The sequence below is a fragment of the Peromyscus californicus genome, unplaced genomic scaffold, assembly GCF_007827085.1.
Source record: "Peromyscus californicus insignis strain IS unplaced genomic scaffold, ASM782708v3 Scaffold_4__1_contigs__length_199733344, whole genome shotgun sequence".
Classification (NCBI taxonomy): Eukaryota; Metazoa; Chordata; class Mammalia; order Rodentia; family Cricetidae; genus Peromyscus; species Peromyscus californicus.
The window spans coordinates 186,094,026-186,166,114 of NW_026294562.1; the positions used below are offsets into that span (position 1 = coordinate 186,094,026).

The 72,089-nt window shown below is 42.5% G+C and overlaps 1 protein-coding gene and 2 pseudogenes across 1 annotated transcript; 2 read left to right on the forward strand and 1 right to left on the reverse strand.

Annotated features, from left to right (window-relative positions):
- Positions 1-1,096: 1,096 nt before the first annotated feature.
- On the forward strand, positions 1,097-9,387 carry LOC128124202 (leukocyte immunoglobulin-like receptor subfamily B member 3; annotated as a pseudogene).
- Positions 9,388-21,543: 12,156 nt separating this feature from the next.
- On the forward strand, positions 21,544-45,765 carry LOC128124203 (leukocyte immunoglobulin-like receptor subfamily B member 3; annotated as a pseudogene).
- A 2,690-nt stretch (positions 45,766-48,455) lies between these two features.
- LOC128124204 (leukocyte immunoglobulin-like receptor subfamily B member 3) lies at positions 48,456-55,060 on the reverse strand. Its single transcript, XM_052760392.1, has 14 exons — positions 55,030-55,060; positions 54,371-54,655; positions 53,928-54,233; positions 53,337-53,621; positions 52,917-53,222; positions 52,394-52,690; positions 51,923-52,151; positions 51,849-51,874; positions 51,508-51,558; positions 50,500-50,613; positions 50,157-50,185; positions 49,859-49,936; positions 48,670-48,825; positions 48,456-48,596 (listed from the first exon to the last, which is right to left on the reverse strand). Exons 1-14 carry the CDS (start codon positions 55,058-55,060, stop codon positions 48,456-48,458), a joined length of 2,334 nt encoding a protein of 777 aa, XP_052616352.1.
- Between the last annotated feature and the right edge of the window lie 17,029 nt (positions 55,061-72,089).

Sequence of the window (72,089 nt, forward strand, 5' to 3'; positions counted from 1 at the left end):
AATAATCAGAAACAACACCTGACCCCACTATTAGTAATCCTACAGGAATCCCAAGCTACACAAACATAATATGTATGCAGAGTACATAGGTCAGATCAATACAAATTCCCTGATAGTTTGTTCAGTCTCTGTGATCCCCTAAGGGCCCTGCTTAGTTGATTCTGTGAGCCATTTTCTTGTGGGGTCATAACCATTCTGGCTCATACACTCCTTCCTTGGACTCATCTGCTGGTTCCTCAGAACTCCACCTATGATTTGTTGTGGGATTCTGTTTCTGCTCATATCAATTGATGGTTGAAACCTCTCTGATGATGATTGTGTTAGACACCAGTCTGCTAACAGAAGATGTCTGGTTTAGGTTCAGTACACTCCATTACAAGGAGAGTTTGTGGGGGTCATCCTCATGGATTCCTGGGAGTTTCTATGGCACTGGGTTTCTACCTCATCCCTCAAATATCCCAAATTCCAGTCACCTCTTCTAGTACTGTCTCCATCCATTCCCCACGTAATTCCTCTTGATCCCATCCCCACTTGTCCCTAGTACATCTGTGAAATCTATTCTACTTCCCCTTCTCAGGGAAATTTATGTGTCACCCATGGTCCCTCCTTGTTACATAGAATCCCTGGGTCTGTGGATTGTGGCATGGATATCGTTTAGTTTACAGGAATAATCACTTACAAGTGAGTCTATATTGTGTTTGTCTTTCTGTACCTAGGTTACCTCACTCAGGATGAATTTTTTTTAGTTCTATCCACTTGCCTGGAAATTTCATGGTGCCATCCCTTTTAACAACTGAGTAATAATTCATTGTGTAAATGTACGACATTTCCTTTATCCAGTAACTGATGGAAGCAGATGCAGAGATCCATAGCCAAGCAAAAGGCTGAGCTCCAGGAGTCCAGTCAAAGAGAGGGAAGAGGGGTACTATGAGCAAGGGGCATCAAGATCATGATAGGGAAACCTACAGAGATAACTGAACCAAGCTAATAGTAACTCATGAACTTTAGATCAACAGCTATGGAGCCTCCTCTGGACTGGACTAGGCCCTCTGCATAAGTGAGACAGTTGTGTAGCTTGATATACTTAAGGGGCGCCATGACAGTAGGATCAGCATCCATTCCTGGTGCCCGCACTGCCTTTTTGGAGCTAATTACCTATGGTGGGACACCTTACACAGCCTTGATTCTGGAGGAGGGGATTTTACCTGCCTCAACTGAATGTACCAGGCTCTGCTGACTCCCCAAGGCCTTACCATTTTGGAGGAGGGAATGGGGCATGAGCTGGGAGAGTGAACCTGAGGGAGAGATGAGAGGAGAGAAGAGAAAGGAATCTGTAATTTGCATGGAAAAATGTATAAAAATTTCTTAATAAAAATTTTTTAAAAATCATTACCTTTGAGGTTGAACTCAGTAGTACACTGAGAATCTCAAGGCTGAGATTTAGGACCAAGAAAGCATCTCCCTTGACCAGAAGCTGCAGATATTGCCAGCAGCGGATAGAGAGTGGCCTCACCTCGCATACTACAACTTACAGGAGTCTACCATGCACCTGGTGCTGTGGCTGTGTGGTGGCATCTGATAGCCATCCCTTCACCAGCCTAACCAAGAATAAAACTGAGACAAGAAGATGAAGTGCTACTCACAAGTACTGCCAACTCCTGCACCAATGTATGGCTAACAATGAAAAGAAAGTGTCCACACCAACACCCTGCGCCCTAAGAGAGTCAAATAATATACATCCCTGTTTGGTCCAAGATCCCAGTCACCATACAAACTTTCTGACCAAAGGAAAAGGACAAAGAAAGTGGATAGGTAAGTGTTGGGCCTGTTGGATGGCTCAGTGTATAGATGCCTGCGGACAACATTAAGGTCTGACTCCTATTCACAGGATCCATATTATACAAGGAGAAAACTGACCACTGAATTTTTTCTCTGAACTTTTTGCCTGATCTGTGGCATATACACATGAGCGCACACAAACACACACACACACACACACACACACACACACACACACACACACACACTCACGAACACCACTTAAAAAAGGAGTAACTAGAAAAATTAACAAATGCAATTTAAAAGTTGTACTGGCAAGTACCATCCGAAAAAAGAGCTAACAACAAGAAAGAGAGGTGCACATTTGTGACCCAGCCCTTGAGACCAGGAGGAAGAAGATTGTGCATTCCATTCCATGCAAGTATACACATTGAGACCCTTCTAAGAGACTTTAAAAAATGTTGAAAAGGAGGAAGTATTTCAAATAAAAATGTGAGAAGCAACAAGGCAAAACCACATTTAAATTTGTAAGTATTATTTGAAATATTCACACCTTATGGCTACAGTATGGACCTGAGGGTGATGAGGAAGATGCAGCCAACATTGACAGGGTTGTAGGAATGTTCTCTATGTAAGAGCTGATTGCAGAGGGTCTAGCTCCTGGCCTAGACACAGCACTGCGGAAGTAAAAACTTTGTGTGTGAGGAGTAAGGCTCCCTTATTGCCGGACCAATGAAGTACAACTATGTCATCAGGAGTGCCTGCCTCCAGAAGCCACACTAGTTTCCTGTCCCCCTAGGCAGACTCTGTAGCTCTGCCCATGAGCACAGTTGCAGCCTCCAGGAGCAGATGTAATGATGTTCACCTTCAGAGCTCTGCTGTGCCTGGGTGAGCTGTGAAGATGGGGAGGTGATACAGTGACCTAGGAATGAACCTGTCCCACAGCCTAGCACGGGCCCATCAGGAAAACCCAGGGTCTCAGGAGGTTCTGTGGAGGGGAGGACCTGCTCCATGTTCAGGGCCAAAATTCTCACCGGGATCTCTCTTTCAGGACTGACTCTGTGCCCTGGGACCACAACGCTGACTGGTGAGTATGCAGCTGTCCTGATATGTTATACCTCTATTACCCAGGAGACATGCCTGGGCAATGAGGATAAAACAGGACCTTTGTGCTGATCCTGGGTTTGGATGAACTATGATGTGCTTGATACTTTCAATCTGAGAAAGGATATCTTGGGTCCTAGCTTCTCTTTTCCTTGCAGGGACCCTCCCTAAGCCTGTACTCAGAGCACAGCCAGACCTCGTGGTCTCCAAACAGACTAATGTGACCTTCTTGTGTGAGGGTACAACAGGAGCCAAAGAGTACTCTATCTACAAAGACGGAAGTCAATATACACGGTTCACACAGAAATTCTCCTAAAGTCTGGGAACAAGGCTGAATTCTCCATCACAAAAACTGAGCAGCACCACGCAGGGAGATATCAATGTCGCTATCGGACCCATGATGGATGGTCTGAGTACAGTGAGTCCTTGGAGCTTGTGGTGACAGGTGAGAGGAAAAAACTTTTGTCATCTTTGGGCTTCACTCTCCAGAAGTGAGTCTGCTCTCAGGGATGCCCTCACTCCTCACAGTCCTGTAGGATAATGAGGCCTGATACATTAATCTGATTCTAGCATCTCTCTTAGGAGCACACAGTAAACCCAACCTGTCAGCCCAGCCCAGCCCTGTGGTGACTGAAGGAGGGAAGGTCACCCTCCAATGTGACTCATGGGAGGAATATGACAGGTTCATTCTGACTAAGGAAGGACCACAGAAGCTCTCCTGGATGCTGGGCTCACAGTATAATTCCTCAACTGGACAATTCCAGGCTCTATTCTCTGTGGGCCCTGTGATCTCCAGTCAAAGATGGATATTCCAATGCTACAGCAATGACCTGAACAGACCACAGGTGTGGTCAGAACCTAGTGATCCCCTGGAGCTCCTGCTCTCAGGTAAGGAATCCAAACCTTTCCACAGAGTGATGTTGAAATAATGGAAGTGTGGAGGGAGGCCTTGGTGTGTGGTGTATGTGAGGAGACAGGGCTCTTCAGTCCATTGATGCAGATCAGGGGAGACAGAAGGACCAGAGATACAGATTCCAAGCAGAAAGTGATAGAAAAACCCAGGAGGTCCAGGAGAGAGTTTAATATTCATGGAGCTTTCTGATTCTTTGTATCAACTTAATTGCCATCTACACGTGGGACCTTCTCTGTGCCACTTTCAACCAGAACCACCTCCTTCTCTCCTACTTCCTTACAGGTAACCTCCACAAACCCACCATCAAGGCTGAGCCAGGCTCTGTGATTGCCTCCAGGAGTGCCGTGACCATCTGGTGTCAGGGGAGCCTAGATGCAGAAATATATGTTCTGCATAAAGAGGGAAGCCCAGAATCCTGGGGCACACAGACCCCAGAGAAGCCTGAGAACAAGGCCAAGTTCTCCATCCCTTCTGTGACACAGCAACATGGGGGACAATATCGCTGTTACTGTTACAGCTCAGCTGGCTGGTCAGAGCGCAGTGACCCCCTGGAACTTGTGGTGACAGGTGAGGGTCTCGGGACCAGGCTCTGCTTTCAGAAGTATTCCCTTCCAAAGCCTAGCCCTGGAGGACATTTTGGTTGAGTGAGCCCACGTAAAAGGCTATCCCCTTCTCTCCCAGGAATCTACAGACAATAAACCGATCCTGTCAGCCCTGCCTGGCAATGTGGTGACCACAGGAGGAAACATGACTCTCCAGTGTGTTTCATTGAGGCATATGACAAGTTCATTCTCTCCAAGGAAGATGAGAAGTTCTCCAGCTCCCTGGACTCACAGTATATACGCCATAATGGGTACTACCAAGCCATGTTCTCTATGGGTCCTGTGACCCCAGTACACAGAGGAACATTCAGATGTTATGGCTACTACAAGGATACCCCACAGTTCTGGTCAGTACCCAGTGACCCTCTGGAAATACACTTCTCAGGTGAGCCATCCCCATCCTTGACCAGTCTTGTTGAGAGCCTAAGTCTTTGGCAGGACACTGTCCCCCTGGAAAGTTGCTGTTGGAGAGGGACTAAAGGAAGATTCTGTTTTCTAAGCCAGAGCCCCATAGCTGGAGAGAAGCATTGGCTTGTGCAGAGCAGGAAGATAGCTGATAGGAGTTTGGTAAAAAGTTGCTCCTCAGTCCTTTGCCTGTCACCTTTCCTCTAGGGCTGTCCAAGAAACCCTCCCTTTTAAGTCACCAAGGCCATATCCTGGACCCTGGAAAGAGTCTCACATTGCAGTGTTGCTCAGACATCAACTATGATAGATTTCTTCTGTACAAGGTGGGCACAACTAACTTCACCCAGCATCATCACAAATGGACCGAGGCTGGTCTCTCCTTGGCCAACTTCACACTGGGCTCTGTGAACAGCTCTACTGGAGGCCAATACAGATGCTATGGTGCACACAACCTCTCCTCTGAGTGGTCAGCCTCCAGTGACACCTTGGACATTCTGATCTCAGGTGAGCAACCAAGGAGATTTGATCAGGTAACATCCTCTGCATAGAATTTCATGGGACTCCTAAGAGGCGATGGCTGAGACAAGGGACAAAGAAATGATGCAGGAACTGATGAAGAGACAGGACAGTAGGAGAGGAGCTCAGTCAGAGAAAAGAGAGAGAATCCCTGGTACTTAGGGGATACCCATGTATGGTTTCAGCTCAGAACAATGAAGACAGCCTCTCATCATTCCTCTTCTCTTTAGGACAGCTTTTCTTCCCTGCTTTCCTCTCAGTGAAGCCTAACTCAACAGTACATCCAGGAGACAACGTGACCCTTCTGTGTTGGTCAAGAGAAAGAGTGAACACTTTCATTCTGTACAAGGAGGAGGCAGTCCATCAAACCCAGCGACTAAAATCAAAGTATCCAAGATCAGCACTTCCAGGCAGAATTCTCCATGAGTGCTGTGACCTCTGCCCTTTCAGGAAGCTACAGGTGCTATGGTTCTCAAAAATCATCACCATACCTGTTGTCATATGCCAGTGCCCCCGTGGAGCTCATTGTCTCAGGTGAGGTGGCCCTGAGCTGTCAGGCTGACTCACAATTCAAACCTTAAGCGAGCTCTTGACTTGGCAGACAGTAGGAAGGGTTAGTCAGAAGGCAATTTCCCTGGTAGAAAAGTGGATGCCAGTGATGGCCTATCAAGTAATGTCCACTCCATCCTCTATTGCAATCTAGGTTAGGGATAGACAGCATGAGAATCATGGGGAGGTTCCAAGACAGATGTGCGACAAGGAGAGAAGAGTTAGGACTCCTGGGTTAGCATCTAACCATCATCTATTTGTTGTTCTGTTTCCTAGGACCCATTGGAGTCTCCAGCCCACCACCCTCAAGGCCCATGACAACAGCTGGTAAGTATCAGGGACCTCAGTGCAGGGAGTATGCTCCATCCCCAGGCTGCCTCACCCCAATGAAGTCTTCATTCTCTCTCATTTCAACTTTTGAGTTTGGGAGTCAAGCAGAAATCCCAACTGAAACTCCAGAAAAACAAGATTAAGTTTAGGCTACAAAAGGTGGCACCCAGAGAGAAAAGATTAGTCTCAGACTAGAGATTGAGGGGAGAGGATGAGGTGGAGAGCAGGGAACCCATACATTCACCTCCCCATCCGTCATAAAGACTCTGAGAATAAACCACTCACCTGCATGGAGTCATGTTCCAGAAAACTAAATATTCTATTGGAATGTGGGATCCAGATTGGGAATAGCTGGTTATAGGCTTGAAACAGCTGTTTCTTGAGATGCTGACTTGGCCAAGCCCTTCCTTTCTGGGATGGCTGCTGTTTCTTTGATTATAAAGGTGAGAATCCTGGCCCATATGTCTAAGTTTCTGTCTGCTTTGGTCTGTCTTCCTGTACTGATGTCTTTCCTGATAGAGGAGGACTCCAGAACCTGATTCTGCATTGGGGCTGTCCCACAGTGGTGGTGACATGTGCAAGTGTGGGGCACAAGGTCATGGTAGGGCATTCCAGCTCCTCCTTCCCAGCTTGTGATCCTCAGCTCTGGTGTGTTGAACATGGCTGGACATCAGAGTCCCTGTGTTCAACTCCCAGCTCTTCCTCTTCCAGTCAGGTGATCTCAGGCAGGTGAACGGGCTGGACAGGAAAACAGACAATTCCTGTGGCACGATTGTGAGGAGGGGAGATGGTGTTTGCAAAGGTACAGCATGGGCCTGGCACACTGTGGGTGCTCAGATAAGCAGCAAGCATCCGCTCTTATGATGTCTCCTATGCCTCAGGTTTGGAAAAATACCTCCAGGCTCTGATTGGAGCATCTGTGGCCTTCCTCCTGTTGCTCTTCATCCTCATCTTCCTCCTCAGGCAAAGGAAACAGGGCAAATGCAGGAAGGAAGGTGAGTAGGGTGTGGGTTTCTGGGGTCTCAGATGGTGGTAGGCTCCCCTGTGGGCCATCTAAGAAGGGAATCAGAACACTAGCACTAGGGACACCTCTAATAGGGGAACAGTAGCTTAGAAACACAGATCTCAGATAACAAAACACGGGCTCTCAGAACCTGTGAGATTTGGGTGTTCTGTGAGCATTACCATGTCCTGGGACATTTGCTAACTCATGCCTGTGTTATGAAGCTCTTTTCCTTCTTTACATGGAAATATGCATGGGAGTGTAGCTTACTACCCTCCTAGATCAGACCCTTCTTTCTCTTTCAGCCCAGAAAGAGACAGAATTGCAACTTCCTGCAGGAGCTGCAGAGCCAGTAAACAGGAACAGAGGTCCCCAGAATAGGTAACTCATGGCACGAGACATCGTCCCCTACCTTCCTGACACACCTCACTGCCAACTGACATCTTCTTGTCTTTCCAGATCCAACTCAGCTGCTGACACCCAGGAAGAAAACCTTTGTGAGATAAAGAGGGTCCTGAGGAGGGAGATGTCTGAGGACTCAGCGTTTCAGGGGTGGTGGAGAGGCTCTGGGGTCTTTGCTAATTGGGCTTGAACTTCACACTATGAACTAAGGGATATCATAACATGCCCTGTTCCCTGGTCCCACCTGGGGCATGCAGGAAACCAGGGGTCTGAGATAGCCCTAGACTCTTCTCTGAAGACATTCTTTTGTTCTTCTATGACAGATGCTTCAGTGGAGAAAATGCAGCCTGAGCATGGTGTGGAGCTGGACAGTTGGGTGAGGTCCCTGTCTCTATTGGCAGTGCTAAGGACTTAGGTCCCAGATTAGTCCAGGAGTCCTTATTTGTTCTTCCTCTCTGAGCCCTCAGCAACACCCAGAGGTGACCACTCCCTTCTGCAAGCAACATCTGCCTCCTGTGTGCTCTGGCCTCACTCACCCTTGGTTTCCTGGGACCATCTGCTTCCTCCCTCATGTCACCTCTTTGGCTTCTCAGCATCAGTCTGGTTGTTAATATGCACCTAAGAAATCAGAGGTTACAGGACTAAGTAATCCAGATCCTCCCAATACCCCTATTCACTGACACAGCTTCACAAGAAAGCCCCTCCTTATCAGCTCACTACATGGATATGAGTTAGAGAACAGAGCACACTCCCTCATCACCATGAATCAACATGGTAATAAATGCAGAGTGTGTGCAGTGCCAAGTGTTTGGGAAAACCAAGCAGAAGAAGTGGGTGGAGTATGTGGGAACAGAGGTCCAGTGTGAAGTACAAGGGAGGACTCTGAAAAGTGTCATCTGAGGAGGAAACCCACATGGACAAGTCCACAGAGACAGTTAAGGGGCCAGCAACTGTAGGCAGGGGACTCGGCAGGACAAAGGAAATTGGGGAGAATCACTTCATTTTATAGTTCATTTCGTGTGTATGGGTGTTTGGCGTTCATGCATTTCTGTATATCACCTGTCTCCCTGGTGCTGCAGAGGTCAGAAAAGCATGTCACATTCCTAGAACTGGAATCACAAATGATTGCAGAGTACCATGTGGGTTGTGGGAACCTGGGTGCTCTGCAAGTGCAGCCAGTGATGGTAACAACTGAGCTAGCCATCTTCCCCACCCCCAGAAACATTAGTTTTTAGAAGTTGGATTGTGTGGCTGGAGGCAAGACAGCAAGGGTTAGAGTGTCAGGATTAGAGGCCGGAGCTGTAGGAAGGAAGCCTAAACAGCTCAGTCTGGCCATGCTGTGAAGACCTGACCAGAGGAGATCCCAAGGGGAACAGGGATACACTATCTGTACCTCACTACTTCTGTTCTACAGAGACCAACTGAGGCAGGCCCCTTGGGTGATATACATGCCAAGGTGAAACCCTCCAGGCTCAGGAGGGCAGGAGCTGTCCTACCTTCTGTCATGTTAGGAGAAGTCCTGGACACAAAAGATGGACAAGCAGAAAAGGACAGAGTGATGGACACTCAGGCGGGTCCTGTTCCTCCCTAGTCCTCCTTGTTCCCCCAAGACATGTATTTCCTCTCACTCTCTCCCACTGCAGGCTGCACAATCTGAAGAGCCCCAGGAAGTGACCAATGCCCAGCTGTGCAACATGAAGCTCAGACAGGAGACAGCTGCACCCCCTCCCTCGCAGGCAGGGAATGTCCCAGAGGAGCCAGTCTATATACTGGTTTTGCAGTAACTAACCCAGAGACCATTCGAAAGAACAGAAAGTAATGACCCTCTGCCTGCAAGGATGCTTAACGGAGACCTCTAAGGGATTCTTGGAATTTTTGGGAAAACATCTGCATTTTGACTAACGTTTCATATTTTGGAAATAAAGCAGGAGATTTCTCAATTATTAATTGAAATCAAATTAAATAGGAGGGGAGCTCTTATATTAACTACTAATTTTAATGACATTACTCGTCAATGCAATGAAACAGGAAATCTTACCCACACAGTTGCAGAGACCTGTAATCCAAACCCAAGGGAGGCTGAAGCAGGAGAATTACCTTTGTTTAGTGGCCATCTTGTGATAACTAGTGAATTTCATGTTAGCCTAGAGTCCAGACTGGGACATGCTTCAAACATTAGCCTCCAAAGGCCGAGTGTGGTGGTATACACCCCAAATCTTAGCACTATGGAGGTGTTGACAGGAGGACCATCAGGTCAATATAATTAATCTTCAGCTACATACCATAGGACTAAGAGGCCAGGTGGGAACACACTAACCCTTGTGTTAAAGTAAATAAACAGGGATGGCTTGGTGGCCAATGCCTTTCATCTAAGCACTTAGAAGGTAGAGACTGCATAATTTTAATGTCTGAGGCCAACCTGGACTACAAAGTAAGCTCCACAAAAGCCAGGACGAGATACAGAAACCCTGTCTCAAAAAATAAATAAACAAGGGTCAATAAGATATCTCAGTAGGTAAAGCCACTTGCTACCAAGGCTGATTTCTTATGTTTAATCAGCAGGAAACACATAGTGGAAAGAAAAACACTGACTCTCATGAGTGATTCTGGATCTCCACATAACTTCTGGTATGCTACCCACATCCAGTAAATAAATAAAGTAATAAAAACCTAAGAAATAACTATGAATAAAATCTGTATATGTTGGTACAAACTCTCAACAATTCTGATCACAAAATAGAAAATACAGTATATACATTGGTTCCAGAATAATAGGTTGAGAGGCAATAGCTTTTCCTGTAGTAGTAAGATGATGACTAGCTTGTCCAATGGCATTGCATTCATCTGAAAAATTCCAGAGGGACATTCTTCGAGAAACTAATTCTCCTTCTTCTAGTGGTCATTAGTTGACAGTAGTTCCCTGTCTAAGCATGGGACACCATGAAAAGTTTCCTCTTCCATATTAATATGTTCTTTGATACTGCATTGTTCTGATCTTGTTCATTTCTAGAAAAACAATCAAGCCCTTTCTGGGAGAAATTATTTCACTGGTGATATCCTGATGTTTTGGCTCTTACATTCTTTCTGTCCCCTCTTTTGTGATGTCCCTTGTGTCATAGAATCAGGAGCTGTGATGTAGCTGTACCTGATGGGGCTGGAATCCCCATAATCTGTTGATCTCTGAATTGTGTCCCAGTGAGGATTTTTGTGATAATCTCCAGTTGCTGTAAAGATAGACTTTCTAGATGTGGTATTGATACTCTGAAATGATATAGACATAAACAACAAAAGAGAACTGATTCATCAGGTTGTACTAGTGTATATGAACACACACAGGCACGAATATATAGTAATAATAACAAAGAAAAAAGGTTATCACCTTGAGCGAGGGGGCATGGATAAGCTTCGAGGGATGGCATGGGGGTGGTGGGGATGAAGAGCAGAAAGGGAGAATGAAAGTGATGCAATTCTTTCCATTAAAAACGTACTTTAGAAAGATAGGAAGTAAACCCTCACCAAGAGGGGACATTTCTTCTCTCTGTGGACCCAATGGTAAATTCAATAGAATTTGATGAAGTCTATGAATTGATAGAAATTTTTGAATATGCTTTTTATTGGGAGTAATCATATGAAGATATGAAGGAGCAAATGACAGAAGCTGTTGATAGGACAGCTGACCTGATGAATGATGATATGGATATGTATCATTTGGATACAGGCATGGAAAAAAATTCATGGTCGACATTGCTACATATGTACATCATGAAAGAAGAAGCAGAAAGAATGTAAGAGCCAGAATATTGGGCAGGCCAGCAAATGTTATCTTCTGTGTCTAACCCTGACATTGCAAATGTGAATGTTGCAGCCTCCACTGGGTATGTAAAATACTTGGCCTGTCAGCAGTTAATTATGGGTCAGGAAAGGACTCAAGGGACTCCACCATGAGCTACTGACTTGTGATAAAGTCTGGATGAAGGAGACTTATTGTCTTCAGTTGTTCAATTCCAGTGATCCAGCATGGTCCTCTAGCTCCAAACACATGATCTTTGGCCTCCTTAGGGTTTTTGTGGCTGTAAGGGACACCATGACCATGGAAATATTATAAAGGGAAGCATTTAAGTAGAAATGGTTGACAGTTCAGGGGACTAGTGCACTATGAGCATGGGGAGAAACATGGTGGCATGCAGATAGACACACTGCTAGAGAAGGGGCCAAGAGTTATACATGTGGATCTGAAGAGAGCAGTAGGCCACTGGTCCTGGCTTGAGCTTCTGAAACCATAGCTTCACATGGCACTGGGATAAGAAAACTGGTTTTGGCCACTAGAGGCCTTGTTAATATCCATGGCCTGGATGCTGCCCAGGCTCATAATGGAATCTGTTGTCTGTGCTGTGGCTGGAGGCTGCCTGGATGCTCATGATCTCGCTTCCTATTAGAGGCCATGTTGAAATCAGTGGTCATTGTTACTACTGAATTCCATGTAGATGTTCATGGTTTCTGCTATCACCTAAAGTCCTGGTCGTGTCTGTTGCACATGTTGCCATTGGAAGCTATGTGGATATCTCTGACCCATGGTGCTGCTGAGGGCTATGTTGATGTCCATTGTCTGTACTATCACCAGAAATCATGTGGAAGCCCATGATCCATCATGTCAATGACTGTAAAAGGCAGGGAAGCTTGCTTGGTGGTGGTATTGATAACTGCAGATTCACAGTTAAGAATCAGAGACAGAAGTCTTCTGTGATAAACTCTCTCTCCTATCCCTCCAAACAACTCCCCATCCTCATACCTCAACCACTCCAAAGAGAAACAGACTAGTAGCTACTGAAGAGAACTCTTAAAAGTTGTGATAGGGATCCTGAAGTGTATATCTTCACAACTGATGGCTTTTGGCAGTAGTAGGGATCAGGAGGGACTCAGTTTTCTTTGAGGGGCTGGCCACTGGAATTTGGCCAGGCTCCAGTGTGTACATAGGCAATACAAGTTGGGCTTTTTTTATTTTCTTATTTATTTTGTGAGAGGACACAAGAGAGGCGTTGGGCCTGGGAAAACAGGAAAGTGAGTGTGATCAGGGTCTATTATGTAAAACACCCAAAATACCAATAAAATATTATGTTGACAAAAACACACATAATTGTGGAGGTTCACAGAGGATTTCTAGTAAGATCTGAGCTTGCTAAACCTAGCAGGACTGAATTAAGAGATGACTTGACCACATGCGAAGATTGGAAGGTTTCCCGAACTAGGGGGAGGCTTTCTACCCCATCCCTTGGCATTCCTATGAAAAGCTCCTTTGAAGAGACAGAAGGGGCCTGTGGATGTTGATCTAGACCCTCCTCAGACTATCCTGTGTTTCTTTCTGTCTTCTTTTCCCTCTATCTTTCTATCTAAATTTTCCTCATGCCTGGGGAAAAAGTGGGAGTGGGCCTCCCACAGACAGCACCTGAACAGGGACAGGGACTTGGTGAAAGGAGAGTTTGGGCACACCGTGAGAAGCAGTTTGGGCATGTCTGGGGTTGTAGTATAAATTAATGCATGGGTATTCTATTTTCAGGAGTAAAAGTTATGTGGCTCATAGAAATGTCAAAATTCAAAGTGAGGCTGCTTTGAATATTCTCTCTCTCTCTGTTTAGGTTTCTTTCTCAATTTCTATCTATAAATTTAAGTAAAAATATCAGATTACATGTAGGAATATTGTGTAAGTAGAAATTTAGAATAAGAGTAGAATTAGGAATATTGGCTAAGAAGAAATTTAGGGTAAGGTAGAATATAGGAACAGAGTGTAGAAACAACTTAGGGTAAGACAGAAAAGCAACAAGACAGAGGAGCTTCGTTCTTGGGACGCTGAACACAGACTCCTGGGGAAGAATCAGCATCATGAAAAAAACACTATGAGGAAAACAGGCAGAAAAAGATTCCTGTGGACAGCTTAGATTTAAGCCCTGAGTGGCAGGGAAGAATTTTCCCTGAGGTGATGTAGATGAAACAAAAATCTCTGCTCTACTGACATTGTCACTGTATGAAAACCTTGTACCATCAGAATTAGTTTCCTCTTGACCATGAAGCCAAGAACATGGAACAGAAGTTTTGGGAAAAACTTAGTAATCTCTCTAAAAAACTGGAATCTTTCCAGGTGATTCCTTCTCAGATCTCTTGTCTTTCAGCAAGGGCAAACTTAAACTCACCTGGAAGGAACATCTATCAGATTGGGAAAGTCATAGAGAAAAACGAGATATGTAGGAACTTGGAGGAGATGGAGAGGAGGACATCATAATTAGAATATACTGTATAAGAAAAAAATCTATTTTCAATTTAAAACAAAGAGTAAAGGAATATATACAAGTTTCCATAAATTATTATCCGTACAATCAAAACAAAATCCAAAAGCCTCAGCTTTTGATGTAATTTTCCACAGCAGAACACAACATACACAGGTTTTTTAACAAGCTCTGCTTTTTAGCAGGGAATTCAAAGGGAATCAAGGATTCTGCCTATGATTCCCATGAATCTATCCACAACAGAGGACTTTGGTGACATCCCCTGTCCACTCATTGAAACCACATTCCTTGGAAGCATCCAGGGTTTTAGGCAGTCATAGTTGAGGCATGTTGCCAGGGTAACCAGGTCCTTATCTGGCTATAGCAAGAACAGCTCAGGCTTCGTGGATAATGAAGAAGAACTGTTCTGGGAAAAAATAGGAGAAAATGCTGATCCAAACAAATGCTGGGTTTGAGGCCAGTTCATGAAAGAGTTCTTGTTCAGAAATGGAAATCAAGTCCAACAGAGAGCACCGTTGCCTTGTGGTCAGAATATTATTATTAAAGTAAAAATCCATCTATTTAAGTAATGTCTTGGAGTTGGAAGTCTTATGTAGCTTAGCATTAATTTATTAGGTCCAATTGATTCACTCAGTAAAATTATTCTTTCAAAACTGTGTGAAAGAAAACTGGAGTTTATAAAATGAGATAAAGTTAGTTTCCTCATAGAAAAAATAAAATCCCCATTTTCATTGCTCAGCTGGCAATCTCCAAGATTAATACTCTTGACACCTTACTCCAGTGGAATGTATTTCTTGGCCTTGTGGTTTCACAAAGGGAATGGCCAATTCCATTCCTACATGGAACTCCAGGCCTGCAACTCAGCTGCTGTAGTGGCTGGACTGTGGCCCTTGAAATACCTGTATCATAATGAATTAGTTTATAACTCAAGGGCCTTACACAATTGTGTGGAAAAGCATGGTATGCTTGCTAAATTCACATCATTATCATAATATGTTAAGGGAATATCACATCTTCTGGGTTCTTGAGTGCCTAGAGAAGCTATTGGTCTTGGTTTTCAAATGGAACTCAGAACCCACTTTTGGGAGGTGGCATGCTCTGTGACAGACAGTCGGAACTTAGGACAACCAGTTCTGTTGGTATGACTTGGAACCTGCTCAGTGTGTCATGCTGCTGTGATATCTTCCTTAAATTATTTTTATGTTGCCTAATAAAATAGTGAAGTTAGTGCCAGAAATATTTGTTATTTCACTCTCTCCTGTTAAACAAGAGATGTTCAGAGAGAGCTTGCAATGAGGCAACAATATTCCAAATTCAAAATCAGAAAATTGTCAGGAGAATACAAAAGCCAGCTGTGATGGCTCATCTTGGCTAATAATTTGACTGGGTCTGAAATCAACTAAGGGAAAAGCAGTTGGGAACACCTAAGAAAGATATTTTTATCATATTTTTAAAGATTAATTTCTTTTATATTATATATTGTGGTGTTTTAGCTCAATGTATGTATAATCTGGTGTCTGTGAAGATTAGACATGGGCATCAGATCCACTGGAATTGTTTTCATTCATGGTTTAATATATATCAAGTGCATGCTGGAAACAGTAACATCATCCTCAGGCTGAGCAGCTAATCCTTTCGACCACTGAAGCAACTCTCTGTCCCTTGATCTGCTTTGTGAACTGTGAGGATATACTATAAGTATCAGTAAAAAACTTCACATGACAGCCAGGTAAAAGGGTGGTTACGAAGAAAATTTGGAAACTGAATATAGTTTGAGAATGCAGTAGGACCCAGTCTCTGATTTCCTGACAGGCAAGCACTCAAACCAACCATTTAGCCTGAGACACACACTGATACTCTGTGTAGAATCTATGACCCCCTGGTGTCTGGGGACTCTGGAGACACAGTCATTCACTCCTTACAGGAGTAAATTCAAAGTTTTGGGCAGGACAAAAAGAAAACCATCTTAGGACCAAGACTAACTTTATGATCCTTTTCATGTAAGATAATTACACTGGTCTGTTTCATTGTTTCCATAATAGAGGTACTGTCTCATCAGAGAGCAGTGACACTTGTCCATCACTATAACAGAGGAAAGGTATTCGATGGTCCTGACAATAACCCTGTCCTCAAGAGAGAAAGGAACCAGTTCCAGGAGTCCCCATCACAGTCCAGCCCTGGCAGATGCTGTCTCCTTCCAGAACTCTACAGTACTCTGTAACTGTCAGTCTTTTCCAGCCACTTGGTGACCTGAGGAAGAACCATGACCCTCCTGTGTTGGTCACAGTACAGTTTTAGAAGCTTCACTCTTTCCAAGGGAGAGCAGATCATGAGTGTTCTTGCAGCTTAGGCTCACACCATGTCAACAGACACTTATCATATTCATCCTAGGTACCAAATGTTGACCCACATGGGCACAGGCACATGCTCTACCTACTGCAATAAAAAATATACAAGTCTAGTCTTAGCCCAGTAACACTGTATAGCTCCTAGTCACATGTGAGAAAGTCCAAAACCTGAACTAATTATGTCAAGACATGAAGATGAGAGTCACAGATGAAATGTTATTGAATGGAGCTGAATTATCCTTTATCAGTATATGAGAGGGAGGGATCTTTGTATCAGAAGGTGAAAGTGGTCAGGTATAGTGAAAGATTCAACCCACTGCCCATGGCTAATCATCCCAACAGTGTTATCCAGGAATTCACTGCTAGAGATCCAGACTGAACCTGCCCTGGGTTCTTGAGAGACAGGTAGGTGTTCAAATGTCTTTCTGATGTCAGCTATAAAAGGTACTATGTCCAAAGATGAAGAAACATATTTCCTCACATTCGCTAGCCAAATTCTCTAGACTAGAATCCCTCAGGATGACTTCCTGTTGACATCAGTGAGCAGTTCAGGGGGAGAATGAAAAATCTGTGGTACACACAGTGCCCTTCATGAAAGAGCTGCTGAACAATCTGTCACAGGCAAGGAGTCCATCCAGTCTAGTCAGAGGCTGAGAGATGACACTGGTGCCACTGGCAGATCCAGGATGTGATGACATTAGAAAGTATTGGAGTCCCGGATGGAGAGAGGTTATATAGCAGTGTGATGGGAGTGGGTAATTGAGAGGAAACACAGAAGTACAAGTTCTCAGATTCAGGCCATGCTGAGATTTCAGCTGATAACAAAGTAGGAAGTTCATTTCCCACCCTTCTCTCTTAAACAGCTCTCAATAAAGCCTTCTCTGTCAATGCAGCCAGTTCCCATGGTGTTCTTAGGAGAGAACAGGAATTGTTTCATCAGTTACGGAGCTGAATGGACATTTTCTACCTTTCCCAGGATAAACACAATACCCTGATCTGAATATTATCAGGTAATTCACCCTGGAATGGAAGAGGAATGATATACATGATCAACAATGATTTACACCATAAATCAAGGCTGTTTTAAGAATGGAACACACTGAGGCTGAAGGCATGGCTGAGGTGGTAAGAACACTTGCTGCTCTTCCAGAGGTCCTGATTTCAGGCTCACAGCCATCTATAATAGGATTCGATGCCCTCTTTTAACATGCAGATTCACATGCAGAGCAAACATACAATAACTATAAATAAACAATTTCAAAAATGAATGGAAAACATTAAACTCTCCTCTCTCATATGTGTTTTTGTTCTGTGTTTCATTCAGAGAATCAAATGGAAATATGTCCCCTCAAAGAGATAAAGAAACAAAATTTGATCAAACAATTGTAGTGAACATTTGAACCTAGTTGGAGAAAAACAGAATCCAATCACTGACCAAACCAATGAAAACCTGAGTACAGTGTGGATGCCAAGGAAGTCACACACAAAAATCCCATTCAAGACACTGCCATATATATCCTGTCCAAGCTGAGGTTGATTTGGACAGAAACTCCCCCTACATTCCACAAGAATACTGTTCCTGAGAAGAAACATGAGCTGTACTCAGTTTGGAAAACTCTGATGGACACATGGGATTGCAGGAATATCCCAGCAGAATCCATCTCACTATGTGTTCTGTGACTTTGGTGTGTGGGTTTCAATTGATTTTCATCCATGGGTTCAGATTGGAGAACAAGAATGGCCTAATGTACAGAGGAGTTCATATCCACCACAAATATTATGCCTCTACCATGTCTCTACATCTAACCAATCTGCTTCAGACATTACTAATAAATACCAACTGTACCTGTGATTCATCTGAGGCAAAGAGAGCACAGCACCTTTTCCTGCTGAGACTCATGCCTCTGGGGAGGAGGATGTGACTCAACTCACAGCACTGAATGTCCTGCCTGTTCACATTTCCAGACCTATAACCTATTATCATGTCAGGAAAAATAGCTATCCATGAAATTAATAGGAAAGAGACACCATAGCCATGTAGCACACTGGGCATGACTAATCACAGAGGTACATAAAATGCAGCAGTTAGGTTAGAATTGGCCCCTTAGAAGTTAATATAATTAACTGCCTGGGATATATTCCCAGTATGGAAGCTATATGGTAAATATATTGTTCATTTGTTCTCTGAAGATAAATACATGCATAAAATGTACTTAATCATGTTTACCACATACTCTAGGAAACCTGTCCTTTGTTTTGTGAGAAATGACCCAATGTAGCCTGGGATAATATCAAAGTCACTGCATAATGGCCTTAAACTCTTAATCTTCCTACATCCACCTAGTGAGTGCTGAAATCAGATAAATGAGCCACCATATCAGGTTTAAACAGAGCTGGGGATCAAAACCAGGTGTGTGAGGATTCAAGAGATTACTCTACAAACTTATCATTTTTCTGATTTAATAAATTACACATATGGAGAGACATGCAAGAAGCAATCATGGATTTTTGTTTGTTTTTGGTCTCAGGAACAAAGTGGGAAATACTTACTTACATCTATCTCATTCTCAGAATATGTGTGTGCCCAGGCCCATCATTTAACATACTGCTGAGTTAGAGAATTTTCCTCATGTGGCACATTCCTAGTGTCGGATTAGTACAAAAGAGAAGGTTGAAAGACTGTAAGGCCTGAAGGTTTTGGATGACTACAGGAACACCACCTAAAAGTTGCACTTCTGAGCTCACAGTGTTGTGATAGTATCTACAATCCCCATATAAAATCACTACAGACCAAATCCAGCATCAGATGAGAGATGGGCAAGATATCCCACCCATAGTGGAATAACTATTGGCATCTGATAGCTCCTTCGTGTGGGAGAAATGTTTTTTTTAGGGTTGTGACCCCTGGGGAGTCCAAACATACAAGGAAAGCACAAGTTGTACTGAATGGAGGGAGGGAGAATAGGAAGTTAGGTGTGTTTGGGAAGTGCAATGGATTGGGGAAGAGATTGGGAGCCTTAAATCAAAAGACATTGTGATGTCTTCATGGGGGGGAGGGGTGGCATTCCGGCATCAGATAGAAATCTGATGCAAGGTAAACTCACACAAATCTACAAGGGTGACCCCAGCTAAGACTCTTAGCAATATTGGATGGGTGATATATACAGTTATATAAAGAAATAGACCGTTTTAAAAACTAAAGACAGGAGGCTATGGATTTGTTCCAGGTTAAGATACATCAGGTTTGACCAGCCAAGACCCCCTGAAAAGTCTCCGATGACACCATGGCCCAGATGATCCAATGTCCAGAATGGTTTCAAGGCAACTGGCTCAGACAATACACCCTCACAGACTACTCCATAATCCTAATTTTTTTATGTCCCCATAAGAGCACAGCACCCTCTTCCAGCAGGAAGTAGTATGAAAAGCTATGCCCAAATTCCCAAATATACCAAGCTGGCTTTGGAGATAGAATTGGCTCACTCCTTTCCTAAACTCAAACATATTGCTGGAAAAAAAAGGTTAAGAGATTTTTCTGTCCCATATCAGAAGAGCCCTCTGGTGGGGAACAGAGAAAAACCAATATTTTTATTCAAAGCAGGGTGATTATAAAAGCAATCTCTTTCTAAAGAAGAAAAGGGGATAGTGTAGATGTGGTAGGATGAAAGGGTAGATTAATGAGCCTACTTTTAGAGAACAAACAACTTGTTTAAAATGTTTTACATTGCTATGGATTTTAGTTTATTGATACAAATTTAAAGTTCATTTTGTTTTACTGTATATATATATATATATATATTTCTACTCTCGTTTGAGGTATGTTTATATAACTCATTTAGATTGTAATGGATAAGTAAAAAGTACAGATTAATAATTAGTCTTCTATGATAGTGAAACTTATAGTCACATTAAGTATTCTAGGTATACATAGATATAATTCATTTAGGTATGTAATCTTCAAACACTTCAAAGACCTCCAGAATATGGCATTTAAAATGTTTTAAAACTTTAGACTTTCTGGATAGTGAGACATGTCTGCTCCTGGCTACACCGATTTACTTCAGAGAGGAGGATGGGCATTGAAGACACTCTATATGGAGTTTATCTTCTTCTTGGCAAAAATAGCCATTTGGGCAAGAAACTGTTCTTTCCTGGACTGCTTGATTGACTGGACATACAGGACCCATAGGAAGGTGACCACTGAACTTTGCTTGGTGAAATGCTTCTTCAGGTTCCTGCTACACAGAGGAAACTGCCAGACATTCTACAGGACACAGAGAGAAGTGACTGAGAGACTCTAGGCCTTTGGGCTGAAGACAGAAGCTTCAACTTTACAGAGGAACATTGGATGACTGTCCAGGCTGAGACTGTCTCTGTCTAGTCTTGCAAGACTCCTGAAAGTTGCTTGCCTCCTACTCCCATTTCTCAGGTAGTATTATATCCTTCTGAGGCCCTTGGTGCAGTTGAAGACTAGATAGTTGTAATATACTTAGTCATGATAAAAGATAAGTTAGATATGAAACCTTAGACTCACAAATATAGGATAGATAGAATATTCTCTTTAATTTTGCCAAATACAAATAGACTAGATATTATAACTGTAATTCTTACTTGATAACTGTTTTGTTATACGTAATTTTACTATGTGAAAGTTAAAACCTTTCTTTTTGAAAAAAAGAAAAGGGGAGGTGCTGTGGGATATTCTCTGTGCTGTGAAGATGTTGCTCTGATTAGTTAATAAATAAAGTGCTGATTGGCCAGTAGCCAGGCAGAAAGTATAGGTGGGACAAAGAGAGAGGAGAATTCTGGGGACAGGAAGGCTGAGGAGGGGACACTGCCAGCCACCTCGAGGACAAGCAACATGTAAAGTACCAGTAAGTCATAAGCCATGCTGCAAAGTATAGGTTAATAGAAATGGGTTAATTTAAGATATAAGAACTAGATAGCAAGAAGCCTTACAAGGCCGTACAGTTTATAAGTAATATAAGTCTCTGTGTGCTTCCTTGGTTGAGGGACTGGTGGGTGAGAGAGATTTGTCCTGACCGTGGGTCAGGAAGGACCAGGAAAATTTCAGCTACAATTATCTATGCAAGAATTGATTTCAGAGGGTCTAGTTCCTGGCCTAGAGACAGCACTGTGGAAGTCAAAACCTTGTGTGTGAGGAGAAGGCTCCCCTTACTGCCGGACCAATGAAGTACAACTATGTCATCAGGAGTGCCTGCCTCCAGAAGCCACACTAGTTTCCTGTCCCCCTAGGCAGACTCTGTAGCTCTGCCCATGAGCACAGTTGCAGCCTCCAGGAGCAGATGTAATGATGTTCACCTTCAGAGCTCTGCTGTGCCTGGGTGAGTTGTGAAGATGGGGAGGTGATACAGTGGCCTAGGAACGAGCTTGTCCCACAGCCTAGCACGGGTCCATCAGGAAAACCCAGGGTCTCAGGAGGTTCTGTGGAGGGGAGGACCTGCTCAAACTTCAGGGACAAACTTCTCACTGAGATCTATCTTCCAGGACTGACTCTGTGCCCTGGGACCACAGCGCTCACTGGTGAGTATGCAGCTGTCCTGATATGTTATACCTCTATTACCCAGGAGACATGCCTGGGCAATGAGGATAAAACAGGACCTTTGTGCTGATCCTGGGTTTGGATGAACTATGATGTGTTTGATACTTTCAATCTGAGAATGGATGTCTTGGGTCCTAGCTTCTCTTTTCCTTGCAGGGACCCTCCCTAAGCCTGTACTCAGAGCACAACCAGACCTCGTGGTGGTCTCCAAACAGACTAATGTGACCTTCTTGTGTGAGGGTACAACAGGAGCCAAAGAGTACTCTATCTACAAAGACGGAAGTCAATATACACGGTTCACACAGATTCTCCTAAAGCCTGGGAACAAGGCTGAATTCTCCATCTCAAAAACTGACCAGCACCACGCAGGGAGATATCAATGTCGCTATCGGACCCGTGATGCATGGTCTGAGTACAGTGAGTCCTTGGAGCTTGTGGTGACAGGTGAGAGGAAAAAACTTTTGCCATCCTTGGGCTTCACTCTCCAGAAGGGAGTCTGCTCTCAGGGATGCCCTCACTCCTCACAGTCCTGTAGGATAATGAGGCCTGATACATTAATCTGATTCTAGCATCTCTCTTAGGAGCACACAGTAAACCCAGTCTGTCAGCCCAGCCCAGCCCTGTGGTGACTGAAGGAGGGAAGGTCACCCTCCGATGTGCCTCAAGGGAGAGATATGACAGGTTCATTCTGACTAAGGAAGGACCACAGAAGCTCTCCTGGTTGCTGGACTCACAGTATAATTCCTCAACTCGACGATTCTAGGCCCTATTCTCTGTGGGCCCTGTGACCTCCAGTCAAAGATGGACATTCCAATGGTATAGCAATGATCTGAGCATTCCACTGGTATGGTCAGAACCTAGTGATCCCCTGGAGCTCCTGTTCTCAGGTAAGGAATCAAAACCTTTCCACAGAGTGATGTTCATATAATGGAAGTGTGGAGGGAGGCCTTGGTGTGTGGTGTATGTGAGGAGACAGGGCTCTTCAGTCCATTGATGCAGATCAGGGGAGACAGAAGGACCAGAGATACAGATTCCAAGCAGAGTGACAGAAAAACCCAAGAAGTCCAGGAGAGAGTTTAATATTCATGGAGCTTTCTGATACTTTGTATCAACTTAATTGCCATCTACACGTGGGACCTTCTCTGTGCCACTGTCAACCAGAACCACCTCCTTCTCTCCTACTTCCTTACAGGTAACCTCCACAAACCCATCATCAAGGCTGAGCCAGCTCTGTGATTGCCTCAGCAAGTCCCATGACCATCTGGTGTGAGGGGACCATGGATGCAGAAATACGTGTTCTGCATGAAGAGGAAAGCCAAAAACCCTGGGGCACACAGACGCCAGAGAAGCCTGAGAACAAGGCCAAGTTCTCCATCCCTTCTGTGACACAGCAACATGGGGGACAATATCGCTGTTACTGTTACAGCTCAGCTGGATGGTCAGAGTGCAGTGACACCTTGGAGATTGTGGTGACAGGTGAGGGGACAGTCAGAGTCTCAGGGTCAGATTCTGCCCTCAGGAGTATTCCCTTCCCACATCCTAGCCCTAGAGAACATTATGGCTGTGTGAGCCCACGTAAAAGGCTCTCTCCTTCTCTCCCAGGAATCCACTGGGACAAACCAAGCCTGTCAGCCCTGACAGGCCCTGTGGCAAACTCAGGAGGAAACATGACTCTCCAGTGTGTTTCATATGTGGCATATGACAGGTTCATTCTCACCAAAGAAGATGAAAATTTCTCCAGCTCTCTGGACTCACAGTATATACGCCATAATAGGCACTACCAAGCCATGTTCTCTATGGGTCCCGTGACCCCAGTACACAGAGGGGCATTCAAATGTTATGGTTACTACAAGGATACCCCACAGTTGTGGTCTGTACCCAGTGACCCCTTGGAAATAGACTTCTCAGGTGAGTCATCCCCATCATTGACCAAACTTTTTTTTCAGACAATGAGCTCCTTGCCACACAATCCTGTTCCATTAGGATTGTCAATATGTATTTAGCAACTGAACAGAAAGCTTACTGTCTCATCCAGAGCCCCCACAGCTGGGGAGAAACACTGACGTGTTCAGGGCAGGATGCGAAGGAGAGCTGTTTGGTAAAAACCAGTTCCTCAGTTCCTAGCTTGTTACCTTTCCTCTAGGCTTGTCCAAGAAGCCTTTTCTGCTGACTCACCAAGGCCATATCCTAGACCCTGGAAGGAGCCTCACCCTGCAGTGTTGCTCTGACATCAACTATGACAGATTTGCCCTGTTCAAGCTTGGGGAAGCTGACTTCCCCCATCATGGTGTCCAGTGGACCCAGGCTGGCCTCTCCTTGGCAAACTTCACACTGGGCTCTGTGAACAGCTCTACTGGAGGCCAATACAGATGCTATGGTAAACACAACCTCTCCTCTGAGTGGTCAGCCTCCAGTGACCCCCTGGACATCCTGATCACAGGTGAGTAACCAAGGAGATTAAAGCAGGTACCTAGCCTCTGCAAGTCACTCATGGGGGATTCCAGGAGGTGATGTCTTGGATGAAGGACAGGGATCTTCTACAGGAACAGGTCCAGAGTTGGGAAGCAAGAGAGGGGCTCAGTCAGAGAAAAGAGAGTCCCAGGTGCTCAGGGCAGACCCAGGTGAGACATCAGATCAAAACAAGGAAGGCAGCCTCTGACCATCTCTGTTCTCTTTAGGACAAATTTCTGCCACACCTTCTCTATCAGTGAAACCTAACTCCACAGTGCACTCAGGAGAGAATGTGACTCTGTGTGTCGGTCAAATGACAACTTGAACACTTTCATTCTGTGCAAGGAGGGAGCAGTTCATCAACCCCAGCGACTAAAATCAAAGTACCAAGATCGGCATTACCAGGCAGAATTCTCCATGAGTGCTGTGACTTCTGCCCTTTCAGGAAGCTACAGGTGCTATGGTTCTTGAAACTCATCACCATACCTGTTGTCATATGCCAGTGCCTCCATGGAGCTCATAGTCTCAGGTGAGGTGGCCCAGAACTGTCAGGCTGACTCACAATTCAAACCTTAAGAGAGCTCTTGACTTGGCAGACAGTAGGAAGGGTTAGTCAGAAGGCAATTACCCTAGTAGAAAAGTGGATGCCAGTGATGGTCTCTCAAGTAATGTCCACTCCATCCTCTATTGCAATCTAGGTTAGGGATAGACAGCATGAGAATCATGGGGAGGATCCAAGACAGATGTATGACAGTGAGAAGAGTTGGGACTCCTGGGTTAGCATCTAAACATCATCTATTTGTTGTTCTGTTTCCTAGGACCCATTGGAGGTCCAGCCCACCACCCTCAAGTCCCATGACATCAGCTGGTAAGTATCAGGGACCTCAGTGCAGGGAGGATGCTCCATCCCCAGGCTGCCTCACAGCTCTTACCCCAATGAAGTCTTCATTCTCTCTCATTTCAACTTGTGAGTGTGGGAAGCAAACAGGAATCCCAAATGAAACTCCAGAAACAAAAGTCTTAGTTTAGGCTATAGAGGTGGTGTCCAGGGAGAGAGATGATTAGTCTCAGCCTAGAGAATGAGGGGAGAGGGTGAGGTGGAGAGCAGGGAACCCAGACACTCACCTCCCCATCCTGCCATAAAGACTCTGAGAATAAACCTCTCACCTGCATGGAGTCAGGTTCCAGAAAGCTAAATATTCCATTGGAAGGTGGGATCCAGATGGGGAATAGCTAGTTAGAGGCTTGAAATAGCTGTTTCTCGAGATGCTGACTTGGCCAGGCCCTTCCTTTCTGGGATGGCTGCTGTTCCTTTGATTATAAAGGTGAGAATCACTCATCTCCCTACCTGTTGTCAGAAGCCAGTGCCCCTGTGGAGCTCACTGTCTCAGGTGAGGTAACTCTGACTTCTCAGTATGACCTTAAATCCAAACCCTAGGGAAGCTCTTGACTTGGCTGTATTAAAGAAACAGTAGAAAGGGTTAGAAGGAAATGTCCTGGACAGAGAAGTGAATACTACCAGGAGTCCCTCTAGTAATGGCACTCTGTAAGCACTGCAGATGAGACGGAAAAGTATTCTGTCTTTCTGAAGGCAAGGAACAACTCAAAGTAACTATAAGTGCAGCAGCTTACAGCCCTGCTCCAGGGAAAGGGTTCCCCAAAGTGTCAACTCTACTCGGCAGTGGAAGCTCCCCCAGAGAAGTTGTTACAGTTCTGCTCAGGTCCCCCAGAGTGTAAGAACTCTGCCTTACTAAGGGGATGTTTTCCCCAGGAAAAGTGTTACAGTCTTGCTCTGCTCATCTCCACTCCCCCAAGCTCTGTCTCTGCTCTGGTGAAAGGTCATCCCCCAATCCTCAATCAAGAGATTTATTGGGAGAGAGGAATCCAGGAGAGTGTCTGCCTCTGCCAGGGTGGAATAAGGCATCAGCAAACTGAGCAGGCACAGGGCTTAACTTATATAGGCCTTCTTAGAGGTGGTTTTATTTATGATGAACATTTACATGGTGGACACTGGTCAGATTTCAATCCCCAAGTTTGGACAAGCTCAGAGATTGGCTGGAATTTGTGCTTAGGGATTTTTTTTTAATGCTCAGGGGTTGGTTGGTTTCTGGGCTGAGTTGGTCATGGTCAGAGTGGGTTTCTTTAGCTCTGTTTTCAGGGCCAAAGTGTTTGTCTTTCCACAGTCCTCTTTAACCTTGTGACTCTAGTTTTGGGGCCAGGGTTTGTTTTTTTGAATCTGGTTCCAGGGCCAAAGTATGTTTCTTTGGCTCTGGTAATCCTGTGTTTCTTTGGCCGACCTTTCCCCCTGCACACTCCATGGTCTATTGCATGGTTAGCAGTAGACAGAATGAGGATCTTAGGGAGGTTACAGAAGAGAAGGAGGACAGTGAGCAAAGTGAGCAACCCTCAGTCAGCATCTAAACCTCACCCTCCTCTTGTTCTGTGTCCTCAGACCCATTGGAGCCTCCAGCCCACCACCATCAGTGCCCGTGGCATCAGGTGATGAGTATCAGCCTAAGGGATGAGGGAGCTGGGGGAAGTTGTGAGTGGTACTCCAGATACTCACCCCTCCATGCTCCATCCCCTGGCTGCCTGGCAGCTCTTAGCCACCAAATCCTTTCTTTGTCACTTCCGCTTGTGACTGTGGGAGGAAAAGTGCAGTGCCAACAGACACCCCAGACTTCCAGGGATTTCACTGGGAAAACAGAAGGTGGTATCCAGAGAGAGAGAGAGAGGTTCTGTTTTCACCTAGAGGATGGGGCAGCTGATTGAGGTGGAGAGCAGGGATCCCAGACACTTTCCTGCCTACCCTACTGACAGGGCCCTGGGAACAATGCTCTCACCTGTGTGGTATTAAGCACCATGGGGCCTAATAAAGACTTGGTTGGGAGGTGGGGCCTACAAGGGGAACAGCCATGTATGGTCTCAATTGTTGCTTTGGGAGATGCTGACTTGGATGAGCCTTTCTCTTCCTGGTCCTGCTTCTGCTTCTCTGACTATAAAGGGAAGAAACCTGGCCCACTGATCTATGTTTTTTTTCTCTCCTGTTCTTAGCTTTGGCCTGTCCTGATAGTGGATGCCTCTGGAACCTGAGTCTGTTCTGGGTCTATATCAAGGTCTTGGTTACATGTGAAATAGTGGGCAAAGGGCCAACACATGACATTCAGCCTCTTTTGAGCCAGCTCATGAGGCTCAGATCTGCTGCAGAGAACAGGGATGGAAGTCAGAGTCCCTGAGTTCAAAGGCCAGCTCTGCAATTTCCATTCTGTTGATTTGATGAAAGTCAAGTGACTGGATAACAAAGATACACTTCTATGTTTCCTGACTGTGAGGATGGATGGTGATGAGTGTAAATACCCAGCGTGGGCCTGTCATACATTCTGTGTTCAGGTAAGCAGCAACTGTCCTCCCTTTTCATGTCATTTGTGCCTCAGGAGTAGAAATGTACCAGAAAGTCTCTGACTGGAGTCTCTGTGGCCTTCCTCCTGTTCCTCTTCATATTCATCTTTGTCCTTCTCTGAAGAAGGCATTTGTGCAAATTCAAGAGTAAAGATGAGTAGGATGTGAGTGTCCTGGTTCTCAGGAGGTGGTGGATTCCTCTGTGAGTCATCCAAGCAGGGGACCAGGACATCACCCCAGGGAAATCTCACACTGGGGTAGGGAAGCTTAGAAACACCTACAGATTTATATCAGAAAGCGTATGTTGTCAAAACATGTGTGATATTTACTGTTCTGTGTCCTTTCCATGTTCTGGGACATTTGCTCACTCACCCATGTGTTGTAAATGTCCCTTCCTTGTGTCTCTGCACATCCCTGGTGGAAAGGCTTTGCCCCCTCCCAGCTGAGACTCTTCTCTCTCTTCCAGCCCAGAAAGAGACAGAATTGCAACTTACTGCAGGAGCTACAGAGCCAGTATCCGGGGACAGAGGTTCCCAGAAGAAGTAACTCATCACCAAGGACCTAAGCATGTACCTGCATGACATCCTTTTGAAGCATTAATTAGTATTATCAATAAATTGTTGAATCAAATATCAGTGTAAGAACATGAAAGATCAGAGAAGCAGGAGTAGCTGCCTGTTGCCTCCTGCTTCTGCTGTCCCATCATCCAAAAGGGTCTAGGTCCTCTCTCCATGTTACCTTACCACTTCATATCTCCTTCTGTCTACAATCCTCCAAACCTCTATGGTTACTTTAGGTCAGCTAGTGGCTAGCTCTGTCCTCTGACTCCATGCAAGATTTATTTGACAGAAACTGCTGTGGGATAATGCTCTTGTACACTGTAAAGATTTGTCACTCAAATTGGTTAAATGAAACACTGAAGTATACGTGGGGCAACGAGACTATGAGAATTCTCAGAAGAGTAGGGCAGAGTCAGGAGTCACCAGCCAGATGCAGAGGAAGCAAGATGAGAATGTTGCACTGAGAAAAGGTACCAAGCCCCGTGTCTAAACATAGATAAGAATTATTGATTAATTTAAGTGTAAAAGCTAGTAGTAATAAGTCTGAGCTAGTATTTCTAGCATTTCTAAGAAATATTAAGCCTTTGAGTCAGTTATTTTGGAAGCAGCAGCTGGGCACTTGTGAGTTGTGGCAGGACAGGAACTTCTAACTACTTTTGGCATTCCAACATGGGGCCAGAATTTCCATATGAAACCTGACAAAATCTTTAAGAGGATTCTAGACACAGAAGAATGGAGTCAAGGACAAGGTGGGCTCTGTATGCTGGTGGTGAGCAGAGCCATGGCTCTTTTGAGAGATGGCTTCTGACTCAGCATTAGCAGCAAGAACCATATGACTCTTTGGAGGCCTTGCTGCTAAACACTTGTGTTTATGATCAGTGGGTGGAGTACTACTCTGTGGTGGCATGGACCCAGGGACTCCCCAGAGTTGGGAACAATATATGTGGCTCCTGCCAGTACCATTGCCATGAAGCTAACCTCTCAGGAAGCCAAGGAATGGGGCAGAACCAGCTGCTTGGTCCTAACCATGCCAATTCACAGTTTAAAGGCTAGTGTGATCAGAAAAAGAGAGAGCTATGCAGTCAGATGAAAAAAAAATCTTTAAACAGGTTACAGTGTGTTTAAAGTTATATGTAGGCTTGGGAGAGAAAAGAAAAAGGGTAGGGAAAGTCCTTAAAATGTAAATAGAATAATACAAATATAATAAGACACATAAAGATGGAATATATACAGAGAGGCTTGACAATGCATCTTATTGTGTTGTCTTTGTGTTTTTTGACTGCAGAGAAATGAGCTAGAACTGCTAAGAGACATTCGGGTATAAATGCTGCTTGATTAAATCAACCTATATATTTTGAAAATATATTCATTTCAGAATTTAAGTCAAAATATATGATATTTGAAGGAGAAGTTTTGTTTTTATTTACACAGAAAATGAGAGGCTGTGGATTCATTCTGGGTTAAAGAAAATAAGTTTTGAACAAGGAAGACTTCCTAAAGAGTCTCTGAAGGGAACAGATGGCCCAGATAATCCAACATTTCAGAGCACTTCTGTTGCAGTTTCCTTTGAATTCTGCATCCAGAGCAGCTTCAAGGATGCTTGCTGAGATGATCCAGCCTCACAGACTACTCCAGTCAAGACATGATGATAGTTCTAAATTTTCCTTTGATCCCCATAAGATTACCAGCACCCCAAATAAGCAGGAAATAGTCTAGATAATAATGCCCACACTTGAAAATTTTGATTATGGATTTTAGTCTTAGTTTAGGGGATTTGGTTACAAATGGTTATTGGTCATAGTCAATCTCTTTCTAAGAGAAGAAAGGAAGATATGATATAAAAATTATGGGAAAAGAGGCCAGGCGGTGGTGCAGCACGCCTTTAATCCCAGCACTCGGGAGGCAGAGCCAGGAGGATCTCTGTGAGTTCGAGGCCAGCCTGGGCTACCAAGTGAGTTCCAGGAAAGGCACAAAGCTACACAGAGAAACCCTGTCTCGAAAAACCAAAAAAAAAAAAAAATTATGGGAAAAGGGGTGGATTATGATGATGGGAAAAAGGGTAGATTATTAAATCTACTTTAATCCAAAAAATAACTGTTAATTTTACATATTTTATATTGTATAGATTTTAGTATATTGATACAAATCTAAAATTAACTTTGTTATATTGTATGTATATTTTTACTGTTTAAGGTATTTTTATACAACTCATTTAAGAATGCAATGTGTAGTTCAGAAATATAGATTAATAGTCATGTATAATTATCAAACTTACAGTAATGTTAGGTTTTCTAGGTATACAGAGATATATTTAAGATAGGTAATCTTCAAACACTTTGAAGACCTACAGAATATGGTGTTTCATATATTTTAATAACTTAGACTTTTCTTGACAATGAGACATGTCTGCTCCAGGCAGCACCAAATATTTCAAAGAGGATGATGAGTATTGAAGAAATTCCATATGGAGTTTGTTTTCCTTATGGCAAAAGCTAGCCATATGGAAAAAACTACCCTTGCTTCAATTGCTGACAGTTACTGTCCAAACTGGACCAGCAGGACACAAAGAAAAGTAACTGCCAAATTTTGGAAGACAAGGTAGGAAAGTCCTTCAAAATTCCCTGTTTCACAGAAAAGTCTATCAGTCATGCTAGGCCTTTAGGCCAAAGTTGGATGACCCAACATTGCAGAGGAACTTTAGATGACTGTCCAGGTAGCTTGATGTCCCTGTCATAAGGTAACATTTCATCCTTCTGGAGTCTTTGATGGAGTTGAAAATGAGATAATCATAGTTATAACTTTTCTTAGTTATGATAAAAGATAAATTAGATATAAAACTTTGAACTCACCAAGGTAAGATAGACAATTGAGTGATTTCCATGATTTTGTCAAACACAAATAGACTAAATATTGTAACAATAATTCTTGCTTGATAACTCTTCTGTTTTATGTAATTTTACTGTGTTAAATTTAAAACCTTCCTTTCTGATTAGACAAAAAAAGGAGAAATGCTGTGGTATAATAATCTTGTACACTGTAGAGATTTGTCACTCAAATTGGTTTAATAAAACATTGATTGGCCAGTAGGCATGCAGGAAATGTAGGCAGGGTGACCAGGCTAGGAGAATTCTTGGAAGAGGAAGGATGGAGTCAGGAGTCACCAGACAGACACAGAGGATGTAGGATGAGAATGTGGGACTGAGAAAAAGTACCAAGCCATGTGGCTAAACATAGATAAGAATTATGGATTACTTTAAGTGTAAGAGCAAGCAGTAATATGTCTGAGCTGCTGTCTGAGCATTTCTGAGTAATAATAAGCCTCTTAGTCTACTATTTGGGAAGCAGCTGCTGGGTATTGGGGAGATCTGACAGGACAGAAACTTCCACGTACAATATCCCAATCTAAGTATCATACAACATTTCCACCTTTTGGTTTAAATAAAAGGAAAGGTTTTAACTAACATAGTAAAACTATATACATTAAGTGCAATAACTATATACAAATATATACAGTCAAGAATTACATCAACAATGTCTAGTCCAGTCCAATGGCATTTAACAAATTGAGAGAAAATACTCCATTATCTATCCTATCTTGGTGAGTCCAAAGTGATGTACCTCATTATTTTTCTATCCTAACTTGAAGTACCAATCCAAAACTACCTTTTTATATCTCTCAATCTAGTATAATTTACATCTCTTTTGTGAGTGTCATTTCTGAACTTGGTAACAAGGACATCTGTAAATATAACTATATAGTCTTCAACACCATCAGAGACCTGAGAAGATTATAATATTACCTGAGTAAACAGGAATTGCAGAACAAACAACTTCCAAAACTAAGAAATGATAGAAACAGCTGGCTTCCTGGACAGTCAACCAAGGTTCCTCTGTAACATTGGGGTATCCATATTCAGCCTGCAGACAGAGAATATCTGACAGACTTTTCTATGAAGCAGGATTTTTGATGGACCATCCTGCCTTGTCTAGGTAAAGTTTGACAGTCAATTTTTTGGTGTCCTGTTAGTGCAATTTGGACAGTATACTCTCAACAGTGGAGGTAAGGGAGTTTCTTGACCAGTGGCTAACTTTTGGCACAAAGAAAGTAAACTCTATTTGAAATTTCTTTGTTGCCCATGATCTTCTCTGAAGTAGATTGGTGCTGCCAGGAGCAGACATGTCTCATTGTCGTAAAAAAAGAAACTTATGATATTAAAACATCTTAAAGGCCACATTTTGTATGTCTCTGAAGTGTTTGAAGACCACCCCTCTATCTAAAATATATCTTTGTTTGACCTTAAAGACATATTTAAAATGACTACAAGTTTGATTGTAATAGGTGACTATTAACCTACATTTCTTTATTAACCTAAATATTTCATAATAACAACTTCTAAGGCCTACAAATTTATATTATATAATTAAATGAGCTGCATAGGTACAATACCTTGAAAAAGATTAGAAATATATGTACAGTATGTTCTAACAAAAATAACCTTAAATTTGTATCAATATACAACAATATCTTAAACAAGAATAGAAAAATACAGTATAATTAGGAGACTAGTGAAAATAGAATAGTCCCTTAATTTTGGTTTTCTTCTGTCCAATATTAGTTAGCTCTTCTGACATGAGATATAGATTTTGATTTTCATTTAACAAACATGCTTAGGTTTAGAGAAGGAGAAAGCCATGCTCCAACTCCAAAGCCAGCTTTAATTTTTAATAGAACTAGGACTACGTAAAGACCATTAGTATTATATGTGTGTAGAGAACAGCAGAAAAAGCATTTGGGAAGATATATAAAATTTTATCCTGTTAGAAATGTGATATAGCATGAGGCTAATTTACTCTTTTTCTTGGGAAAATTTCTCTGGTTGATTCCTCCTTTTCTTCAGATGTCTCATTTGTCCAGTAGGCTTCCAGATCCTTAGTTGAATGCCTTCATTATCCTGGAAAGACAAAAAAAACCTGCTGCAAACCTAACTTTGGGGAGTTTCCCTTTTGTCAAGTGATATCTGATCAAATGAAAGCATTTGTTGGTCTTATCAGTTAATTTAGACTGTTTGGTCTTCCTGTTCAAAGAATTATTACCCCTTCTAGTCAAGAGGTCACTCTTGTTCAAATCTAATCTTTATCAATTTGGATGGTATCCATAGCTTTTCTTCTCCTGTGGAAACAAAAGCAAAACATCTTCCCTAATGTAACACATATCCTGGTTTCTATTCTGAGGTCAACACATCTTTAAAGGATTCATGCTGATATAATTCAGTAGTTTTTTCTATTATCCAACGTCCTTTTGCAACTGTCATTCCTTTCTCATTAGCATTTAAAAATTTTAAAGTTAATAAAGCATTATGCATTGTGTTTCTGGGGGTCTTTAAAAGCATATCTTCAAGAGTTCAATCAGATTTTTCTATAATTGCTTGCCTTGTAAGATTTTGTAATATAAATGTAATATCCTTTATGTTGTAATATGCTAAAAACTTTCATTCCATTTAATGATATGCTGGAGGATTATCAGTCTTAAATTGTACAGGTATACCCATAATGGCCATGATTTCTAATAGATGTGTAATTACAGAATCAGTTTTTTTCAGAAATCAAAGAAGTTGCCCATTGAAATCCTGAATACGTATCTATGGGATGGTGTACATATTTTAATTTTCCAAACCCTGCAAAATTAAACACATCCATTTGCCAAATTTCATTTTTTAAATTACCCTTTGGGTTACTTCCATCAGATAATGGAGTTTGGTTATACAAAGAACAAACAGAACAATTCCTTATAATTTTTTTGGCTTGTTGCCAAGTGATGGAAAATTCTTTTTTTCTTTTATCTTTTTTTCTTTTTTAAAAATTTTTATTTTTATTTTGCAATACAATTCAGTTCTATATATTAGCCACGGATTCCCTTGTTCTTCCCCCACCTGCCCCCCTCACCTGCCCCCAGCCCACCTCCCATTCTCACCTCCTCCAGGGCAAAGCCTCCCCGGCAGACTGAGATCAACCTGGTAGACTCAGTCCAGGTAGATCCAGTCCCCTCCCCCCAGGCCGAGCCAAATGATCCTACATAGGTCCCAGGTTTCAAACAGCCAACTCATGCAATGAGCACAGAACCCGGTCCCACTGCCTGGATGCCTCCCAAACAGATCAAGCCAATCAACTGTCTCACCCATTCAGAGGGCCTGATCCAGTTGGGGACCCCTCAGCCATTGGTTCATAGTTCATGTGTTTCCATTTGTTTGGCTATTTGTCTGTGCTTTATCCAACCTTGGTCTCAACAATTCTCGCTCATATACACCCTCTTTATTCTCGCTAATTGAACTCTGAGATCCACCCGGGGCCTAGCCATGGATCTCTGCACGCAGATCCCTCAGTAGTTGGATGGGGTTGCTAGCATGACAATTAGGGTGTTTGGCCAGCCCATCATCAGAGTAGGTCAGTCGGGCTGTATCTCCACCATTGCCAGCAATCTGTTGTGAGAGTATCTTTGTGGATTTTGGTGGGCCTCTCCAAACACTTTGCTTCTTCCTATTCTCATGTGGTCTTCACTTATCATAGTCTCCTATTCCTTGTTCTCCCTCTCTGTTCTTGATCCAGCTGGGATCTCCCGCTCCCCCAAGCTCTCTTTCCCTCGACCCTCGCCCTTCATTACCCCCACTCATGTCCAGGCGGTTCATGTCGCTCTCTTCCATTTCTCCATCATTGGGCGATCCCCGTGTCTTTCTTGGGGTCCTGTTTTCCAGGTAGCCTCCCTGGTGACATGAGTAGTAGTCCATTCATCCTTGTTCCACATCTAGTATCCTCCTATGAGTGAGTACATATCATGTTTGTCTTTCTGAGTCTTGGTTACCTCACTCAGGATGATTTTTTCTAGATCTATCCATTTGTCTGCAAACCTCATGTCGTCATTTTTTTTCTACTGAGTAGTATTCCATTGTGTATATGTACCACATTTTGTTTATCCATTCTTCAGTTGAAGGGCATCTAGGTTGTTTCCATGTTCTGGCTATTACAAACAATGCTGATATGAACATAGCTGAACAAGTGCTCTTGTGGTATGGTTGAGCATTCCTTGGGTATATGCCCAAGAGTGGTATAGCTGGATCTTGGGGGAGATGGATTCCCAATTTTCTAAGAAAGCACCATATTGATTTCCAAAGTGGTTGTACAAGCTTGCATTCCCACCAGCAGTGGAGGAGAGTTCCCCTAGCTCCACATCCTCTCCAGCATAAGGTGTCTTCAGTGTTTTTGATCTTAGCCATTCTGACAGGTGTAAGGTGGTATCTCAGAGTTGTTTTGATTTGCATTTCCCTGATGATTAGGGATGTTGAACAATTCCTTAAATGTCTTTCAGCCATTTGAGTTTCCTCTGTTGAGAATTCTCTGTTTAGTTCTATAGCCCATTTCTTAATTGGACTGTTGGGCATTTTGATGTCTAATTTCTTGAGTTCCTTATATATTCTGGATATCAGTCCTCTGTCAGATGTGGGGTTGGTGAAGATCTTTTCCCATTCTGTAGGCTGTCTCTTTGCCTTGTTGACTGTATCCTTTGCTCTACAAAAGCTTCTCAGTTTCAAGAGGTCCCATTGATTGATTGTTTCTCTCAGTGTCTGTGCTACTGGTGTTCTATTTAGGAAGTGATCTCCTATGCCAATGCATTCAAGACTACTTCCTACTTTCTCTTCTAGCAGGTTCAGAGTAGCTGGATTTATGTTGAGGTCCTTGATCTACTTGGACTTTAGTTTTGTGCACTGTGATAGATATGGATCTATTTGCAGCCTTCTACATGTTTATATCCAGTTATGCCAGCACCATTTGTTGAAGATGCTTTCTTTTTTCCATTGTGCACTTTTGGCTTCTTTCTCAAAAATTATATGTTCATAGGTGTGCGGATTAATGTCAGGGTCTTCAATTCGACTCCATTGGTCCACATGTCGGTTTTTATGCCAGTACCAAGCTGTTTTTATTACTGTAGCTCTATAGTAGAGCTTGAAGTCAGGGATTGTGATGCATCCAGAAGTTGTGTTATTGTACAGGATTCTTTTGGCTATCCTGGGTTTTTTGTTTTTCCATATGAAGTTGAGTATTGTTCTTTCCAGGTCTGTGAAGAATTGTGTTGGTATTTTGATGGGGATTGCATTGAATCTGTAGATTGCTTTTGGTAAGATTGCCATTTTTACTATGTTAGTCCTGCCTATCCATGAGCATGGGAGATGTTTCCATTTTCTGACATCTTCTTCAATTTCTTTTTTCAGGGACTTAAAGTTCTTGTCATATAGGTCCTTCACTTGCTTGGTTAGTGTTACCCCAAGGTATTTTATGTCATTTGTGGCTATAGTAAAGGGTGATGTATCTCTGATTTCCTTCTCCGCTTCTTTGTCCATTGTATATAGGAGGGGTACTGATTTTTTTTTAGTTGATCTTGTATCCTGCTATGTTGCTGAAGGTGTTTATAAGCTGTATCAGTTCCTTGGTTGAATCTTTGGGGTCACTCAAGTATACTATAATGTCATCTGCAAATAGGGAAAGCTTGACTTCTTTCTTTCCAATCTGTATCCTCTTAATCTCCTTATGTTGTCTTATTGTTCTGGCTAGAATTTCAAGTAGTATATTGAATAAGTATGGGGAGAGCGGACAGCTTTGCCTCGTTCCTGATTTTAGTGGAATTGCTTAGAGTTTCTCTCTGTTTAATTTGATGTTGGCTGTTGGCTTGCTGTAAATTGCCTTTATTATGTTTAGGTATGTTCCCTGTATTCCTGATCACTCCAAGACCTTTATCATGAAGGGGTGTTGGATTTTGTCAAATGCCTTTTCTGCATCTAGGGAGATGATCATGTGGTTTTTTTCTTTGTGTTTGTTTATATGGTGTATTACATTGACGGACTTTCGTATGTTGAACCACCCTTGCATCCCTGGAATGAATCCTACTTGATCATGGTGGATAATTGTTTTGATGTGTTCTTGGAGTCTGTTTGCCAGGATTTAATTAAGTATTTTTGCATCAATGTTCATGAGGGAGATCGGTCTGTAGTTCTCTTTCTTTGTTGTATCCTTCTTTTGTTTAGGAATCAGGGTAATTGTAGCCTCATAGAAGGAGTTTTGTAATGTTCCTTCTGTTTCTATTGTGTGGAACAATTTAGAGAGTATCGGTATTAACTCTTCTTTGAAGATCTGGTAGAATTCTGCGCTGAAACCATCTGGTCCTGGGCTTTTTTTGGTTGGAAGACTTTTAATGACTGTTTCTATTTCCTTAGGGGTTATTGGACTATTTAAATAGTTTATCTGGTCTTGATTTAACTTAGGTATGTGGTACCTATCCAGAAAGTTATCCATTTTTTTTAGGTTTTCCAGTTTTGTGGAGTAGAGGTTTTTGAAGTATGATCTGATGTTTCAATGGATTTCCTCAAAAATGTCTGTTGTTATGTCCCCCTTTTCATTTCTGATTTTGTCAATTTGCATGCTCTCTCTCTGTGTCTTTTGGTTAGTTTGGATAAGGGCTTGTCTATCTTGTTGATTTTCTCAAAGAACCAACTCTTCATTTCATTAATTTTTTGTATTGTTCTCTTTGTTTCTATTTTATTGATTTCAGCTCTCACTTTGATAATTTCCTGGCGTCTATTTTTCCTGGGAGACTGTGCTTCTTCTTGTTCTAGAGCTTTCAGGTATGCTGTTAAGTCTCTAGTGTGAGATTTCTCCAACTTATTTATGTGGGCATTTAGTGCTATGAATTTCCCTCTTAGTACTGCTTTCATAGTGTCCCATAAATTTGGATATGTGGTGTCTTCATTTTCATTGATCTCTAGGAAGTCTTTAATTTCTTTCTTTATTTCTTCCTTAACCCATTGGTGATTCAGTTGGGTATTATTCAGTTTCCATGAGATTGCAGGTTTTCTGTAGTTTTTGTTGTTGTTGAAATCCAACTTTAGACCATGGTGGTCTGATAGAACACAGGAGGTTATTCCAATTCTTTTGTATCTGTTTAGATTTGTTTTGTGGCCAAGTATGTGGTCAATTTTAGAGAAGGTTCCATGGGGTGCTGAGAAGAAGGTATATTCTTTTTTGTTAGGATGGAATGTTCTGTATATATCGATTAAGTCCATTTGAGTCATGACATCAGTTAAGTCCTTTATTTCTCTGTTAAGTTTCAATTTGGGAGATCTGTCCAGTGGTGAAAGTGGGGTGTTGAGGTCTCCCACTATTAATGTGTGGGGTTTTATATGTGATTTAAGCTTTAGTAATGTTTCTTTTACATATGTGGGTGCCCTTGTGTTTGGGGCATAAATATTCAGAATTGAGACTTCATCTTGGTGGATCTTTCCTGTGATGAGTATGTAATGCCCTTCTTGATCTCTTTTGATTGATTTTAGTTTGAAGTCTATTTTGCTGGATATCAGGATGGCTACACCCGCTTGTTTCTTAAGACCGTTTGATTGGAAAGTCTTTTCCCAGCCTTTTATTTTTAGGTAGTGTCTATCTTTGAATTTGAGATGTGTTTCTTGTATGCAGCAGAAAGATGGGTCCTGCTTTCGTATCCATTCTGTAAGCCTATGTCTTTTTATAGGTGAATTAAGTCCATTGATATTGAGGGAAATTAATGACCAGTGATTGTTCATTCCTGTTATTTTTTGGTGGTGATGTGTGGGTACTTCTATACGTTGGGGTTTACTGCTGTGGCTTTATCTGTTGCCTGTGTTTTCGAGGGTGTATCTGACTTCCTTAGATTGGAATTTTCCTTCTGGTGCTTTCTGTAGGGCTGGCTTTGTGGATAAGTATTGTTTAAATCTGGCTTTGTCATGGAATGTCTTGTTCACTCCATCTATGGTGATTGAAAGTTTTGCTGGGTATATTAGTCTAGGTTGACATCCATGGTCTCTTACTGTCTGCATTACATCTGTCCAGGTTCTTCTGGCTTTCAAAGTCTCCATTGAGAAATCGGGTGTTATTCTGATGGGTTTGCCTTTATATGTCACTTGGCCTTTTTCCTTTGCTGCTCTTAATATTCTTTCTTTATTCTGTACGTTTAGTTGTTTAACTATTATGTGGCGAGGGGACTTTTTTTGGGGGTCTAGTCTGTTTGGTGTTCTATAAGCTTCTTGTATCTTCATAGGCATTTCCTTCTTTAAGTTGGGAAAGTTTTCTTCTATGATCTTGTTGAATATATTTTCTGTGCCCTTGAGTTGGTATTCTTCTCCTTCTTCGACCCCTATTATTCTTAGGTTTGGTCTTTTCATGGTGTCCCAAATTTCTTGGACATTTTGGTTCATGGCTTTGTTGGCTTTAGTGTTTTCTTTGACTGATGAATGTATTTCTTCTACTGTATCTTCAACGCTAGAGATCCTCTCTTCCATCTCTTGCATTCTGTTGATTATACTTGCATCTGAAGTTCCCAATCGTTTTCTCAGATTTTCTATTTCCAGCATTCCCTCTGTTTGTGTCTTCTTCATTTTTTCTATTTCCCTTTTCAGGTCTTGGACTGTTTCCTTCATTTGTTTCATTGATTTTTCTTGATTTTCTCTCAGTATTTTATTGTTTTCTTCCAGGACTTTATTGATTTCTTCTAATTTGTTTGCCCTTTCCTCTAGTTGTTTACAGCGTTCTTCACATTTTTTTGTCTTTTCCTCTACACAAGCCTCTAGCTTCTTCATGATGTCATTCATAAGGCTGTTTTCTTCTGCTTCTTCCAATTTCTGATGTTCAGGTCTAGGCGTTGGAGGAGGGCTAGGGCCTGGTGATGCTGTATTGCTATTCATTTTGTTGTATATGTTTCTGCTTTGACGTCTGCCCATCTCCTTGTGGTTCGTTCTTGGCCTTATCCGCACACTTGGTTCAGACAGACCAGTGTTCCAAAAGGGAAGTCCGGAGCAAGATGGGAGCTGGGGGCCGGCCTCTAAGTCTCAGGAAGAGGCTTGGGGCTCAGGCGGATGGGCGTGGGGGCAGGGCGTGGAGACTGCAGGGCCTGCCAGGGGTCTTGGAGAAGGGGATCCTTCCCGGTGGGGCTAGAAGGGAACCTGCCCGGTGGCCAGAACCTGGGGCCAAGTTGGGCAGGTCTTCCCTGGAGTGGCTGGTGCCCAGGGATGGGGTCCGGGGCAAGGAAGGGCACTCACCAGTTTTCCAAAAGGGAAGTCTGGAGCAAGATGGGAGCTGGGGGCCAGCCTCTAAGTCTCAGGAAGAGGCTTGGGGCTCAGGGGGATGGGAGTGGGGGCAGGGCGTGGAGACTGCAGGGTCTGCCAGGGGTCTTGGAGAAGGGGATCCTTCCCGGTGGGGCTAGCAGGGAACCTGCCAGGTGGCCAGAACCTGGGGCCAAGTTGGGCAGGTCTTCCCTGGAGTGGCTGGTGCCCAGGGATGGGGTCTGGGGCAAGGAAGGGTACTCACCAGTTTTCCAAAAGGGAAGTCCGGAGCAAGATGGGAGCTGGGGGCCCGCCTCTAAGTCTCAGGAAGAGGCTTGGGGCTCAGGCGGATGGGCGTGGGGGCAGGGCGTGGAGAGTGCAGGGCCTGCCAGGGGTCTTGGAGAAGGGGATCCTTCCCGGTGGGGCTAGAAGGGAACCTGCCTGGTGGCCCGACAGAGAAGGTTTTATTGAGAGCTGTTTGAGATAGAAGGGTGGGAAATGAACTTCCTACTTTGTTATCAGCTGAAATCTCAGCATGGCCTGAATCTGAGAACTTGTGCTTCTGTGTTTCCTCTCAATTATCCACTCCCATCACACTGCTATACAACCTCTCTCCATCCGGGACTCAATACTTTCTAATGTCATCTCCTCCTGGAATCTGCCAGTGGCACCAGTGTCATCTCTAAGCCTCTGACTAGACTTGGTGGACTCCTTGCCTGTGAGAGATTTTTCAGCAGCTCTTTCATGAAGGGCACTGTGTGTACCACAGATTTTTCATTCTCCCCCCTGAACTGCTCACTGATGTCAACAGGAAGTCATCCTGAGGGATTCTAGTCTAGAGAATTTGACTAGGGAACATGAGGAGATATGTTTCTTCATCTTTGGACATAGTTAACCCTTCATAGCTGACATCAGGAAGACATTTGAACACCTACCAGTCTCTCAAGAACCCAGGACAGATTCAGTCTGGATCTCTAGCAATGAATTCCTGGATAACACTGATGGGATGATTAGCCATGGGCAGTAGGTTGAATCTTCCACTATACCTGACCACTTTCACCTTCTGATACAAAGATCCCTCCTCTCATATACTGATAAAGGATAATTAAGCTCCATTCAATAACATTTCATCTGTGACTCCCATCTTCACGTCTTGGCATAATTAGATCAGGTTTAGGACTTTCTCACATGTGACTAGGAGCTATACAGTGTTACTGGGCTAAGACTAGACTTGTATATTTTTTATTACAGTAGGTAGAGCATGTGCCTGTGCCCATGTGGGTCAACATTTGGTACCTAGGATGAATATGATAAGTGTCTGTTGACTTGGTGTGAGCCTAAGCTGCAAGAACACTCATGATCTGCTCTCCCTTGGACAGAATGAAGCTTCTAAAACTGTACTGTGACCAACACAGGAGGGTCATGGTTCTTCCTCAGGTCACCAAGTGGCTGGAAAAGACTGACAGTTACAGAGTACTGTAGAGTTCTGAAAGGAGACAACATCTGCCAGGGCTGGACTGTGATGGGGACTCCTGGAACAGGTTCCTTTCTCTCTTGAGGACAGGGTTATTGAGAGGACCATCGACTATCCTTTCCTCTGTCATAGTGATGGACAAGTGTCACTGCTCTCTGATGAGACAGTACCTCTATTATGGAAACAATGAAACAGACCAGTGTAATTATCTCACATGAAAAGTTAGTCTTGGTCCTAAGATGGTTTTCTTTTTGTCCTGCCCAAAACTTTGAATTTACTTCTGTAAGGAGTGAATGACTGTGTCTCCAGAGTCCCCAGACACCAGAGGGTCATAGATTCCACACAGAGTATCAGTGTGTGTCTCAGGCTAAATGGTTGTTTTGAGTGCTTGCCTTTCATGAAATCAGAGACTGGGTCCTACTGCATTCTCAAACTATATTCACTTTTCAAATTTTCTTCATAACCACCCTTTTATCTGGCTGTCATGTGAAGTTTTTTACTGATACTTATAGTATATTCTCACAGTTCACAAAGCAGATCAAGGGACAGAGAGTTGCTTCAGTGGTCGAAAGGATTAGCTGCTCAGCCTGAGGATGATGTTACTGTTTCTAGCATGCACTTGATATATATCAAACCATGAATGAAAACAATTCCAGTGGATCTGATGCCCACGTCTGATCTCCACAGACACCAGATTATACATACCTTGAGCTAAAACACCACAATATATAATATAAAAGAAATTAATCTTTAAAAAATATGATAAAAATATCTTTCTTAGATGTTCACATCTGCGTTTTCCTTAGTTGATTTCAGACCCAGTCAAATTATTAGCCAAGATGAGCCATCACAGCTGAGGAATTGTCAGCTGAGGAATGAAAATGGGGAATTTTATTTTTTCTATGAGGAAACTAACTTTATCTCATTTTATAAACTCCAGTTTTCTTTCACACAGTTTTGAAAGAATAATTTTACTGAGTGAATCAGCTGGACCTAATAAATTAATGCTAAGCTTCATAAGACTTCCAACTCCAAAACATTACTTAATAGATGGATTTTTACTTGAATAATAATATTCTGACCCCAGGTCAACGGTGCTCTCTGTTGAACTTGATTTCCATTTCTGAACAAGAACTCTTTCATGAACTGGCCTCAAAGCCAGCATTTGTTTGGGTCTGCATTTTCTCCTATTTTTTCCCAGAACAGTTCTTCTTCATTATCCATGAATCCTGAGCTGTTGTTGCTATAGCCAGATAGGGACCTAGTTACCCTAGCAACATGCCTCAACTATGACTGCCTAAAACCCTGGATGCTTCCAAGGAATGTGGTTTCAATGAGTGGACAGGGGATGTCACCAAAGTCCTCTGTTGTGGATAGATTCATGGGAATCATAGGCAGAATCCTTGATTCCCTTTGAATTCCCTGCTAAAAAGCAGAGCTTGTTAAAAAACCCATGTATGTTGTGTTCCGCTAAGGAAAATTACATCAAAAGCTGAGGCTTTTGGATTTTGTTTTGATTGTACGGATAATAATTTATGGAAACTTGTATATATTCCTTTACTCTTTGTTTTAAATTGAAAATAGATTTTTTTCTTATACAGTATATTCTAATTATGATGTCCTCCTCTCCAACTCCTCCAAGTTCCTACATATCTCGTTTTTCTCTATGACTTTCCCAATCTGATAGATGTTCCTTCCAGGTGAGTTTAAGTTTGCCCTTGCTGAAAGACAAGAGATCTGAGAAGGAATCTCCTGGAAAGATTCCAGTTTTTTAGAGAGATTACTAAGTTTTTCCCAAAACTTCTGTTCTATGTTCTTGGCTTCATGGTCAAGAGGAAACTAATTCTGATGGTACAAGGTTTTCATACAGTGACAATGTCAGTAGAGCAGAGATTTTTGTTTCATCTACATCACCTCAGGGAAAATTCTTCCCTGCCACTCAGGGCTTAAATCTAAGCTGTCCACAGGAATCTTTTTCTGCCTGTTTTCCTCATAGTGTTTTTTTCATGATGCTGATTCTTCCCCAGGAGTCTGTGTTCAGCGTCCCAAGAACGAAGCTCCTCTGTCTTGTTGCTTTTCTGTCTTACCCTAAGTTGTTTCTACACTCTGTTCCTATATTCTACCTTACCCTAAATTTCTTCTTACCCAATATTCCTAATTCTACTCTTATTCTAAATTTCTACTTACACAATATTCCTATATGTAATCTGATATTTTTACTTAAATTTATAGATAGAAATTGAGAAAGAAACCTAAACAGAGAGAGAATATTCACTGCAGCCTCACTTTGACTTCTGACATTTCTATGAGCCACATAACTTTTACTCCTGAAAATAGAATACCCATGCATTAATTTATACTACAACCCCAGATATGCCCAAACTGCTTCTCACGGTGTCCCCAAACTCTCCTTTCACCAAGTCCCTGTCCCTGTTCAGGTGCTGTCTGTGGGAGGCCCACTCCCACTTTTTCCCCAGGCATGAAGAAAATTTAGATAGAAAGATAGAGGGAAAAGAAGACAGAAAGAAACACAGGATAGTCTGAGGAGGGCCTAGATCAACATCCACAGGCCCCTTCTGTCTCTTCAAAGGAGCTTTTCATAGGAATGCCAAGGGATGGGGTAGAAGACCTCCCCCTAGTTCAGCAAACCTTCCAGTCTACGCATGTGGTCAAGCCATCTCTTAATTCAGTCCTGCTAGGTTTAGCAAGCTCAGATCTTACTAGAAATCCTCTGTGAACCTCCACAATTATGTGTGTTTTTGTCAACATAATATTTTATTGATATTTTGGGTGTTTTACGTAATAGACCCTGATCACACTCACTTTCCTGTTTTCCCAGGTCCAACCCCTCTCTTGAGTCGTCTCATAAAATAAATAAGAAAATAAAAAAAGCCCAACTTGTATTGCCTATGTACACACTGGAGCCTGGCCAAATTCCAGTGGCCAGCCTCTCAAATAAAACTGAGTCCCTCCCCATCCCTACTACTGCCAAAAGCCATCAATTGTGAAGAAATACACTTCAGGATCCCTATCACAATTTTTTTTTTTTTTTTTTAACCATTTATATATACTTTTATTAAATCACACTCGAAATGACAATATAGTGCTATTTTTTTTAAAAACTGCAGGGCCAGAAAGATGCCTCAAGAAGCAAAGGCTCCAAGCCTGACTCTCAGAGTACAATCTTAAGGACCCACATGACAGAAGCAGAGATTCAGCTCCTGCAAGTATTCCTCTGACATCTACACCTGTGTTATGGCATGCACATGCTCACACACATAAACAAAACACATACCAGTGAATACAAACATATGAAATACATGTGCCTTTTCTCTTTGTTACTATTGTTATTTTTTATTTTTCTTATTATTCTTCCTGCAACTTTTATTTTTTTTTTTTATTTTATTTTTTTTTTAATTTATTTTGCAATACAATTCAGTTCTACATATCGGTCACGGATTCCCTTGTTCTCCCCCCTCCCGTCCCCCTCACCTCCCCCCCAAAGACCCCCCCCATTCCCATCTCCTCCAGGGCAAAGCCTTCCCCACAGACTGAGGTCAACCTGGTAGACTCAGTCCAGGTAGGTCTAGTCCCCTCCTCCCAGGCCGAGCCAAACAATCCTGCACCCTATCACAATTTTTAAGAGTTCTCTTCAGTAGCTACTAGTCTGTTTCTCTTTAGAGTGGTTGAGGTATGAGGATTGGGAGTTGTTTGGGGGCATGAAAGAGAGTTTATCACAGAAGACTTCTATGTCTCTGATTCTTAACTGTGAATCTGCAGTTATCAATACCACCACCAAGCAAGCTTTCCTGCCCTTTACAGTCATTGACATGATGGATCATGGGCTTCCACATGATTTCTTGTGATAGTACAGACAATGGACATCAACATAGCCTTCAGCAGCACCATGGTCACAGATATCCACATAGCCTCCAATGGCAACATGTGCCATGGACACGAACAGAACTTTAGGTGATAGCAGAAACCATGAACATCTACATGGAATTCAGTAGTAACAATGACCACTGATTTCAACAGGGCCTCTAATAGGAGGCCAGATCATGAGTATCCAGACAGCCTCCACCACGGCACAGATAACAGATACCATTATGGGCCTTGGCAACAGTCCAGGCCATAGATATTAGCAAGGCCTCTTGTGGCCCAAACCAGTTTTCTTATCCCAGTGCCATGTGAAGCTATGGTTTCAGAAGCTCAAGCCAGGACCAGTGGCCCACTGCTCTCTTCAGATCCACATGTATAACTCTTGGCCCCTTCTCTAGCAGCGTGTCTATCTGCACGCCACCATGTTTCTCCCCATGCTCATAGTGCACTAGTCCCCTGAACTGTCAACCGTTTCTACTTAAATGCTTGCCTTTGTAAGAGTTTTATGGTCATGGTGTCCCTTACAGCAACAAAAACCCTAAGGAGGCCAAAGATCATGTGTTTGGAGCTATAGGACCATGCTGGATCACTGGAATTGAACAACTGAAGACAATAAGTCTCCTTCATCCAGACTTTATCACAAGTCAGTAAGTAGCTCATGGTGGAGTCCCTTGAGTCCTTACCTGACCCATAATTAACTGCTGACAGGCCAAGTATTTTACATACCCAGTGGAGGCTGCAACATTCACATTTGCAATGTCAGGGTTAGACACAGAAGATAACATTTGCTGGCCTGCCCAATATTCTGGCTCTTACATTCTTTCTGCTTCTTCTTTCATGATGTACATATGTAGCAATGTCGACCATGTATTTCTTTCCATGCCTGTATCCAAATGATACATATCCATATCATCATTCATCAGGTCAGCTGTCCTATCAACAGCTTCTGTCATTTGCTCCTTCATATCTTCATATGATTAATCCGAATAAAAAGCATATTCAAAAATTTCTATCAATTCGTAGACTTCATCAAATTCTATTGAATTTACCATTGGGTCCACAGAGATAAGAAATGTCCCCTCTTGGTGAGGGTTTACTTCCTATCTTTCTAAAGTACGTTTTTAATGGAAAGAATTTCATCACTTTCATCCTCCCTTTCTGCCCTTCATCCCCACGACACCCATGCCATCCCTCGAGGCTTATCCATGACCCCTCTCTCAAGGTGATAACCTTTTTTCTTTGTTATTATTACTATATATTTGTGCCTGTGTGTGTTCATATACACAAGCACAACCTGATGAATCAGTTCTCTTTTGTTGTTTATGTCTATATCATTTCAGAGTATCAATACCACATCTAGAAAGTCTATCTTTACAGCAACTGGAGATCATCACAAAATTATGGGGATTCCAGCCCCATCAGGTACAGCTACATCAAAGCTCCTGATTCTATGACACAAGGGGCATCACAAAAGAGGGGACATAAAGAATGTAAGAGCCAAAACATCAGGATATCACCAGTGAAATAATTTCTCCCAGAAAGGGCTTGATTGTTTTTCTAGAAATGAACAAGATCAGAACAATGCAGTATCAAAGAACATATTAATATGGAAGAGGAAACTTTTCATGGTGTCCCATGCTTAGACAGGGAACTATTGTCAACTAATGACCACTAGAAGAAGGAGAATTAGTTTCTCGAAGAATTACCCTCTGGAATTTTTCAGATGAATGCAAAGCCATTGGACAAGCTAATCATCATCTTACTACTACAGGAAAAGCTATTGTCTCTCAACCTATTATTCTGGAACCAATGTATATACTGTATTTTCTATTTTGTGATCAGAATTGTTGAGAGTTTGTAGCAACATATACAGATTTTATTCGTAGTTATTTCTTAGGTTTTTATTACTTTATTTATTTACTGGATATGGGTAGCATACCAGAAGTTATGTGGAGATGGGAGAATCACTCATGAGAGTCAGTGTTTTTCCTTCCACTATGTGTTTCCTGCTGATTAAACATAGGAAATCAGCCTTGGTAGCAAGTGGCTTTACCTACAGAGATATCTTATTGACCCTTGTTTATTTATTTTTTGAGACAGAGTTTCTGTATCTTGTCCTGGCTTTTGTGGAGCTTACTTTGTAGTCCAGGTTGCCCTCAGACATTAAAATTATGCAGTCTCTACCTGCTAAGTGCTTAGATGAAAGGCATTGGCCACCAAGCCATCCCTGTTTATTTACTTTAACACAAGGGTTAGTGTGTTCCCACCTGGCCTCTTAGTCCTATGGTATGTAGCTGAAGATTAATTATATTGACCTGATGGTCCTCCTGTCAACACCTCCAAAGTGCTAGGATTTGGGGTATATACCACCACACTTGGCCTTTGGAGGCTAATGTTTGAAGCATGTCCCAGTCTGGACTCTAGGCTAACATGATATTCACTAGTTATCACAAGATGGCCACTAAACAAAGGTAATTCTCCTGCTTCAGCCTCCCTTGGGTTTGGATTACAGGTCTCTGCAACTGTGTGGGTAAGATTTCCTGTTTCATGGCATTGACGAGTAATGTCATTAAAATTAGTAGTTAATATAAGAGCTCCCCTCCTATTTAATTTGATTTCAATTAATAATTGAGAAATCTCCTGCTTTATTTCCAAAATATGAAACGTTAATCAAAATGCAGATGTTTTCCCAAAAATTCCAAGAATCCCTTATAGGTCTCCGTTAAGCATCCTTGCAGGCAGAGGGTCATTACTTTCTGTTCTTTCGAATGGTCTCTGGGTTAGTTACTGCAAAACCAGTATATAGACTGGCTCCTCTGGGACATTCCCTGCCTGCGAGGGAGGGGGTGCAGCTGTCTCCTGTCTGAGCTTCATGTTGCACAGCTGGGCATTGGTCACATCCTGGGGCTCTTCAGATTGTGCAGTCTGCAGTGGGAGAGAGTGAGAGGAAATACATGTCTTGGGGGAACAAGGAGGACTAGGGAGGAACAGGACCCGCCTGAGTGTCCATCACTCTGTCCTTTTCTGCTTGTCCATCTTTTGTGTCCAGGACTTCTCCTAACATGACAGAAGGTAGGACAGCTCCTGCCCTCCTGAGCCTGGAGGGTTTCACCTTGGCATGTATATCACCCAAGGGGCCTGCCTCAGTTGGTCTCTGTAGAACAGAAGTAGTGATGTACAGATAGTGTATCCCTGTTCCCCTTGGGATCTCCTCTGGTCAGGTCTTCACAGCATGGCCAGACTGAGCTATTTAGGCTTCCTTCCTACAGCTCCGGCTTCTAATCTTGACACTGTAACCCTTGCTGTCTTGCCTCCAGCCACACAATCCAACTTCTAAAAACTAATGTTTCTTGGGGAAGATGGCTGGTTCAGTTGTTAAGATCACTGGCTGCACTTACAGAGCACCCAGGTTCCCACAACCCACATGGTACTCTGCAATCATTTGTGATTCCAGTTCTAGGAATGTGACATGCTTTTCTGACCTCTGCAGCACCAGGGAGACAGGTGGTATACAGATATGCATGAAGGCCAAACACCCATACACACGAAATGAACTATAAAATGAAATGATTCTCCCCAATTTCCTTTGTCCTGCCGAGTCCCCTGCCTACAGTTGCTGGCCCCTTAGCTGTCTCTGTGATCTTGTCCATGTGGGTTTCCTCCTCAGATGACACTTTTCAGAGTCCTCCCTTGTACTTCACACTGGACCTCTGTTCCCACATACTCCAGCCACTTCTTCTGCTTGGTTTTCCCAAACACTTGGCACTGCACACACTGTGCATTTATTACCATGTTGATTTATGGTGATGAGGGAGTGTGCTCTGTTCTCTAACTCATATCCATGTAGGGAGCTGATAAGGAGGGGCTTTCTTGTGAAGCTGTGTCAGTGAATGGGGGTATTGGGAGGATTTGGATTACTTAGTCCTATGACCTCTGATTTCTTAGGTGCATATTAACAACCAGACTGATGCTGAGAAGCCAAAGAGGTGACATGAGGGAGGAAGCAGATGGTCCCAGGAAACCAAGGGTGAGTGAGGCCAGAGCACACAGGAGGCAGACGGTGCTTGCAGAAGGGAGTGGTCACCTGTGGGTGTTGCTGAGGGCTCAGAGAGGAAGAACAAATAAGGACTCCTGGACTAATCTGGGACCTAAGTCCTTAGCACTGCCAATAGAGACAGGGACCTCACCCAACTGTCCAGCTCCACACCATGCTCAGGCTGCATTTTCTCCACTGAAGCATCTGTCATAGAAGAACAAAAGAATGTCTTCAGAGAATAGTCTAGGGCTATCTCAGACCCCTGGTTTCCTGCATGCCCCAGGTGGGACCAGGGAACAGGGCGTGTTATGATATCCATTAGTTCATAGTGTGAAGTTCAAGCCCAATTAGCAAAGACCCCAGAGCCTCTCCACCACCCCTGAAACGCTGAGTCCTCAGACATCTCCTTCCCTGGGACCCTCTTTATCTCAGAAAGGTTTTCTTCCTGCAGGAAGTTGCAATTCTGTCTCTTTCTGGGCTGAAAGAGAAAGAAGGGTCTGATCTAGGAGGGTAGTAAGCTACACTCCCAGGCATATTTCCATGTAAAGAAGGAAAAGAGCTTCATAACATAGGCATGAGTTAGCAAATGTCCTAGGACATGGTAACGCTCACAGAACACCCAAAATCTCACAGGTTCTGAGAGCCTGTGTTTTCTTATCTGAGGTCTGTGTTTCTAAGCTACTGTTCCCCCATTAGAGGTTTCCCTAGTGCTAGTGTTCTGATTCCCTTCTTAGATGGCACACAGGGGAGCCTACCACCATCTGAGACCCCAGAAACCCACACCCTACTCACCATCCTTCCTGCATTTGCCCTGTTTCCTTTGCCTGAGGAGGAAGATGAGGATGAAGAGGAACAGGTTGAAGGCCACAGATGCCCCAATCAGAGCCTGGAGGTATTTTTCCAAACCTGAGGCATAGGATACACCTTTTGTAAACCTAAACTTAGTCTGAGCTGCTTATCTGAGCACCCACAGTGTGCCAGGCCCATGCTGTACCTTTTCACCCACCATCTCCCCTCCTCACAATCGTGCCACAGGAATTGTCTGTTTTCCTATCCAGCCAGTTCACCTGCCTGAGATCACCTGACTGGAAGAGGAAGAGCTGGAAGTTGAACACAGGGACTCTGAGGTCCAGCCATGTTCTACACACCATAGCTGAGGATCACAAGCTGGGAAGGAGGAGCTGGAATGCCCTACCATGGCGTTTTGCCCCACACTTGCACATGTCACCACCACTGTGTGACATCCCCAATGCAGAATCAGGTTCTGGAGTCCTCCTCTATCAAGAAAGACATCAGTACAGGAAGACAGACCAAAGCAGACAGAAACTTAAACATGTGGGCCAGGATTCTCACCTTTATAATCAAAGAAACAGCAGCCATCCCAGAAAGGAAGGGCCTGGCGAAGTCAGCATCTCAAGAAACAGCTGTTTCAAGCCTATAACCAGCTATTCCCCATCTGGATCCCACATTCCAAAAGAATATTTACTTTTCTGGAACCTGACTCCATGCAGGTGAGTGGTTTACTCTCAGAGTCTTTATGACGGATGGGGAGGTGAATGTCTGCTTTCCCTGCTCTCCACCTCACCCTCTCCCCTCAATCTCTAGGCTGAGACTAATCTTTTCTCTCTGGGTGCCACCTTTTGTAACCTAAACTTAGTCTTGTGTTTCTTGAGTTTCATTTGGGATTTCTGCTTGACTCCCACACTCAAAAGTTGAAATGACAGAGAAATGAAGACTTCATTGGGGTGAGGCAGCCTGGGGATGGAGCATACTCCCTGCACTGAGGTCCCTGATACTTACCAGCTGTTGTCATGGGCCTTGAGGGTGGTGGGCTGGAGACTCCAATGGGTCCTAGGAAACAGAAGAACAAATTGATGATGTTTAGATGCTAACCCAGGAGTCCTGACTCTTTTCACTGTCGCACATCTGTCTTGGAACCATCCCCATGATTCTCATGCTGTCTATCCCTAACCTAGATTGCAATAGAGGATGGAGTGGACATTACTTGATAGGCCATCACTGGCATCCACTTTTCTACTAGGGAAATTGCCTTCTGACTAACGCTTCCTACTGTCTGCCAAGTCAAGAGCTCACTTAAGGTTTGAATTGTGAGTCAGCCTGACAGCTCAGGGCCACCTCACCTGAGACAATGAGCTCCACGGGGGCACTGGCATATGACAACAGGTATGGTGATGAGTTTCCAGAACCATAGCACCTGTAGCTTCCTGAAAGGGCAGAGGTCACAGCACTCATGGAGAATTCTGCCTGGAAGTGCTGATCTTGGACCTTAGATTTTAGTCGCTGGGGATGATGGACTGCCTCCTCCTTGTACAGAATGAAAGTGTTCACTCTTTCTCTTGACCAACACAGAAGGGTCACGTTGTCTCCTGGATGTACTGTTGAGTTAGGCTTCACTGAGAGGAAAGCAGGGAAGAAAAGCTGTCCTAAAGAGAAGAGGAATGATGAGAGGCTGTCTTCATTGTTCTGAGCTGAAACCATACATGGGTATCCCCTAAGTACCAGGGATTCTCTCTCTTTTCTCTGACTGAGCTCCTCTCCTACTGTCCTGTCTCTTCATCAGTTCCTGCATCATTTCTTTGTCCCTTGTCTCAGCCATCATCTCTTAGGATTCCCATGAAATTCTATGCAGAGGATGTTACCTGATCAAATCTCCTTGGTTGCTCACCTGAGATCAGAATGTCCAAGGTGTCACTGGAGGCTGACCACTCAGAGGAGAGGTTGTGTGCACCATAGCATCTGTATTGGCCTCCAGTAGAGCTGTTCACAGAGCCGAGTGTGAAGTTGGCCAAGGAGAGACCAGCCTGGGTCCATTTGTGATGATGCTGGGTGAAGTTAGTTGTGCCCACCTTGTACAGAAGAAATCTATCATAGTTGATGTCTGAGCAACACTGCAATGTGAGACTCTTTCCAGGGTCCAGGATATGGCCTTGGTGACTTAAAAGGGAGGGTTTCTTGGACAGCCCTAGAGGAAAGGTGACAGGCAAAGGACTGAGGAGCAACTTTTACCAAACTCCTATCAGCTATCTTCCTGCTCTGCACAAGCCAATGCTTCTCTCCAGCTATGGGGCTCTGGCTTAGAAAACAGAATCTTCCTTTAGTCCCTCTCCAACAGCAACTTCCCAGGGGGACAGTGTCCTGCCAAAGACTTAGGCTCTCAACAAGACTGGTCAAGGATGGGGATGGCTCACCTGAGAAGTGTATTTCCAGAGGGTCACTGGGTACTGACCAGAACTGTGGGGTATCCTTGTAGTAGCCATAACATCTGAATGTTCCTCTGTGTACTGGGGTCACAGGACCCATAGAGAACATGGCTTGGTAGTACCCATTATGGCGTATATACTGTGAGTCCAGGGAGCTGGAGAACTTCTCATCTTCCTTGGAGAGAATGAACTTGTCATATGCCCTCAATGAAACACACTGAAGAGTCATGTTTCCTCCTGTGGTCACCACATTGCCAGGCAGGGCAGACAGGATCGGTTTATTTCTGTAGATTCCTAGGAGAGAAGGAGATAGCCTTTTCCGTGGGCTCACTCAACCAAAATGTCCTCCAGGGCTAGGCTTTGGAAGGGAATACTTCTGAAAGCAGAGCCTGGTCCTGAGACCCTCACCTGTCACCACAATCTCCAGGGGGTCACTGCGTTCTGACCAGCCAGCTGAGCTGTAACAGTAACAGCGATATTTTCCCCCATGTTGCTGTGTCACAGAAGGGATGGAGAACTTGGCCTTGTTGTCAGGTTTCTCTGCCGGCTGTGTGCCCCAGGATTCTGGGCTTCCCTCTTTATGCAGAACATATATTTCTGCATCTAGGCTCCCCTGACACCAGATGGTCACGGCACTCCTGGAGGCAATCACAGAGCCTGGCTCAGCCTTGATGGTGGGTTTGTGGAGGTTACCTGTAAGGAAGTAGGAGAGAAGGAGGTGGTTCTGGTTGAAAGTGGCACAGAGAAGGTCCCACGTGTAGATGGCAATTAAGTTGATACAAAGAATCAGAAAGCTCCATGAATATTAAACTCTCTCCTGGACCTCCTGGGTTTTTCTATCACTTTCTGCTTGGATTCTGTATCTCTGGTCCTTCTGTCTCCCCTGATCTGCATCAATGGACTGAAGAGCCCTGTCTCCTCACATACACCACACACCAAGGCCTCCCTCCACACTTCCATTATATCAACATCACTCTGTGGAAAGATTTGATTCCCTACCTGAGAGCAGGAGCTCCAGGGGATCACTAGGTTCTGACCACACCTGTGGTCTGTTCAGGTCATTGCTGTAGCATTGGAATATCCATCTTTGACTGGAGATCACAGGGCCCACAGAGAATAGAGCCTGGAATTGTCCAGTTGCGGAATTATACTGTGAGCCCAGAATCCAGGAGAGCTTCTGTGGTCCTTCCTTAGTCAGAATGAACCTGTCATATTCCTCCCATGAGTCACATTGGAGGGTGATGTTTCCTCCTTCAGTCACCACAGGGCTGGGCTGGGCTGACAGGCTGGGTTTACTGTGTGCTCCTAAGAGAGATGCTAGAATCAGATTAATGTATCAGGCCTCATTATCCTACAGGACTGTGAGGAGTGAGGGCATCCCTGAGAGCAGACTCCCTTCTGGAGAGTGAAGCCCAAAGATGACAAAAGTTTTTTCCTCTCACCTGTCACCACAAGCTCCAAGGACTCACTGTACTCAGACCATCCATCATGGGTCCGATAGCGACATTGATATCTCCCTGCGTGGTGCTGCTCAGTTTTTGTGATGGAGAATTCAGCCTTGTTCCCAGGCTTTAGGAGAATCTGTGTGAACCGTGTATATTGACTTCCATCTTTGTAGATAGAGTACTCTTTGGCTCCTGTTGTACCCTCACACAAGAAGGTCACATTAGTCTGTTTGGAGACCACGAGGTCTGGCTGTGCTCTGAGGACAGGCTTAGGGAGGGTCCCTGCAAGGAAAAGAGAAGCTAGGACCCAAGACATCCATTCTCAGATTGAAAGTATCAAACACATCATAGTTCATCCAAACCCAGGATCAGCACAAAGGTCCTGTTTTATCCTCATTGCCCAGGCATGTCTCCTGGGTAATAGAGGTATAACATATCAGGACAGCTGCATACTCACCAGTGAGCGCTGTGGTCCCAGGGCACAGAGTCAGTCCTGGAAGATAGATCTCAGTGAGAAGTTTGTCCCTGAAGTTTGAGCAGGTCCTCCCTTCCACAGAACCTCCTGAGACCCTGGGTTTTCCTGATGGGACAGTGCTAGGCTGTGGGACAGGTTCATTCCTAGGTCACTGTATCACCTCCCCATCTTCACAACTCACCCAGGCACAGCAGAGCTCTGAAGGTGAACATCATTACATCTGCTCCTGGAGGCTGCAACTGTGCTCATGGGCAGAGCTACAGAGTCTGCCTAGGGGGACAGGAAACTAGTGTGGCTTCTGGAGGCAGGCACTCCTGATGACATAGTTGTACTTCATTGGTCCGGCAATAAGGGGAGCCTTGCTCCTCACACACAAAGTTTTGACTTCCGCAGTGCTGTGTCTAGGCCAGGAGCTAGACCCTCTGCAATCAGCTCTTACATAGAGAACATTCCTACAACCCTGTCAATGTCGGCTGCATCTTCCTCATCACCCTCAGGTCCATACTGTAGCCATCAGGTGTGAATATTTCAAATAATATTTACAAATATAAATGTGGTTTTGCCTTGTTGCTTCTCACATTTTTAGTTGAAATACTTCCTCCTTTTCAACATTTTTTAAAGTCTCTTAGAAGGGTCTCAATGTCTATACCTGCATGGAATGGAATGCATAATCTTCTTCCTCCTGGTCTCAAGGGCTGGGTCACAAATGTGCACCTCTCTTTCTTGTTGTGAGCTCTTTTTTCGGATGGTACTTGCCAGTACAATTTTTAAATTGCATTTGTTAATTTTTCTAGTTACTCCTTTTTTAAGTGGTGTTCGTGTGTGTGTGTGTGTGTGTGTGTGTGTGTGTGTGTGTGTGTGTGTGTGTGTGTGTATGTGTGTGTGTTCAGGTATATATGCCACAGATCAGGCATCAAGTTCAGAGAAAAAATTCAGTGGTCAGTTTTCTCCTTGTATAATATGGATCCTGTCAATAGGAGTCAGACCTTAATGTTGGCCGCAGGCATCTATACACTGAGCCATCTAACAGGCCCAACGCTTACATATCCACTTTCCTTTGTTCTTTTCCTTTGGTCAGAAGGTTTGTATGGTGACTGGGATCTTGGACCATACAGGGATGGCACAGGGTGTTGGTGTGGACACTTTCTTTCCATCGTTAGCCATACATTGGTGCAGGGGTGGGCAGTACTTGTGAGCAGCACTTCATCTTCTTATCACAGTTTTATTCTTGGTTAGGCTGGTGAAGGGATGGCTATAGGATGCCTCCACACAGCCACAGCACCAGATGCATTGTAGACTCCTGTAAGTTGTAGTATGCAAGGTGAAGCCACCCTCTATCCGCTGCTGGCAATATCTGCAGCTTCTGGTCAAGGGGGATGCTTTCTTGGTCCTAAATCTCAGCCTTGAGATTCTCAGTGTACTACTGAGTTCAACCTCAAAGGTAATGATTTTTAAAAAATTTTATTAAGAAGTTTTTATTCATTTTACATGCAAATCACAGATTCCCTTCTCTTCCCTCCTCTCACCTCCCCCATCTTATGCCCCATACCCTCCTCCGAAATGGTAAGGCCTTGGGGAGTCAACAGAGCCTGGTACATTCAGTTGAGGTAGGTGCAAGCCACTGCTCCAGCATCAAGGCTGTGTAAAATGTCCCGTTATAGGTGATTGGCTCCAAAAAGGCAATGCAGGCACCAGGGATGGATGCTGATCCTACTGTCATGGCGCCCCTTAAGCATATCAAGCTACACAACTGTCTCACTTATGCAGAGGGCCTACTCCAATCCAGAGGAGGCTCCACAGCTGTTGTTCTAAAGTTCATGAGTTACCATTAGCTTGGTTCAGTTATCTCTGTAGGTTTCCCTATCATAATCTTGATGCCCCTTGCTCACAGAATCCCTCTTTCCTCCCTTTGACTGGACTCCTGGAGCTCAGTCTGGTGCTTGGCTGTGGATCTCTGCATCTGCTTCCATCAGTTACTGGATGAGGCACTGTGATGGCAGTTAGGGTATCCCCTGATCTAATTACTGGGGTAAGCCAGCTCAGGTACCCTGTCCACTATTGCTAGTAGTCTAAGCTGGGATCATCCTTGTAGATTCCAGGGAACTTCTCTAGGAAAGGGTTTCTCCTTATCCTCATTATATCTCCTCTTTCAATGTATCTATTTCATTTCTCCCCCACTATGTCCCTATTCCAGCTCAACAATCCTGGACCTTAAGTTCTCATTCCCCATCCCCTACCCTATATTAGCTCTCCACCCCCAGTTTACTCATGGAGATCTCATCCATTTCCCCCTCTAATCTATGCCTGTTCCTCTTAGGATCCTCCTTGTTAGTTAGCTTCTCTGGAGCTTGGGTTATAGTCTGGTTTGCTAAAAATCTAGTGTCCACTTTTGAGTGAGTACATACCATGTTTGTCCTTCTGAGTCTGGGTTGCCTCACTCAGAATGATATTTTCTAGTTCCACCCATTTTACTGCAAATTTCATAATGCCATTTTATTTTTACTAGAGAGTAGTACTTCACTGTGTATATGAATCACATTTTTTTTGTCCATTCTTCCATTGAGGGACATCTAGGTTGTTTCTAGATTCTGGCTATTATGAATAATACTGCTGTGGACATAGTTGAGCAAGTGTCCTTGTGGTATGATTGAGTATCCCTTGGGTAGATGCCCAAGAGTGGTACCATTGGGTCTTGCAGTAGATTGATTTCCAGTTTTCTGAAAAATTACCATACTGATTTCCAAAGTGGTTGTACCAGTCTGCACTCCCACCAACAGTGGACTGTTCCCCTTGTTCCACATCCTCTCCAACATAAGCTGTCTTCAGTGTTTTTGATCTTAGCCATTCTGTTAGGTGTAAGATGGTATCTCAGAGTTATTTTGATTTGCATTTCCCTGATGACTAAGGATGTTGACAAATTCCTCGAATGTCTTCAACCATTTGAGATTCTTCTGTTGTGAATTCTCTGGTTAGCACTGTAGCCCATTTTTTACTTAGATTGGTATTTTGATGTCTAGTTTCTTGAGTTCTTTATATATCTTGGAGATCAGCTCTCTGTCAGATGTGGGGTTGGTGAAGATCTTTTCCCATTCTGTAGGCTGTCATTTTGTGTTACTTACCACGACCTTTCCCTTACAGAAGCTTCTCAGTTTCAGGAGGTACCGTTAATTAATTGTTGTTGTCTGTGTCTCTGCCTCTGATGTGATATATAGGAAGTGGTCTCCTGTGCCAATGTGTTCAAGGCTTTCCTACTTTCTTTTCTATCATGTTCAGTGTATCTGGATTTATGTTAAGGTCTTTCAACCACTTGGACTTGAGTTTTGTGCATGGTGATAGGTATGGATCTATTTGCAATCTTCTGCATGCTGACATGCAGTTATGCTAGCACCACTTCCTGTAGATATTTTCTTTTATCCATTGTATAGTTTTGATTCTTTGTTAAAAATCAGGTGTTCATAGGTGTACGCATTAATGTCATGATCTTCAATTCTATTCTATTGTCCCATGTCTTGGTTTTGATGCCAGTACCAAGCTGTTTTTACTATTATAGCTCTATAGTAGATCTTGATGTCAGGGATCGTGATGTCTCTAGGAGTTGTTTTATGTACAATATTGTTTAGCTATCCTGGGTTTTTTGTCTTCTCATATGAAGTTGAGTATTGTTCTTTCTTTCCAGGTCTGTGAAGAATTGTGTTGGGATTTTGATGGGGATTGCATTGAATTTGTAGATTGCTTTTGGTAAGATTGCCATTTTTATTATGTTGGTTCTACATATCCATGAGCATTGGAGATCTTTCCATTTTCTGATACCTTCTTCAATTTCTTTCTTTAGAGACTTAAAGTTCTTGTTATACAAAGTCTTTTACTTGCTTAGTTAGAGTTACCCCAAGGTATTTTATATTATTTGTGGCTATTGTAAAGAGTAATGTTTCCCTGATTTTTTTTCTCAGCCTGTTTATCATTTAAATATAGGAGAGCTACTGATTTTTTTTAGATAATCTTGTATCCTGGCACATTACTGAAGGTGTTTATCAGCTGTAGGAGTTTATGGTAGAATTTTTAACATCACTTATGTATACTATCATATTGTCTACAAATAGGGAAAGTTTGACTTCCTCCTTTCCAATTTGTATCCCTTTGATCTCCTTTTGTTGTCTTATTGCTCTAGCTAGAACTTTGAGTACCATGTTACGTAAATATTCAGAGAGTGGGCAGCCTTGTCTTGTTCCTGATTTTAGTAAAATCGCTTTGAGTTTCTCTCCATTTAATCTGACGTTTGTAAATTACCTTTGTTATGTTTAAGTATGTTCCTTGTATTCCTGATCTCTCCATGACCTTTTTCATGAGGAGGTGTTGGAAAGGCTTTTTCAGGATCTAATTAGATGATCATGTGGGTATTTTTTTCAGTTTGTTCATATGATTGATTACATTGACAGATTTTCATATGTTGAACCATCTTGCATCTCTGGGATGAAGCCTACTTGATTATGGTAGACAAGCTTTTTGATATGCTTTTGTATTCAGTTTGCATTATTTTATTAAGTACTTTTGTATCAATGTCCATGAGGGATATCGGTTTGTAGTTCTCTTTCTCTGTTGCATCTTTGTTTGGTTTGGGGATCAGGGTAACTGTAGCATCATAAAAAGAGTTTGGCAATATTCCTTCTGTTTCTATCATGTAGAACAATTTGAAGAGTACTGGTATTAGCTCTTCTTTGAATATCTGATAGAATTCTGTACTGAAACCATCAGGTCCTGGACTTTTTTGGTTGGGAGAGTTTTAATGACTGCTTCCATTTCCTCAGGTGTTAGAGGTCTATTTAAATTGTTTATCGGGTCTTGATTTAATTTTGGTATGTGGTACCTATCCAGAAAATTGTGCATTTCCTTTAGATTTTCCAATTTTGTGGAGTACAGAATTTTCAAGTATGACCTGATGATTCTCTGTATTTCCTTGTTGTCTGTTGTTATAACTCCCTTTTCATTTCTGATTTTGTTAATTTGGATGTTCTCTCTCTAGCTTTTGGTTCCTTTAGATAGGCGTTTGTCTATCGTATAAATTTTCTCAAACAATCAACTCTTTGTTTTAATGATTCTTTGTATTGTTCTCTTTGTTTCTATTTTATTGATTTCATCCCTCAATTTGAATATTTCCTGGCTTCTATTTTTCCTGGGTGTGTTTGTTTCTTTTTGTTCTAGAGCTTTCAGGTGTACTGTTAAGTCACTAGTGTGAGATTTCTGCTCCCTGTGATGTTTAGAAGAGAACATTGGCTCCCCTGGGACTGGAGTTACTTGTGTTGGTAACTGCAATATGGGTCCTGGGACCTGATCATGGGTTCTCTGCAATAGCAATAGGTGTTCTTAACAATGCTTAATAAATCCTCATGTTATATTTGCTGATTGCTTGAATTTTTTTTGTCCTTAAGGAGTGTGGTGGTTTGAAAAGAATGGCCCCAAAAAAGAGTAACACTATTAGGAGGTGTGGCCTTGTTGGAGTAGGTGTGGTTTTGTTTGACAAAGTATGTCACTTTGGAGGAGTACTTTGAAGTCTGATGTATGATATTTTCTTGAGTATACATATGCTCAAGAAAAGACCAATGTCACAGTGTAGTTCTCGTTGCCTGCCTACCAACATGTAGCAACTACCAGTACAGCACCATATCTTGCCTGCATACATCCATATCCCACTGTGATTATAATGGACTATAACTGTAAGTGAGCCACCACAATTAAATATTTTGGTTAAGAGTTGCAGTAGTCATGGTATCTCTTCACAGATACAGAAACTCTAAGACACTATTTTCTTCTGATGTAACAAGTGTGTTACTGCAATTCTAACATAATTTCGAGTTTATATGAGCAAGGTATCCCACCCCAGGAATGTGTTTCAAATAGCCAGTTCATGCACCTGAGATAAGTCTTGATCCCATTGCCAGAGGCTCTCCAAACAGATCAAGCCACGTAACTGTCACCCACATTCAGAAGACCTAGTTCAATCCCGTGTGTGTTCCCCAGCTGATAGTTCATGAGTCCCCACCAGCTTGGGTCAGCTGTCTCTGTGGTTTTCCCCATCATGATCTTGACCTCACTTGCTCCTATGATCCCTTCTCCCTCTCTTCAACTGAAGTACAGGAGCTCAGTCAAGCCTTGACATGGGGAGGGGCTTGGTCCTGCCTAAGTATGCCAGACTTTGTTGATTCCTCATGGGAGACCTTACCCTCTCTGAGAAGTGAAAGTTTGCGGGAGGTAGGGGGAGGGAAAAGGGGAGGAAGGGAGAACTGGAATTAGTATGTAAAATGAAAAAATATTTGTTAAATATACAAATTCAAGTTTACATGTAGCATCCATCTTTTTTTTAATTTATTTTAATTTATTTTGCAATACAATTCAGTTCTACAAATCAGCCACGGATTCCCTTGTTCTCCCCCCTCCCATCCCCCTCACCTTCCCCCCAACCCCCCCCATTCCCATCTCCTCCAGGGCAAAGCCTTCCCCACAGACTGAGGTCAACCAGAATGGATAAACAAAATGTGGTACATATACACAATGGAATACTACTCAGCAGAGAAAAACAATGGCATCATGAGGTTTGCAGACAAATGGATGGATCTAGAAAAAATCATCCTGAGTGAGGTAACCCAGACTCAGAAAGACAAACATGGTATGTACTCACTCATAGCAGGATACTAGACATGAAACAAGGATGACTTGTAGCATCCATCTTTTACAATACCAACTCTATCTTTTTCTTTCTCCCTTTTAGAAATTAGTTCTCTGAGAATTTTAAACAATGTGTTTTGATTTAACCCTCTCTCAAACTCTCACTCAATCCATGGCATTCCCTACTCACCTAACATTCTGTTCTCACCTCCTTCCATACAGTTCCATTTCTGATTTCCATTTATTCTTGGGCATCCTGTCAGTACCCACACCCTTAAAGAAGGCTGACTCTCCCTATCCCAGGACCTATCAGATGCTAATAGCTATTCAACTCTAGGTAGGATTTAGTGTGCATCTCCTCTGCATATACTGGATTTTTCTGTAATGAGCTTATATGGGGTTTGAAGATGTTGTCTCAACACTGTGTGCTCAGATGTGCAACTGCTTTGCAGTGTTCAATAGAGTATTCTTGTTTCCCTCAACCTCTGGGTCTCACAGTTTTCATCCTCCTCTTCTGTAGTGATTCAATGCTAGGAATGTATCACATGTGGAAAATTCTCTAACTCAGCATCAGTTCAAAGGATGGGCCCATGGCACATGCATGTCCTGTGTACCACATAGTGAATGACATAGAGGTCACAGATCCCATGAAGACGTCATTTTGAAGGTTCCCAGTCTAGAGAATTTGACCCAGGAGCATGAGGAGGTATGTTTTATCATTTCAAGACAGAGTTAAATAGTAACAATGGACATCAGAATGATATTTGAGTGGCAGTTTGTCAAGTGTCTTAGACAGATCCTTTCTGGGTCACTAGTGATGAAGTCCTGGATAACACATTTGGCATAACGTGCCAGGGCCAATTGGTTCATTCTTCCTCTACACCTGACCTCTCTCACTCTCTGATGCAAGTATCCCTGCCTCTCACACTTTGATAAAGGAGAACTCAGCTCTATTCCATCACATTCCACCTATTGCTCTTCTCAGTACATGACTCATGGAAAGATGTTCCGGTCTTTTTTTTTTTTTTTTTTTTTTTTCAGAGAAGAAAACCAAGAGGTCAGAGCTAAGAGCCTCACCCTTCCTGATTCAGGGATCCTCTCCAGCCAAGAGAGCTCTCCGAAAAGACCTACTTCCTGTGTGTCTGTCTTTAAAGTCTTCCTGTTCTGCCTTGTCATTGGTTGTAAACCCAAACATGTGACTGCCTCATCACTGCCTGAATGTACCGCCCTCCAGGTCCTTAAAGGCATGCGCCACCGCCGCCATGCACTTGCTATGACTCTAATAGCTCTGACCCCCAGACAACTTTATTTATTAACATACAATTAAAATCACATTTCAGTACAAGTAAAATACCACCACATTTCCCCTTTTCTATTTTAATAAAAAGGAAAAAAAAAGAAAAAGGTTATAACTAACAAAAGAAAAACTATATACAAAAGTACAATGACTATATACAATATATACAAGTAATAAATGTCTAAACAATGTCTAGTCCACTTGTATTTGACAAATTCAGAGAAAATAATTTCATTATCTATCCTATTTTGTTAAGTCCAAAATGTATCTAATTCACTTTCTATCCTAATTAATCTTCAACTATAACTAACTAACCTTCAACTATAACTACCCAATCTTCAACTCCCTCAGAGACCCAAGAAGGAAATAATATTAGCTAACAAAAATAAAAACAGAAAGTGCATGCAAGCAACTTCCAAAAAATTTGTGAGTTGAGAGAAACAGCCAGCTGCCTGGACAGTCACCTGAGGTTTCTCCACAGTGTTGGGGCATCATCTTCAGCCTATAGGCTTAGCATATCTGACAGACTCATTTGTGAAGTAGGATGTGATGTTCCGGTCTTGAAATAATTTGTTCACCATTGGGACTTGCTCACCATCAACTTGGAGCTACAGGGTGTTACTGGGCATTGACCACAACTGCGGTTGTATTCTTGCAGTAGGAGGAGTATCTGAATAAGTCCATGTGGTTCAGAATTTGGGGTCCCAGGATGAATAAGCTGTGTGTATATGGTTTTGGTTTGAGTCTAAGGTACAAGAACACTCATTATGTGATCACATCCCTTGGACAGAATGAAGCTTTCAAGACTATATGTAACCAAACCTGGAGAGTCATGTTTCCTCTCAGTGTCACCAATTGGCTGGACAAGGCTGACAGGCTCAGTGTAGTATGGAGTTCTAGAAGGAGGCAACATCATCTAGGACTGAATTGTGATAGGGACTCCAGAAAACAGGACCCTTTCTCTCTTGAGGGCAGAGTTGGTGATGGTACTACTGAGTGTCTTCTCATCTGTCCTCATGAGCAACAGGTGTCAGTACTCTCTGAGAAGATGGTACTTTTATAATGAAAACACTGATACAGTTTCTTTTATGAAAAAGATGATAAAGTTACTTTCAGTCCTAAGATGCTGTTAGATGTCTTTGTCCAAACCCTTGAATATCCTTCACTAAGAAGTAGATGTCTGTGACCTCCAGAGTTCCCTGACACTACACTGTAATGGATTCCACCCAGGGTATCATAGTGCCTGGCTATGGTGAAATGATGGGTTTGGAAGATTGTCTGGAATGAAATCATATGTGAGATCTTGGGACATTCTCAAACCACATTCACTGCCTCAGTTTTCCTCTGAATTCCTCTTTAATCCAACTGCCATGTGAAGTTCTTACTCACACTTATAAGAATATCCTCACATTTTAAAAACCCAATAAAGGGCTAAAGAGTCACTGGTGGTGATATTGTGTTCCCCAATATATCGTGCACCCTAATAAATTTTCTGGGGTCAGAGAACAGAACAGCCACTAGACAGACATAGAGGCCAGAAAATGGTGGCACTCACTGCTTTAATCCTAGCATTCCAGAGGCAGAGATCCGTCTGGTTTCTGTGAGTTCAAAGCCACACTGGAAACAGCCAGGCTTGGTAATAAGAGCCTTTACTCCCAGGAAGTGGTGGCAGGAAGCAGAAAGGTATTTAAGGCTTGAAGACTAGGAACTAAGCCTGGTTAAGCTTTTAGGCTTTTGAGTAGCCATTCAGCTGAGAACCATTCAGATGAGGACACAGAGGCTTCCAATCTAAGGCACTGGCGAAGGTGAGGTGGCTGTGGCTTGTTCTGCTTCTCTGATCTTCCAGCACTCACCCAAATAACTGGCCTTGGGTTTGTTTTTATTAATAAGACTCCTTAAGATTCATGCTACAGTCACCTACCAATTAAAAGCATTGGCTACTCTTCAAGAGGGCACTGTTTTAGTTACCACCACCCACTCGGTATAATACAACCATTCATAAAAGCAGTTTCAGTCCATCTGATATCCATTTTTGACTCCTAGAACACCAGAATAATAAGGTACACACACATACATTGAGTAAAGCACCAGTCATGTAATATGAAGTAAATTAATCTTTAAAATATTCTGATGAAGAATATCCCTCATAGATGTGCCCAGCTGCATTTTCCTTAGTTGATCACAGACATGGATTATTAACCTAGATGGGCCATCATAGCTGGCTGTATTTTCTCTTGACAAGTTTCATAATTTTGACCTTAGAATATTGATACACCATTGCAAGCTCTCTCTGAAGTGAAGGTCTGTTTTTGAATAGGAGAGACTAAAACCATGAATATTTTTTGCAAAACAAAATGCACTGTTTTATTTGGTAACACTAAATATTTTAAGGAGAAGTCACAGCTACTTGTCATATTGAATTGGTTTTAAGTCTTGCCATGAGTGTTAGTTGTCCTACATTCTAGCTCTCCTACACAGAGAACCTTCTCCTGCCTATAATGGGCTCTGACTTTCCTTTGTAGAAGTAGGAAAATGTGCTTCTCTGGCACCCACAAAAGCAGAAGATGTAATGTGCACACGACCTTAATACATTATTACAGTGATACCAAGTTAGGTAGCACTCAATACTTCTTGTTGCAATCGAGGAAGACCCTTGCTAATATTCATTCATTCCCTATGATATATGTAGTTTAATGGCCACAGACCAGACATCAGTGCAGGTGAGATTTAGACATTGAACTGTCCTGGGTCTCACAATGAAACATTCATATTATCTTTATATCATTGATTTGTCATGTGAAGGTGAAATTTCATACAGGAAGATTTCACATCAGAGATTTCTATGACTAATCTTCTATAGTTAAAGATAAATTTCAGGGATAAATGTTTCATTGTGAGACCCAGGACAGTTCATAAAGACTGGTGTGGGATGTACCTGTGCCTATGAAGTCTGCTGGAGTTGTAGGCAAGTGCTGGCCATGCAGACGATGATGAGGCAGAGCAGAATCAAGTGGCTGGTGGTGTTCCTACCTGTAGGTAGGTCACTCAACTGCTTGCCTGTTGGTGGGTATAAGACCAGATAGAGTACAGGTTTTGAAGTATCACCTAATAATTCCCAGGGCTTCCTTGGTAGCTGTGGTCATATCCTCCTTTTCATTTATGATTTTGTTAATTAACTCAAAACAATTCCACTAAAACCAGGAACAATACAAGGCTGTGCACTCTCTCCATATCTGTTCAATATAGTACTTGAAATTCAAGCTGGAGGAATAAGACATAGAAGATCAAGGAGACAGAAATTTGAAAGGAAGAAGTTATTCACAGATGATATGACTATATAGATAAGTGGTCCTGGAAATTCAACTAGGGAGCTCCTACAGCTGACAAATTGACCTTTAGTGAAGTGGTTGGTTACATGATTAACTAAAAAAGTGAGTTTGCCTCCTACATAAAAAAGAGAAAAGGGGGAAAAGGCGCAAAGCTACACAGAGAAACCCTGTCTCGAAAAACCAAAAAAAAAAAGAGAGAGAGAGAGAGAAAAGGGGTAAAAAAGAAATCTTGGAAATAACATCCTTCCAAATAGCTACAAATTATATAAAATATCTTGGTGCAGCTCTAACCAAGCTGATGAAAGACCTGTATGACAAGAACTGTAAGTCTTAGAAGAAAAAGTTGGGGGAGGTATCAGAAGATGGAAAAGTCTCCCATGCTCAATGATTGGATGAACATAGTAAAATATCCATCTTACAAAAATACACAAACAAACAAAAATCTCTACACATTCAAGGACATCCCTAGCAAGTTTTCAACACAATTCTTTACAGACATTGAAAAAACAATGCTTAGTTTCATAGAAAAAAAAAACAGGGTAGCTAAAATAATCCTGTACATTTAAAGCATTTCTGGAGGTGCCATTATCCCTGATTTCAAGCTATACTACAGAGATACAATAATATAAATCACATTACATTGTCATGAAAAAATAGACTGGTCTGATCAGTGTAATTAAACCAAACACAGGCATAATTCCACACATTTATGGATACTTGATTTTCAACAAAGTGTGCTGTTCTAACTTGGCATTGGCATGTAGAATAATCCAAGTAAATGCATATCTATCAAATTGCAAAATACTCAAGTCTAAGTGGATCAAAGCCCCGAAATTGATAGCAGAGAAAGTGGGGAATAGCCTTGAATGAATTGGCCCAGGAAACAACTTCCTGATTAGAACAGCCATAGCTCAAGCACTGTGAACAACAATGAATAAATGGGACCTCATGAAACTTAAACACTTCTGTATGGGAAAGAACACTAAACAGCAACCTACAAAACAGGAAAATTTCTTCACCATCTCATATCTCATAGAGGGCTGATTTCCAAATATATAAAGAATTCAAGAAACTACACAAAACTATAAAAAATTCTTATTAAAAATGGAGTATAAATCTAAATAGAATCCTCGACAGAAAAATCTTAAATGGTGGAGAAACAGTTAAAGAAATAGTCAATATCTGTATCCATCAGTGAAATGTAAATAAAAAACACTCTGAAAATCCATCTTACACCTGTCAGAATGGCTAAGTTCAAAAATACTGATGATGGCACATGCTAGAGAGGTTGTGGAGCAGAATGAACATTCCTTCATTGCTGGTAGTAGCACAAACTTGTAATGCCACATTGGAAATCAATATAGAAGTTTCTCAGAAAATTGGGAATTTTATCTGCCTCAAGGCAGATACCCAAAGTTTGCTCAATCATGCCGCAAGGACTCTTGCTCAACTATGTTCATAGCAGCTTTATTTGTAGTAGCAAGAAACTGGATACAATCTAAATGTCCCTCAAGTAAAGTATTGATAAAGGAAATGTGGTACATTTACACAATGAAGTATTACTCAGCTGTTAAAAGGGATGACGTCATGAAATTTCCAGGCAAATGGAAAGAACTAAAAAAAATCATCCTGAGTGAGGCAACCCTGACACAGAAAGACAAACACAATATAGACTCACTTATAAGTGGATATTAGCTGCAAACTAAATGATATCCATGCTACAATCCACAGACCCAGGGATTCTAAGTAACAAGGAGGGACAAGGGCGAAATAGATAAATAAATAGATAAATTTCACAGATGTGCTAGGGACAAGTGGGGATGGGATCAAGAGGAATTATGTGGGGAATGGATGGAGACATTACTACAAGAGGTGATTGGAATTTGGGGATATTTGAGGGGTGAGGTAGAAACTCAGTGCCATAGGAACTCCCAGGAATCCATGAGGATGACCCCCACAAACTCTCCTTGTAATGGAGTGTACTGAACCTAAACCAGACATCTTCTGTTAGCAGACTGGTGTCTAACACAATCATCATCAGAGAGGTTTCAACCATCAATTGATGTGAGCAGAAACAGAGTCCCACAACAAATCATAGGTGGAGTTCTGAGGAACCAGCAGATGAGTCCAAGGAAGGAGTGTATGAGCCAGAATGGTTATGACCCCACAAGAAAATGGCTCACAGAATCAACTAAGCAGGGCCCCTAGGGGATCACAGAGACTGAACCAACTATCAGGGAGTTTGTATTGGTCTGACCTATGTACTCTGCATACATATTATGTTTGTGTAGCTTTGGATTCCTGTAGGACTACTAATAGTGGGGTCAGGTGTTGTTTCTGATTGTTTTGCCTGCTTTGGGGAACCTTTTACTCCTACTGGGTTGTCTTCTTCACTCTTAAATTGAGGGATGTGACTAGTTTTATTTTAACTTGATATGCCTTGTTTGGTTGATATCCCTGAGAGGCCTACTTTTTTCTGAAGATAATGGAGGAAGAATGGATCTGGGATTTAGGGGTTTGGGGGAGGACGGGGAGGAGAGGAGGGAGGGGAAACTGAGAATAGGGTGTAATATATGAGAGAAGAATAAATTTTAAAAATATCAAGACAAGAACTATGAATAAAAAACCTCCAAAAATATCACTGAGTTCATTTTATGTTGGCCATCCACTGCTGGGCATGTGGCCTGTCCTTAAGTATGGTTTGTATATCAGTGTGACTTTGTTGAAAAAATTCTAATTTTTTTTGCAACTATTTATCAATTAGAGACAACTTCTGAGTTAGGGGTGGTCTTATTTCCCCATCTACTCATCACTGGAAAACTATCCAGCTTAAACCTTTGCTGGCCCTGTACATGCTGTTACAGTTTCTTTGAGTCAATGTTTGTATCAGCCTGTTCTGTCTGAAAGACATTTTCCATCATCTCATCCATCTACTCTGGCTCTTATAAACCCTCCAAATTCTCTTCCTCACAGTCCTGGGCCCAGAGTGGAGGGATTTAATGAAGACATTCCATTAAGGATTCAGTGTTCCAAGGTCTCTTCCTGTACATTGTTCAGATGTGGGTCTCTGTATTAGCTACCATCTGTTGTAGGAGGAAGCTTCTCTGATAAGACCTGAGCAAGACATTCAGCTAGAAGTCATGCATAGATCCATAGCCTATCTTGTCTCAGGTTTGGGCCACTCAAACAGTAGTTGAGCTAAGATTTTGGGGATTAGTAACACAGTTTCCATGGGTAGCAGGTTGTAACCCTGGCTAGAGGATCATGACTTAGACTGTGTGGAAGTTTAACTTCTCTAAGTTGAAATATGAAGCTCTTAAACTTTCCCCAAAAGCTGTTCACACTCCTCTTGGAGGATTGAAAACCTCTCAAGGAACTAAGAACTAGATGTGGAAATTGTGAACATTACGTGATAAAAAGCACACTTGCAGTTAGCCACAATGAGAATTTATAGAATCCACTGGGGCTTACTAAAAAAAAAGAGGTCAGGCTGGATGTATGGGGAGGAGAGAGTCTTCTCTTTGAATTTTACCTATTAGCTTGGAGTTTGCATGAGTTTTAATAGCAACACATGAACATGTCAGGATCTTGGTCACATTTATATTTCCTATTTGTTTTAGATAAGGCATCAATTATTATTGATATTCATATGGAAGCAGAAATTTTGTCTCTAGGGAATATCATTTTCAGAACAAATCTACTTCCTCATAGATCAACTTACTAAACATTATCACATGGGCTTCAAAGTCATGTGAAACTGTGAAATAATGATGTTCTTTTCAAGAACTTGACTGAAACCAAGAAGTTAGATCCATTCAGAAAATTTTTTCCAGAGCAAATTCAACCTTCTAAGTTACTGACTTTTTTCTTAAATGTATGGGTTCTTTGACAATGTCTTATATGTATATAACACAATCTGATTGTCCCTATCCTACCCTCTCTTATCTCCCTACTATCCATAGCAACTCCCATCTCATCACTATAAATCCATTCCCTCATCCGTGTCTATTTGTTTTGTTATTTCCCACTGATTTTAACCAAGGTTCTCTATATGACTATGTGAGTAGAACTCTAGGAATATGGGGGGCTCACTGGAAGGTGCAAAACTGAATACAATGAGTCTTCCTCACAGTTCACAAAGGGCCCAACCTCAGCAGATATATCTGCATCACAATTCCTGCATCTATGGCCCAGGGAACATCACAGAAGCAGATACATATACATTGTAAGAATAAGAATGTACCAGGAAGCCTCCAGTGAAACAGCTTCTCCTAGAAATGGCTGAAGAGATAAATAAGACCAGACAATGCAGTATCAGTGAAAATATTAATGTGGAAGGAAGAAACTTTCATGGGGTCTTATATTTAGACAGAGAACTACAGACAATGAATGCCCACTAGAAGAAATAGAATTAGTTTCTCTCAGGCATGAGCTCCATTATTGGTTGCCCTATGCAGAGTGGGTTTTTTTGTGTAATTTTTTTCAGGCAAATATATTACCATTCTACAAGATAATCATTATCTTACAACTGCAAGAAAAGATATTCCCTCTGAACCTACTAAATTGTGTCAACAATATGCTTTATTTTTCTTGGTTTTAGTTTTAAAACTCTGGTCAAATCAACAGGTAAGTGTAATTCTCACCCCTCATTATAAAAGCTTCTCTATACAGGAGACAGAGACTGTTACAGAAAACTTTCTACTGGTCAGAGAACAACTGACTTGGGGTGTTCAGACCCAGCTGATTCATCTGCAATGCAAGGCTGAGGGAACATTGCAGAAAAGGAGGCAGGATTGTAAGTGCCCTAAGACCTGGATACCTTCTGTGAGAGTGTATCTCTGAGAAATAACAGAAAAGTACACCAAAGACACCTCCACAACATACCTGCCTGAACAAGACCTGAACAAGGGCAACACCAGTAGACATGCTAACATGTAAGGAGGAAATTGCACAGGGCTCCATACCTAGAGAAAAGACAATAGGCAACTAAGGAATGCTGAGGGAGGGAGAATCAATGTTCACCAGACGTAGCCTCTGGTTCCTCATTCAATACCCAATGCTGAGGTCTGAAGTCATGTGCAAACAACACTAAATGAATTCAGCAGGTCGCATTTGTGTGTGTGTGTGTGTGTGTGTGTATATATATATATATATATATATATATATATATATATATATAACATTTAAAGAAAAGGATAGGAATTAGAAAGGGAGAGGTTGGAGAGAAATATGAGAATGATTATATGGAGGAAAGTGGATCGAGGCAGTATAACCATATTTTAATTTTTTAAAGTTTCTATTCTAGAGGTAGAGTTAAAATTCAATATAATATTTCACATACAAACTAAAATTTATACATAAACAATATTAGTCAGATATAATAAGTGGCCACATACTATGGAAAAATTGAAAAAGGAAACAAACCTTTTTCCTGATCTTTGATGAAACATTGCTTAATAGAAATCTATGGATTTCAAAGTTGCAATTTGATGATTTTATAAACATCCACACTATGAATTCATTGTCACAATCTAACATATCTATAATCAACAAGGTTGTAATTATTGTCATTTACATTTTGTAGCAAAAGTACTTAAAACACCCTCTCTCTTGACAGGTTTCAAGTGTGTGATGCAGTCCTGTTAATCCATAGCTGGGCAGAAAAATGGGAGGTTGCTGGCTATATGGTGCATCAAGCTGCTATACGTAAGGATGGAAATGCAAAAATTGCACACCTAGATTTCTACAATTCATAGAATTCTCTGGGAATATTGGAGGGTCATTTTGGATTTGATTAAAAGTAGGTTAAACTTTCACTCTTGTGTGACAGTTTCTCATGTCCCCTATAGCTAGTATTCTAGATGAAATAAGAGCTGTGCAGTCAGAAAGCTGTTACTTTGATGAAGTATGAATGGTAACCGTGGTGACCATGTCCTGGGGTCTAATGTATTAGCA

Coding starts and splice junctions, on each gene's coding strand:
- LOC128124204 (XM_052760392.1), bottom strand. CDS start 55,060: ATGTTCACCTTCAGAGCTCTGCTGTGCCTGG. Junction 54,656..55,029: donor CAGAGCTCTGCTGTGCCTGG/GTGAGTTGTGAA, acceptor TTTTCCTTGCAG/GGACCCTCCCTAAGCCTGTC. Junction 52,152..52,393: donor CTTGGACATTCTGATCTCAG/GTGAGCAACCAA, acceptor TCTTCTCTTTAG/GACAGCTTTTCTTCCCTGCT.